The sequence below is a fragment of the Nycticebus coucang genome, chromosome 4, assembly GCF_027406575.1.
Source record: "Nycticebus coucang isolate mNycCou1 chromosome 4, mNycCou1.pri, whole genome shotgun sequence".
Classification (NCBI taxonomy): Eukaryota; Metazoa; Chordata; class Mammalia; order Primates; family Lorisidae; genus Nycticebus; species Nycticebus coucang.
This window is the reverse complement of record NC_069783.1, coordinates 139544447-139614829: the sequence shown is the minus strand read 5'-3', so window position 1 is coordinate 139614829 and position 70383 is coordinate 139544447. Positions and strand designations below refer to the sequence as shown.

The following is a 70383-nucleotide window of genomic DNA, read 5'->3' as shown; positions in this document are numbered from 1 at the left end:
TGCACTGAATCTATAAATCACTTTGTGTAGTACAGACACTTTAACAATGTTGATTCTGCCATTCCATGAGGCTAATAATGTTTTTCCATTTGTTTACATCATCTGCAATTTCATCCCTTAGTGATTCAGAAATCTCTTTGTAGAGATCTTTCCCCTCCTCAGCTAAATATATTCCTAGGTATTTTATTTTCTTTTTGTAGCTGTTGTGAAAGGTATTGAGTTTTTCATTTGACTGTCAGCTAGGAAAGAGGTCAAACTTTTAATTTTTGCTGATGATTTGATCTTATAGCTAAGGAACACCCCAAGAATTCCACCAAGAGATTCCTGGAATTGATAAATTCAGCAAAGTCTCAGGTTACAAAACCAATGTACACAAATGAGTAGCATTCTTAAACACCAGTAACAGCCAAACTGAGAATCAAATCAAAGCCTGTGCACTCCTGCCTTTAGTTTGAAAATAAATGCAAAATGGTGGCCATTTTTTTCCAAATGTAATTGCCCCTCCCCCAGCATTTAGAAATTCTGCCTAGTTTCTTTACCAGTTGGAGCAAAATTTCTGCTGTTGTTCTAAAATAAAAAACAGCTATGTGCACATTAATACTGTGTTATCAAATAATTCATTGTGAGTCAATAGACAATTCATAGAATTTCTACTTTCTTTTACAAGACTTGAGTGTAGCACATATAGGTATGTATACACACACACATACATACATACATACATATGAATTTATAGACCAAAGGAGTACACAGTGTAGGTGGCATATAATTTTGAAATATTGTACTTGCAATTGAATCAGGTAGTCAAGTAATTTGAAGTCCACATTAATTTAATGTTTTGCTATACTTTTTTCTCTTAAATCAGGTGCTGAAATAATAATTGGAATGAAGTATGTTTATTAGAGATCAACATATGTGATGAGACAGATAGGGAACCAGGATTGGTTAGAGGAAGAAGTCAAGTCTCAACGAAGTCTCTGCTAATCCACTGGATGCTCTCGAGAACCACCCGTTAGATCAGCGTTTCTCAACCTATGGGTCGCAACCCCTTTTTAACAATGAAAATACATTGCGGCATTAGGAAGGTTGAGAACCTCTGCTTTAGATGGTCCCACACTGGGACAAAATGACTGGACCTTGTCAACCTTTCTAATTTGGTCATCAGGTATGGATGTCCCTGGAAAAGCCATTGGCCCTGAGTGGGAAATTACTGTGAAATTATTTGGTTGTTCTAAATATTGGTCTTATTTTTAAAAAGAATCTATTTTCTAGTATACTTACTGAAATATTTGTGAATATAATTATATATTATGTGAAATTAGGATAAAGTGGGGAAAAAAAGACAAACTTCAAGTGGTTTCCCATAACCAAAGATGGGACAATTTGACAACTTTATAGTATCCCCCCACATATACAGAGTATGGAAACACCTAAAATATATGTGTGTGTGAGTTCATAATAACGTTTTAACATAGCATCACAGTCAAGTAATTTACTGGGTACCTACTCATTACAACTATTTTGTAAAAATAAATAAGAACCCTGTTTATGTGTACCTTGTATTAATATACTTCAGAGCACTTTTTAAAAAGTCATTCTTTAGCCTTTCCCTGGCTGGGATGCAGCTGCCACCTCTGCGGAGGAGGAGCTGCCCTCTTTCTCGGCTCCAGGGCAGGGAGGCGGAGGGGACCCGGTGCGAGAACCCGCTGCGGTGCAGCTTCGGCTCGGAGACGGCGGGAGCCGCCGCAGACGCTGAGCCGGGACTGACCCCTTTGCCCCCAGCGGCTGTGGCCCCAGCATGAACCGTACACCAGCCTGGGTCCGTGCGCCAAGCTGCAGAGGCCGCCCAGGGGTGGCGCCGTCCTGCGCGCCCTGCTCTCCTCCATGACATTGCTCCCCTTGTCTGCCGCACTCCTGATGTCCGCCTGGCTCACCGCCCTGATCTCCGCGAACGCTCCACTCCTGGCATCCGCCCCTCGTCCGCCATGCTCCCCACTACCACCCTGTTCCCCACCGCTCTGCTCCCTACCTCTGCCCTGCCCAGCGCATCAGCCCTGCTCGAGGCATCCGTTCTGCTCTCAATATCTGAACTGCTCCCCAAACCAAGCTTCTCCCCATGTCCACCCGCTTCCCAGGTTGGCCACACTCCCCACTCCTTCCACGATCCCCACTCCCTCCTTGCTCCTCACACAGCCTTTCTCCCTTCTTCCACTCTACCTGCCTTGTCAAGACTGCCTCCCTGCTCTGAGTCCTCCCTGCTGCCCATGTTGGCCTCCGCACTAACCCCCTGCTCTCTGCATCCACCCACTGTCCACCTGCTCTCCGACTTCCTTGTTTCCCACATCCGCCCTGCCCCCACAACCCCCCTGCTTTCCCAACTGCCCTGCTTCTGGCATCTGCCCTACTGCTGGCATCCGTTCTGCTGCCATGGTCTGCCCTGCTCCCCACAACCCCTTCTCCCCTTGTCAGCCCTGCTCCAGGCATCAGCTCTTCTCCCCAGGTCAACCCTACTTTCTGAGGGGCCCTGCTCTCCACATCCACCCTGCTCCCCACTATTGCCCTGCTCCTCAAGTCCACCCTGCTTCTGCTTTGCCCTGCTCCCCACTACCACCCTCCTCCCAGAGTCTTCCCTGCTCCTCACAACTGCCCTGCTCCCCACATTCCCAGAGATATCACAGTGTGGACCAGCAGGACTTCAGTTTAAGTAAAGGGTCAGTAGGCCCTCAACGTGCATCCTGCAGTGGCTGAAAGAAATAAAGGTTGAGGAGAGGTCACCAACAGGAAAATGGCCCAGCTCTGGGGTGAAGGGTGGGTTCCAGCCATCAGCAGGATGGACAGCTTTTCACAGGGCATCCTGAAGTCTCCACCCCAGGTATTCACTACATGTGTCCCCCACACCCCTTCCTGGTATGACAGCACAAAGATTGGAGAGGACATCTTGGGAGGACAGCTAGTGAGAGAAACCAGGCCAGAAACCAAAAGGTATGACAACAACAACCCTCTTTCAACTGCTGGAATGCTTCAAGGCCAGTATTCCTGGGAAACATCAGAACAGTAACTTTCCACTCCAGCCCTGGCTGGCATCAGAGATAACCCCCTGATCCCCTCCAAGGAAGGGAGTGACTCCAAGATTAGCCTCTGGTGCAAATATCAGTCTCTTTGCAGAAGAGAATGATGCCCCTAACACCCCTTGGCACAATCCAACCTCAATGATAAGGTCAATAAAGGCCTCTTGAGCAGGTGTGGTGGCTCAGTGCCTGTAATCTCAGCCCTCTGGGAGGTCCAGGTAGGTGCACTGCTTGAGCTCAGGAGGTCAAGACCTGCTTAAGCAAGAAACAATAAGAACCCTCGTAACAAAAATAGAAAAATTAGCAGGACATGGTGGCAGGCACCTGTAGTCCCAGCTACTTGGGAGGCTTGCTTGATCCCAGGAGTTTGAGGTTGCTATGTGCTAGGCTGAGACCCTGGCCCTCTAACCTGGGTGACAGAGTCAGACTCTGTCGCAAACAAAAAATAAAATAAAAATCAATAAATGAACTCATAACTAAACTCTCCTAAGTCTCTTTGACTCATACCATTTGCCACAGGAACATGACTTATGTTCCTAGATTCTGAAACAGAATTCTGGACTAGAAGGAAGGCTTTCAGAACTAGGAAATTGCTGATGCTGTCTCTTATTTCAGACATTTCTGGAAATTTAGTGGTAACTGCCACATTTCCACAGTATAGCTGTCTATTTTTAAATGTTTTGGTTTCTGTAAGAACTTGAAGCCTAGACACAAGAAAGAGTTGGGCCTTCCTAACTAATCATTTCAAAGGGTATAAACAATTGACAGGAATTTTTAGGAAATCAAATTGTGATGGAGTTGTTGTTTGCTCTTTCTTTTGTTAAGTAATTTGAATTTTCTGTAGATTCTAGTTATCAACCCTCTGTAACATGACAATATCTTTTCCCATTCGGAAGGTTGTCCATTTGCTTTAATTGTTGTGTACTTAGCTATGCAAAAGCTCAGCTTAAGTAAGTCCCATTTATTTTTGTTGTTGTTGCGATTGCCACTGAAGTCTTCACAAAGTCTTTCCCCAGGCCAATGTCATCAAGAGTTTTTCCCATGCTTCCTTCTAGGATTTTTATCATTTTGTATTTTAGATTCAAATCTTTTATCCATCTTGAGTCAATTTTTCTAAGTGGTGAAAGGTACCAGCCCTGCTTCTGCCTACCCAGAGTACTGCTCTCTTTAGACAGTGCTTGTGTGGTAACCGACCCAGCAAGGACACTAAAGGCCCCCAACTGTCTCAACCTGAGTCCCCGAATGTCTCAAAGACCCCCTTGGGTTAATTCCTCAAACAGGTTTCAGAATAGAGCAAGGAAGTTCCCCGAGTTCCCAAGAACTCCTAGCAACAGGTAAAACAATGGGAAAGCTTACCCCCATAGAACAGGGAAGTTCTCCCAGTTACCCCAACTCCTTAGCCATAGGTAAAACTATGGTGAAAAGCTTATTCAAACTTAGTTTCCCAGGCCAAGTTTGTCCCCATGCCAGCTGAACCCCCTGAGTCGCTGTAACCCCACCCTCGTGCCAAACCCCCTGACTTGCTGTAACCCCGCCCTCATGCCAACTGCCATGCTGTAGCCCCCCTTGCCCCACCCCTGAGCTAACCAGCAACGCTCTGCTTCTGTTTTTGCTTGGCACAAAACGGGTATAAAAGACATGAAAATGTGTCAAACAGTCTATGAACCAAGTGTATGGTGCCCCATGATCATACTAATGTACACAGCTATGATTTAATAAAAAAAAAAAAATACAAAACATGTTGGCAAAAAAAAAAAAAAAGGTAGCCTGCTTTTCTCTTCGGGCCATTTGCCCTTCAGGGTGGCAGACCACCTGCACAGGTGTGATAAATCACCATCTGATTTATACCTAAAGTGGGGTCCGAGTCTTTCTTCTAGGTGGCAAATAATTACAACACTTGTGGCTGTCTGACCACAGCTCAAAGGGATGGGCCATATTTTCTGTGCAAATTCATGTAGCCATGGTCCCATTTTACATCTGTAGAGAGGCTGGTAAAAGGTAGAACCAGGATTTTTTTTTTTTTTTTTTTTAGTTTAGACAGAGTCTCGTGTTACCCCAGCCTAGAGTGCCTTGGTGTCAGCCTAGCTCAGAGCACCAGCAAACTCCTGGGCTCAGATGATCCTCCTGCCTCAGCCACTGAGTAGCTGGGACTACATGTGCCTGCCACAACACCTGGCTAATTTTTTTTTTTCTGTTTATAGTAGAGATAGTGTCTTACTCTTACTCAGGCTGGCCTCAAACTCTTGATCCTCCTGCCTTCGCCTCCCAGAGTGCTAAGATTACAGGCATGAGCCCTTGCATCTGGCCAAGAACCAACATTTGACTCCTTATCTATCTGGACCCAGGGCCGGTGTCCTCAACTACCACCTATCCTGGCTCCCTGAAGATAGTGTGTTCCAGGAAAGACTTAAGCTAGAGCACTGAACTAGGAGGCCCTAGCATGTCCCCTGGAGGAGATGACATTCACACCATGCCTCTATGGTAGAAACTAGAGGAAGACATTGTAGGCAGAGGTAACCACCCAAAGCAATTCACGGAGCTAAGAGGAAAGAGAAACACCACAGGCAGTGTGCTTGGAAAGATTGAGGTCAGGTCACCAAGGAACTCTGGGCGGTGCTGGGGGTTTGGGGCCATCCCCTCTCAGTGACAGCAAGCCATTGAAGGTTTTAGAGGAAGAAAACAACGTGATTCCATCTGTGCCCAGAAGATGAGCCATCTCCTAGATAACCCTAGGACTACTGTGAAGAATGACCTGGGGACAGCCAACATTCAGAGCAGGAAACCAACCTGAAGTCTATTGCAAAGATTCAGGGTGACGTGGACAGGACCTGGAAGGAGCAAGCTGTGAGGAGGGAGAGGTCAGTGCCTCTCCTCTGTTCCATGCCAGAGGGGTTGGCAGGCTCATGCAGGGGACATAAAGGGTGCGGAGAAGTTATGCCCTCCCTATAAATTGCAAATTTATTACAGCCTATTCTTTTGAGCACTTCTAACATCTTGAACAGCAAATGCAGCAACCTAATGATTCCAAAAATTAGTACTACAATTACATTTAAGCCTGCTCCTAACACCCCTTCTGAAATCACTTTGTTGATTATTTCTATTCTTGCTCTTATCTCTCCCTATAGTGTAGCCACAGGGCTTCAGCTACGTACTTTGGCATCTTCCTTTAGTTTCCAAATTAGTGTCTTACTATTTTGTTGGGGTTGTAGTCTGAAAAGACCCAAATGAAAAGATAAAATTGTCATTAGATATTTTTTGGTGTTGCAACTCTGCGTTATTGACCTATTAACTCTGGACTTTGGGGACATGGAACTTGGGGACTTCTCCCAAGGTGATCAAACCTAAGCTGATGATGATTAGGCTGAATTTACTATTTATAGTTAAACTTCACTTGTTACCTCAATCACACTTTTCAAGTTCATGCTTTTATATTGGGTGGGTTAGTTGGTTTACAGCCAAATATTCCCCTTCCCTCCTCCAAAATGTTTTTCCACACTATCCTGTTGTTATGAGACATTGTTGCTTCCTTAAAATACTGCATCATTTGCTGAAGTGACTCGTAGGAGGAGTCATCTCCTATGAGATGGAAGATCCGTTTGGCTCAGGTGGTCCTCTCTTTGGAAGAGTTGATAATGCCATCCTGATAGAACTTACGACAATCCTGGCTGCATCCTACATTTGCACTGTCCAATTTGGTAGTGTCAGAGATAAACAAAGCCAGACACAAGTTAAGGGCAATGAAGACAGATTTTATTCAGTTGTAAGTGTTAGGGAAAAGAGCCCAACATCAATCAAACTCAAATTCATTGAAATAAAAGGTAGGAGACTTTTTTAACATGCTGGGATGTGCTAAAAAAAAAAAAAAAAAAAGGCACAAAGGGCATTAGGAGGGTGGGTTGACTTGACCCAGGTGACCAGGCCATCTGGGTTGGTTAATGAACATTCAGGATGGCCTGTCTGTGCTTCCAGAACAAGCCTCCCACCCTACTGCTCCTGAGGTGCACAGTCCCTGATGTGGCTGTAGGTTTTCTTGGAGGGCCCTAGTGAGTGGTGCCCCTGACACCTGGTCAGGGTAGCATGATGGGAACTGCCACTGAGCTGGAGCATGCTCAGAGGGGCTGCTGCCCAACTGTTAAGTGTTGTCACCACGGGATTTACAAACTACTATAGCCTCTTTGAAAAGAAGTATGGAGAACCCTCAGAGAACTCAAATTAGACCTTCCCTTTGATCTCAGAATCCCATTACTAGGCATGTATCCAGAAGGAAAAAAATCACTTTATCATAAGGACATCTGCACTAGATTATTTATCGCAGCTCAATTTACAATTGCCATGATATGGAAACAACTCAAGTGCCCATCAACCTATGAATGGATTAATAAACTGCAGTATATGTATACCATGGAATACTATTCAGCCATAAAAAGATGGTACGTTCACATCTTTTGTATTAACCTGGATGGAGTTGAACACATTCTTCTTAGTAAAGCATCACAAGAATGGAAAAGCAAGTGTCCGATGTATTCAATACTAATGTGAAGCCAGTGGATGAATTTATACACAAGAGAAAAACTCTATTTTATTCACGTTGGAGGGAGGGGGAAGGAGGGAAGAGGAGGAAGGAGGAAGGGGGATTGGTGTGCTCCCATCTAATGAGCACAATGTAAGGTATATGGCACACCTCCTAGGTGTGGGACACAACTACAACAGGGACCTTACCTAACAAATGCAGACTGCATACTAATCATTTGTACCATCGCATTAATCTGAAATGAAAAAGGAAATATCAACAACAAAAAAGAGCTGTCACCACAATGGCCGAGGACACTGACCCACAGGATGTGGGGGTATACTAAGAGCTAGAGATGGGAGATGTTTTTCCCAGTGCCCAGTGCCCAGGGCCCAGGGCCCAAGTGGGCAACCACCATCTGTGCTCCCTCCCCACAGTGCTTCATGAACTGTGATGGATACAAACCCATTAATACCAATGACTCTGGTGTGGAGAGGCACACACCATTCAAAGAGTCCATGGAAAGTTGTGTAGGTTCACAAGTTAATGGCTGTGGAAAGCAGCAGGTGTTGACCCAGCACAGGCAGATGAAGGCCACCAAGAACAGAAGACACATGCCCGGAATCTGGACAGGGCGTCCCTGTAGGGTGGGGTGAGGAGCAGCTCTCATGTGGTGTGGGAGGAGCAGGCATTCCTGGAGCTACTGGCTCCAGGAATACAAGTCCAGAAACAGGGCAAGGGGGAAGGTCATGTTCTGGGGCAGGCATCAGGGAATTTCTGAGACATTCATGCAAGAGACCGGGAACAGGGTTTGCCCATGCTGAGCCAGCATCTAGATGGGGAAAAATGGCAGAGAGGGCAGCAGGCCCAGAGTGCCCCTAGAGATCAAAACTGGGGGTACCTTGTCCTCACAGAAACCACTCTATGAGGTAGTGCTATTATCTCACCCATTCCCAGGGAGGAAGCAGAGGCTCACAGGGGGCTAGTTAGCTGCCAAGGCCACACAGTGAGTGCAGAAACAGTACTTGGGCTCAGGGCTGTCTCATCCCACAGAGCATGTCCTGTTCATGAAAAGATGCTCAGCAGCACTGGTCATTGAAGCAATGTAAGTTAAAACCACAACCAGACATAACCACATACTTATTAGAACCAACACAAGGATGGGAAAGCAAATAGAATTTTTTACAATGTTGTTGGGAATGCACGACCACTCTACAAAACAGTTTGGCAGTTTCTTGTGACATTTCTTTTTGAGATGGGGTCTCTGTCACCTGGACTAGAGTGCAGTGGCATCATCATAGCTCACAGCAACCTCAAACTCCTGGGCTACCTCAGCCTCCCAAAGTGCTGCGATTGCAGGTGTGAGCCACTGCACCAGGCTAGTTTCCTATGACGTTAAATGTACCCTTCCCACAGGGCCCTGCAGGAATCCCACTCCTGGTATCTACCCTAGAAAAATAAAAACTTAACATCATGGGCGGCACCTGTGGCTCAAAGGGGTAGGGCGCCGGCCCCATATGCCAGAGGTGGTGGGTTCAAACCCAGCCCTGGCCAGAAACTGCAAAAAAAAAAAAAAAAAAAGAAAGAAAGAAAAAAAAAAACTTACCATCATGCAAAAACCTAAACACAAATGCTTGTAACAGTGTTCAGCAAGAGGCAGGTCTATGCTACCCCCGTAGGCCAAGGGAGCTGAGAGGTAAAGAAAGAGCCTGACAAATCCAGTTTCTCAGAAAGAAACATTTAATAGAGACTTATAAACAAAAGCCGCATCACAGGTGGCTGTGAGATGGTGGATCCTGGTACCACTCTCCCCAAAGGGTTTTTTATATAATCAGTGTTTTTGGTAAAACAGTGTAGCTGGTCGTGCCTCAGACCCTCTTGTGACCACTGCGGAATTTAGGTAAGCATCTTTATGAGCAGTAATCTTTGCTACAGGAATTGTTTCTTGACCTTGCTGTGGACCTCCTTGGTATTCAGTGGTTAAACGTAAGTCATTAGGATGGTTTTGCTTCAAGGTGATGTTACTCAGCTGGACAGGTGGCTCACGGCTAGCAATATGGAAGGCTGAGGCAGGTCTCTTTATAGAAGAGAATGACACCCCTAGCACCCCCTGGCACAAGCTCAAGGTGGATCACTTGAGCTCAGGAGTTCGAGACCAGGCTGAGTAAGAATGAGAACCCCCATCTCTACTAAAAATAGAAAAACCAGCTGGGAGCGGTGGCAGGTGTGTGTAGTCCTAGCTACTCAGAGACAGGCAAGACGTTCTCTTGAGCCCAAAAGTTTGAGATTGCTATGAGCTATGACACCATGGGACTTTACCCACAGTGACCCAGTGAAACTATGTCATGAAGCAAAAAACAGATTGTGTTACTCATGCCCTGAAACAGGCCATTTTCCTATAAACAGCTTTATTAATAATTGCCCCAAACTGGAAGCAACTCAACTACCCTTCAACTGGAAAATGAATCAACACCGTGTGGATGCACCGTACAATGAAATAGTACTCAGCAGCAAACAGGTACCAAATATTAACACACAGAATGACGTCGATGAATCTCAGAGGCAGTATGCTAACTGAAGAAATCCAGCCTGGGTGGATTCTGTTTCCACAGCATTCTGGAGAAGTCAAAACTATAGGGATAGAGAACAGATCAGTGGTTGTTGGGAGGGTAGGCCATTCCTGGCAAAGTAGCCAATGAGGGCAGTACTTTAGCTATCAGCTGGAGCTACCGCACTGCAAACAACCTGGGGTAACATGTGTAAATGGTGGGGTGCTTAGGCAGAATCTCTGCAGACAGCATAGACAGACCCAAAGAGCCTGATCACAGGACAACATGGTCCTAGAGAGGCCGTGGGCCTGACACCCAGGTAGTATGAGCAGTCAATCTGAAATCTTAATCAGGAAGTTGGATGGAGATGCAGAGGGTGAACAGATTCTCAGTTGCTGTAACACTGGGAGGGAAAGTGTGTGTGTAAGACAGAATTGAAAGTCAGAAGTCCTTTCTAGATGGAGAAGCTGGGAGGTTGCATTTCTACTCAGAGCAGCATTGCACAACTGCTTGCCAGGGAACTTGATGTATTAAACCTTTCTTTTATTTTCTTTATTCTGATGCTTTAACACATGGGGTCCTGCTGACCCAGGAGGGCCTGTGCCTCCCAGGGTTAGCTAGAGCCAGCAAGGAACTCACCCACAAGCATGTTGTTCAAATACAAACCAACTGATAAGAAACCTACACAATGACCACCTCCTTTATCAGATTCTCATACTCCAGACCACTCTCCACCTGCCCTAATCTGCCCAGGGCCAAATAACCAGTCAAATAAGGACAGACCCTATTCCACAGAGCCTGCTGAAATTATTCAAACTAGCAAATCTTAAGCCTGCTTACCCTGCCTCACCTGTTCCTTCCTGAAGAAACCATAATAAAAGTTCTCGACTCAAGTTCCCCTCTCTCCTTTGTCTCATGACAGATCCTCATGAGCCAAAATACCTTCCCCCGCCCCCATGACCTGGCATGGCATGCCCCCTGCTTGGGGGAACTGTGAGTAATAAACTATATTTCAAGGGCAATCGTTTCCTGATCTGTTGGCTCATGTCATATTTTCTATGAATACACTATATTTTAGGACAGTAACTCATTTCTTGGTGTCAGTTTATAGAATAAGGCCTGGGTTTTCTGCAGGGCTTGAGGCCACCACAAGTAATAGTGGTCTGTGTTGCTTTGCTGAAGCCATCTGGCCACCACTAGGACACTGTCCCAGCAGTTGCTGAGGAGCAGACTAGCTGTGTTGGGCAGTCTGCCACCTGTCTCTAGAGAGGTAGGAGGGGGTCTAGCCATGTAAGGCTGTGTAGATCCAGAGATCAAAGAGGATGATGTAGGGTCAGAAAGTTCACCTAGAATTTCTCCATCTTCTCTATGAAAATTTGGTCTGGGAGCAGCACCTCCCCAGTGTAGCTGACATGTTTACAATGAACCAGGCTGTAGGTGTTGTCAAACCTCAGGACATTTGCAGTGAGAAACAGACATTCAGATAAGATATCCCAGCTGGGACCCTGCGCTCCATGGTGGCAAATCCCTTTTTTTTTTTTTTAAATCTCTTTTTGGTTACTAAACCAGGGGATCACTGCCACAGCTGAGAGACCAGCCCCAAACGGCTACGGGCCTTCACCTGGCAGGACCTGAATGCACATTGAGGCATCTCCCCCGCCACCCCACCCACCCAGGTGGAGCCATTCCTGGCCAACACTTACAGACACCAGCCTTGAAACAGGTGAGGCTCCCATCCTGGGGCACCAGGTGGCCATTGTAGCGCTGGCTGGGCAGCACGTCTGTCATCTCGCCAGCCCTCTGCCTCTCCCCCATCTTGGTCTTCAGAAAAACTCCAAAGCTGATGTCCCCACCATTTGATTGGAAGTGACACCTGCAGTGGATGACACAGCCCTAGAGATGACCACGTGCCTGGGTTCTGGAGAGGCCTTCCCAGCTGTGCCCAGGTGTGGAGTGATCACCATCCTTACCTGAGCACACAGCCCGGGAACAGGATCTCATTCTCCACCTGCAAGGAAGAGCCGCAGCCCATGGACTCTGAGTGCCCTTACTGCGCTTTCACCTGGTTGCGAAGGTAGTAGGCCCTGGGCACCTCGCCCCTCTAGTTGATCTGTGGACCAGGGTGGGTGAGCAGGCACTAAACCAAGCTGTCTCCCCTTCTATGTGCCCTCTGGGCTTCCTGTACCTTGAGCAAGAACTTGGGGTTGGCATCAGGGTCAGTCATGGTCCCCCCAAACTCCATAGGCAGGAGGTCTGGATTAATGAACTTGATGAGCTCCTGCTTCCAATTTTCTGTATGGAGCAGAAGGGGAGCTTTGAGGGGGCTCCAGAGACTCAACAGAGGGCAGTGAGGCCGAGCCCAGTGCCGTCCTGCTCTCCCTCCCTGGCATGCTTCTGGCCTGGGGATGGAAGCCAAGGGACTCTAGGTCTTGTCCTGGGCTTAGCATGTATTCCTGTGCTGACCAGTTCATTCCTGCCCACTCCCAGTGGCACTCCAGGCTCTGCCCCTATCTTTCCTTGTGTAAGCCTATTGGCTATGATCATAGAAACTGGACCAGCAATTCCTGGAGCCTGGGCTTGAAGATAAGCAGGGTCTGGCCTGGACTCCACGGTCCCTTGGAGACTGATCTCAGTCTTCAAATCAACCCCTTGCCTTTAATCCTAGACCTTCAGCACTCTCAGAACTGCAGGGCCAACCTCGTGTCAGTTCCCCACTCCCACACCCCCAGCTGCTCTGAGATGGCTAAGGATATTCCACAGACAAAGGAACAATGGCATTGCAAAAACAAAGAAGAAGAAAGCAGAGGTGAATGCTCGACATACCTCAGGATAGGAATAGACAGCTTAAGCATGAAAGTGATGAAAAAGTCGAAGACAAAGCCTCCACAAATTTGACATAAAAAAAGACACTAAGTTAAAAATCAGATAATAGACAAATTATGAACCAGGGAAAATGTTTGCCACAAATGACAGGAAAGGTCTGTGTGCTTAATATGTAAAGAGCACTTATAGATCAATAAGCACAATACTTTTCTAGAAAATAAGCATGAGACACAAGGAGAAAATAAAAAAGAAATTTAAACAGCCAATTGGTAATATTTGGGGGGGGCCTTGGTGTGTGTCACACTTTATGGGGTCAAGACATGATTGCAAGAGGGACTTTACCTAACAATTGCAATCAGTGTAACCTGGCTTATTGTACCCTCAATGAATCCCCAACAATAAAAAAAAAAAAAAAAAAACAGCCAATTGGCATGAAGAAAAATTCCAGACTCTTAAGTGATAAAATAATCTAATGTGAGACAGTAATAAATAATCATTTTCGATTATAAAGATGGTAAGAATCTGTTAAATTATTAAGGCTCAGTAGTGACAAGAGTATGCGGAAAGGGGAACATTCATACACAGCTGGCAGAGTAAAATTCTGCAAACTACACGGACCACAACACCATAAAATGTATCAGAACCCGTGCATTTTTCCTTGGAGGAACTCTACCCAGGGCACTCTACCCAGGGCAACAGCTTGAGAATCTTCACTATTAATCTGTTCTTAACATTAAAAATTTAATACACATAACCTGAATTTAAAACTTTACTAAACTGTAAAGTGATAAGTGATAAGTCATCATAAGAGGATATACATAAGATATGAACCCATTTTTTTAAATGTATTCCTCTGAAAAACTGTTAACAGTACTCTGCATGAAAGGATTTTACATCCTTTTTTATACATTTCTGTAGTCTCCACATTTCTTTCCTTTTTTTAATTTATTTATTTTTTTATTTTTATTTTATTTTTTTTTTGAGACAGAGTCTTACTCTGTCACTCTGGTTAGAGTCCCATGGCCTCGGCCTAGATCACAACAACCTCAAACTCCTGAGCTCAAGCCATCCTCCCACATCGGCCTCCCAGAGTGCTAGAATTATAGGTATGAGCCACTATGCTGCTCTGTATTTTCCAAATTTCTAAATTGTATTAATTGCATGATTTAGAAAACTTAGATCTCATTCTCCCCATTCTATAGATAAGGAAACCAAGACCCAGACAGAGTGGGTGACTCACCCCACTTGAAGCTAATAATTGGCAAAGCCAATTCTCAAATCTAGATCTCCCAGCCTCAAACTGGGGACCCAACCCATGCTGCCTCTCTATTCATTGGTGGGTGGGCACACTGGCTGGCCTCAGGAGCTGCCACAAGGAAATGGGTCCTCAATAGATAGCAGTTGAGGCTCAGAGCCTGATACCTTGGATGCAACCCTCAGCTCAGGTTCAGGCTGGGAAAGAGGCCTGCAACAGCTCATTCACCTCCCAGAATCACGGCCTTCCTGCGTGTCTCCTCACTCGAGTATGACCAGGGTGAAGGCCCCACGAATAGCTTGGGGGCTGAAACACGCACAGAGCTATACCCTTGGGCCACTGGCTGGGTGAGTGGAGTCCTGGAGTCTCAGGTGCCCACTTTGTCACCTCTACCTCTCCTGCACCTGACTCATGCAAATACCTCTGACAACAATTAAATTCTTCAAAATTGGCTCGTCGGCTGTGGCTCAAGCTGCTAAGGCACCAGCCACATACACCTGAGCTGGCGGGTTTGAATCCAGCCCAGGCCCACCAAACAACAATGACAGCTGCAACCAAAAACTAGCCAGGCATTGTGGCGGGCACCTGTAGTCTCAGCTACTTGGGAGGCAGAGGCAGGAGAATCGCTTGAGCCCAGGAGTTGAGCTGTGATGCCAAGGCACTCTACCTAGGGCAACAGCTTGAGGCTCTGTCTCAAAAAAAATAAAAAATAAATAAATTCTTCAAAATCTCAGGGTATTTGACTCAAATGTGAGAGAAACTATGGAACCAAATTCACAAACAATAAGCATTTAAATACTTTCCCCTGAACTCCCTCCACCCCAGCCCCAAGGCCCCCTGATTATGCAGCCTTCTGTTGCCAGCCATCCAAGGCTGTGACACAGGAGCTACCCAACATCCAACAAAACCCCACCCAGATACAGAGCAAAAGCCACCACTTCCCGGTTTATTGGGTCCTAGTCCCAGACCCCATCCCCTTGGAGCAACTAGTACAGATTCTTGACAGTAGGTAGGGGATGACACCACTTATGGCAAGAAAAATCCCATTCAGGGCTCTGAAAGGTTCCCCCCCACCCCATGTGTCTTAGACAATAATTCAACTTCAGGGATGAGACAGACTTTCTTTTAGCATAATATTCAAAGATACAAGGAATGGCTTTTTGCAAAAATTGAGATATAATTTACTTACCATAAATCTTACCCTTTCAAAGTATACAATTCAATGGTTTTAAGTACAGTCACAAGGTTGTGTAGTTATCATGACTACCTAGTTCCAGAACATTCCCATCATCCCAAAAGGAAATCTTTTTTTTTTCTTTTGAGACAGAGTCTCACTATGTCACCCTCGGTAGTCACAGCTCACAGCAACCTCAAACTCTTGGGCTTAAGCGATTCTCTTGCCTCAGCCTCCTGAGTAGCTGGGACTACAGGCGCCAGCTGCAGTGCCTGGCTATTTTTTTAGCCTCAGTTGTCATTGTTGTTTGGCAAGCCAGAGCCAGGCTCGAACCTCACAGCCTCAATGTATGTGGCTGGTGCCGTAACCACTGTGTTATGGGCACTGAGCCTCAGAAAGAAATCTTGTACTAAAAAGCATTCACCCCCCTCCACACACACACACACACACACACACATCATTCCCACTCCATTCAGCCTTGGGCAATCCCTAATTGACTTTTTGTCTCTGTGAATTTGCTTATTCCAGAGATATCATATCAATGAAATGGTACCCTGTGTAGCCTTTCGTGTCTGGCTTCTTTAGTATGTTTTTGTGTCCTTTTCTTTAAAAATTCTAGTAAGAATATTAATATAGCCACTCAAATGTTTTATTTTTAGGTTCTTTACTATTCGGAGAGGAGCAGACAGAAAGGAAAAGGTAGACTGACTGTCCTGGGTCCCAGGCCTCCCCACAACCTCCCCAGAGCCCCCCACCCCCGAAGAAACAGCAAATGGGAGTGTCAGGGCCTTGCACCATTAGGGCAAACAGAAACTGGGGTGGGGACAGGGAACAGTGGCCCAGGGATGAGAAAGCAGGCAGGCCTGGGGACAGGCCTTATTGCTACCTGCTGGGCATGAGATGGTGACACTAGGGTGTCATGCCCAACTTGCCATCCCCTGAGAGGCTGTGGGTTTGAAAAGATCCCTGAAAATGACAAGTAAGGAGCTGTGACAGGGCCTCCCGGCTGGGTACTTACCCAACAGTGAGGAAAGAGAAGGATGCCCCAAGCCCCCATGACAAGTAGAGGGGCAGAGCCTCACTTGCCTGCCCTGGTGGGGTTATTGCACCTCCCGGGCCTTGAAGATCAAAAATTGCTATGATTTTCTGGACCTTCTTCTCCAGCTGCAAGAGAATGTCAGGAGGTGAGACCCTGTGAGGGTCAATATCCTCATCTCCCACCCAAGTGGGGCTGGGCCTAAGTCCAGAACACCAGCTTGGCACCAGACAGGGCTGCCTTTGTGGCTGTGGCTGTGGCTGCTGGCATTGTGCAGCCTGACCACCTGGACACACAGGAGAACAGGGTTCCGTGCTAGGGCCAAGGGGTGGGTGTAGATGGATCCTCAGAATCTGGTGGAATCACAAGACTGAGAATTGTTTAAATAAGCAGACCACAAACTTTTGACTCTCAGGAGCCCTTTTAACTCTTAAAAACCATCTAAGATACAACCATGAGGCTGGTGCAGTGGCTCACCCCTGTAATCCTACCACTCTGGGAGGCTAGGTGGGAGGATGGCTTGAGCTCAGGAGTTCCAGACCAGCCTGAGCAAGAGCAAGACCCTGTCTCTACTAAAAATAGAAACATTAATTAGGCATGGTGTTTGGGGCCTATAGTCCTAGCTACTGGGGAGGCTGAGGCAGGAGGATCCCTTGGGCCCAGGAGTCTGAGGTGGCTGTGAGCTATGAGGCCATGGCACAAAGTGAGAAAAAAATAAAGAGTTAACTTACCAACACACCACTTTACATCACACCACCTTGGAAATCGCTGCACAAGTAATAGTGAACTATTGTTGAAAACAGCACTAAAAATGACTAAATGGGAAAGCCCTTTCATTTGCACAACCAGGTCAGTGATGCTTGACTCCAAGTTTTCAAGTTGTCTTGAAACAAGGAATAACTTCTTTTTGTATCAACTTTCTTTTTTTTTTTTTTTTTTTTTTTTGTAGAGACAGAGTCTCACTTTAGGGCCCTCGGTAGAGTACCGTGGCATCACACAGCTCACAGCAACCTCCAGCTCCTGGGCTTAAGCGATTCTCTTGCCTCAGCCTCCCGAGCAGCTGGGACTACAGGCGCCCGCCACAGCACCCAGCTATTTTTTTGTTGCAGTTTGGCCGGGGCTGGGTTTGAGCCCGCCACCCTCGGCATATGGGGCCGGCGCCCTACTCACTGAGCCACAGGCGCCGCCTGTATCAACTTTCATCATTCAGCTAGAGAAGGCGTGGGGGGAGTGGCTTTTTATCTAAGGCTTCGCTCTGGAGCACATGCTCAGCTGTCCTCTGTGTCCCTGTCCTGCGAGGCTAAGGAGGGTCCCCCCAGCTGAACCGACCTGGGCAGGTGGGAGCCCTGCCCTCGTCCTCAGGGGCAAAGGGACTGAATGCGCTGAGCAAGCTCGAGGAACCAGAAGACCGAGGAGACTTTCCTATCCGCACCACCCCCAGCCAGGAGACAGAAAGGGGAGCACTGAGGGCGCAAAAAAGCGGGACACTGGCGGGAGCGCGTCTCAGACATCCGCCCACAGGCCCGCCCACACCGTCCGCGGCCTCCCAACGCTCCCGGACGCCCCAGCTTGTCCCACCCTGCCACCCCCGCCCACTCCATCACGCGCTGGCTCTGCCTGGTCACAGCGCAGAACCTTTTGATGGCAGGAATGGGGACCTTCAAGGATCTGCTTCCAGACTAGAGAGGAAAACGCCACCTGCTGCCCCTGTCTCCTCAAGCTAACAGCTGAGGACGTGACCCACCAGGCCAGCAACCCTCGCCTGTGCTGTCCGGTGTGGTAGCCACCAATACTGTTAAAAAGGGGCTGGTCGACTTTCACATCTGCCCTAAGTGAAAAATACACACAGGATTCCAAATATCTCAGTTGCCATTCTGATACTGATTATATGTTGAGATGATAAGTTGGCCATATCAGGTTAAACAAAATATACTATCGAAATGAATTTCATTTGTTTCTTTTTACTTTTTTAATGTGGTTACTAGAACATTTTAAATTACATAAATGGCTTGTCTTTGTGAGTGGCATTATATTTCTATTGGTTAGCGCTGGTGTGGCTTCTGGTCACCAAGATTCTCAGAGTTCGGAAGAAACCCAGAGCATCAGAGTTCAGAGTGACCTTGGAGACCTTGAGTCATGCCCCTCCTGTGGCAAAAGGAGAAACTGAGGCTGGCATAGGGCTCTCTGCCCCCACTCATCTGCACCAGTGACTTCTCCTGCTATGGACTCAGGTCACCCATTTGTCCACTCACACTGCCCATGGTGTTAGGGGAGGGGTTCAGCTCACTGTTCCTGCCTCCAGGCCCCCCTCTGAGGCTCCCTCCAGGTCACCTGCCTTTTGCTCAGCAGGCAGCACTTACACCTCCTCCTGCCCAGAAAACCCACCCCTCCCTGTCAGCCTCAGGGCTACTGGCCTGACCCACTCCCTGCAAGGTGCCTGGAGACACTGATCCCTGGACTAACAGTGTCCTCAGTTCAAATCTTCATTTGTAAAACCAGGTCAGTGATGCTTGCCTCAAAGTGCGGATGTGGCATTTGAAATTTACTCCACCTGATGTCACAAACACAGGAATTGCTCTCCAGTCTGCTTCTGTCCCCCATCCTCTACCCTTGTGTTCCCATGATTCATCACACCTGTTAAGGCACATGGCTTCAGGATTGCAGAATGGACTTCCCAGGCTCAGAATTTAGCAGGTGGATGTGCAGCCCTGAGCTGGGTCATACCTGGCCTAGGGGTCAGAATGAGAGGTGAGGAGGGACTCCTGCCTCCACATCCCCACAGAGAAGCAAAAAGCCAAAGCCTAAGATGAGGACACATGAGGTCATACTATGTACAAGGGGCCTGGCACACACTAGGCACTTTTCTTAGTCTGGGTCAACAAGAGGCCGACCCTGGGAGTTTATCTGGGAAGTATCCCAAGAAACACGTAAGGGAGTAGGAAAGTGAGACAGAGAATGGAAGGCAGCTGTTAGGGAGGGTTATCAGGGAAGCACAGAGGAAGCCAACCCCCGTGGGGACTTCTGCAAGACATGTCAGAACACAGCTCTGAGAGTTTCCCAGCCTGAGTGGGAGGGAACTGGAGTGTTGATACACCAACTTGGGGCTTGGTTGAGGGCTGCTCCAGGGGCTGTCACTGCTGCTGGTTCTGGCCTGCTATGAGCCAACACTGAAGGCTGGAGAAATGTCTCAGGCAGAGAATGCAGGAGCTGGGCAAAGGTGAGGTTGGGGGGATTCGAGCAGGGCAGTGCAGCTTTGACTACTCAGGGAACATGCACCAGACTCCATGTCATGTTCTAGGCTAAATGCTTGATGTGCTCTGTGAGTCCCACGCTGTTCTTCCCCCTGGCCTGAGGCCATGCAGCAAATGAGTGACAATCGGGACTGTCTAGACCTGGTGCTTACTCAGGACACTCTATCCCATGTGCCTGGCATCTGGGTGGTCTTGCTAAGCCCCAGGACTAATGATTTCCTCTTAGGCTTGCATGGAAGTAACTAGAGCAGATCAAGGTCTCCAGCAGGGCAGGGCCTTCCCACACTGCACACAGGCACAAGCTGGAGCTTCAGCCTCAAGAGGCAGATTCAGGAACTCTCCCCTGCTCCTGGATTCCTGCCCCCAGCACCTCTGGCCCATCTTCAAGGTGGCTCCTGAGTTTGTCTCATCTCTGCTCCAAAGTCCCCCTTGGCTCCTTGCTATTCTCAGGAGAAACTGCAAATGTGTTAGCCTGGACTGCAAGGTCCTTTTGGGTCCTTCCTAAGCTGATTTCTCCTATTCTCCTCTCTCATCTCCTTGCCCTTCCCATTCTCTTTCCAGATTTTTCCTCTGATCTTCTTTCTCTCTGGAACACCCTTTCTTAACAACACCCTGTATCCCAGTCCCTGCCTCCTTTAAGGCCTGTTTAAAATGCCAAATCTTGGTGCTGAGAAGATGGCGGCCGAGTAACAGCTTCCTTGCATCTGGGCACCGTGAGTCTGGGGAGATAGGACTCCAGGCATCTCTGGCTGGTGGGATCTGCCTATCATCACTCCTATGAGGATACAGGGAGTCAGCGAGAGACTTCTGGACCCCAAGAGGAGGACTAAAACAGTGGAAAACCGGCAAGTGGTCGCGTGTGTTCAATCCGTCTAAACCCGCCCACAACTGTAAGTTCAGTAGCAGCGAGACTGCAAACCAGAAAGGCCTTACCTGTGAACTGTTTTGGTGTCCTTGGACTTGGCACTGAGTTGAACTGCCTTGGGGAGGGCCTGAGCGGGAGTGCGGAGAACTTTGGCTGTTGTCTAGGGCCCCAGTCTGAGCCGCTGAGCCAGACGGAGCTAATAGCGTTTGGCGGTGGGTCACACGGAACCATTGTCAGTGATCTGCCCCGGCAAGCTCCGCCCTCAGGGTCGCAGAGCTAGAAACGGGTGGGAGCTGGTAACCCAGCAACCAAGTAGCCTAAGGGTGGGGTCTGAGCCGCCTTGCAGCCCTAGCCCTCAGGGGCAGAGTGAGACCAGTTTTGGCACACTGGGTAAGTGGATAGCCACTTCAGCAGTGATTCCAGCGAGAAAGCGGGGAAAGCTTCTGCTCAGCAAGTTTACAAGTTCAAAGTGCCTTTTAAGTGGGCTGAAGAGAGATTTAGGGTGTCTACCTGCTGGGGTTTGAGAAATCAGCAGCCTCCAGTCATATCAGAACTGTGATTAACATCTCATACCCCAGAAGACCACGTGTTGCCCAGACAATATTCAATAACATATACAAACTGCTTTGTTTTTGGTTGTGTATTTTTTTTCTTTTTTTTTTGTTTGGTTGGGTTTTTTTGTTTATTTTGACGTTGTTGATGTTATTTTGTTTTTTAATTTCAATCTTTTCCATACAGATCCCTTTTTCTTTCTCAATTTTTCTAGTTTAATTATAATTTCCCATTGCTGCCTTTTTAAATAACTAGAAATTCATTTTTGCTAGTGTTTCTACCACTATCATTTGGTTTTTCACCCAATTTTATCCCCGTAAAGTTTTCTGTTTGCTTGTTTTGGTTTGATCTATAGCATTTTTGTCTTTCCTCTCTACTTGGTGGAGGTGGGGTACTGTGTCTGATCAGGTTAGCAAAGAGCTGCTGACCTCAAGGGAACCACCCAACTGGGCACCCCCAGAAGGTGGGTTTTTTTAAGGTTGTGTCAAAGTACCCTACTGTACACCTATATTGCCCTGTCTCCCTCTTTCTGTGCCTCTCTTCTGTTTGTCAATATTCCTTATACCCACCCCCTCTCCTTTCTCTTTCTTTTTTTTCTTATCACTCGGTCGTCCTTTCTTTCATCCTTTTTTTGCTCTTCAACCTTCTCACCCTTCTGGTCCTGTAACCCTTAGTCCACAGGCACAAGAACTTAAAGAGCAAGAGGAAGTGAAAGGAAAATTAGGGCAAGGAAACAGATAAAAGAAATCACTCATGAGGAAGAATCAGCAGAAAACTCCAGGCAACATGAAGAACCAGTCTAGAACAACCCCACCAAGGGACCATGAGGTAGCTACTGCAGATGATTCCACCTGTAAAGAAATGTTAGGAATGACAGAAAGGGAATTTAGAATACACATGTTGAAAATAATGAAAGAAATGATGGAAACAATGAAGGAAATTGCTAATAAAGTGGAAAATAACCAAAAGGAAATCCAAAAACAGAATCAAATAAGAGATGAACAATACGAAGAATATAAAAAGGATATAGCTGACCTGAAGGAACTGAAACAGTCAATTAGGGAACTTAAATATGCAATGGAAAGTATCAGCAACAGGTTAGACCATGCAGAAGAAAGAATTTCAGAGGTAGAAGACAAAGTTCTTGAGATAACTCAGACAGTAAAAGAGGCAGAAAAGAAGAGAGAGAAAGCAGAACGTTCACTGTCAGAATTATGGGACTTTATGAAGCATTCCAACATACGAGTTATAGGAATTCCAGAAGGGGAAGAAGAATGCCCCAGAGGAATGGAAGCCATACTAGAGAATATTATAAAAGAAAATTTCCCAAACATCACCAAAGATTCTGACACACTGCTTTCAGAGGGATATCGGACCCCAGGTCGCCTCAACTCTAACCGAGCTTCTCCAAGACACATTGTGATGAACCTGTCCAAAGTCAAGACAAAAGAAAAGATTCTGCAAGCTGCCAGGAGTAAGCGCCAGTTGACCTACAGGGGCAAATCCATCAGAGTGACCACAGACTTCTCTAATGAAACTTTCCAAACAAGAAGACAATGGTCATCTACCTTTAATCTACTTAAACAGAACAATTTTCAGCCCAGAATTCTGTACCCCGCTAAGCTAAGCTTCAAAATTGACGGAGAAATCAAATCATTTACGGATATACAAACATTGAGGAAATTCGCCACAACAAGACCAGCTCTACAGGAAATACTTCAACCTGTTCTGCACACTGACCGCCACAATGGATCAGCAGCAAAGTAAGAACTCAGAAATCAAAGGACAGAACCTAACCTCCACACTGATGCAAAAGATAAAACTAAGCAATGGACTCTCACCAAGTAAGACGAATAGAATACTACCACACTTATCAATTATCTCAATAAATCTTAATGGCTTGAATTCCCCACTGAAGAGACATAGATTGGCTGACTGGATTAAAAAACACAAGCCATCCATTGGCTGTCTGCAAGAAACACACCTGGCTTCAAAAGACAAATTAAAGCTCCGAGTCAAGGGTTGGAAGACAATTTTTCAGGCAAATGGAATTCAGAAGAAAAGAGGATTTGCAATCTTATTTTCAGATACATGTGGATTTAAAGCAACTAAAGTCAAAAAGGACAAAGATGGTCACTTTATATTGGTCAAGGGAAAAATACAACAAGAAGACATTTCAATTCTAAATATTTATGCACCCAATTTAAATGTTCCCAGATTCTTGAAGCAGACCTTACTCAGTCTGAGCAATATGATATCTGATAATACCATCATAACAGGGGACTTTAACACTCCTCTTACACAGCTGGACAGATCCTCTAAATAGAAATTAAACAAAGATATAAGAGATTTAAATGAGACCCTAGAACAACTGTGCTTGATAGACGCATATAGAACACTCCACCCCAAAGATAAAGAATATACATTCTTCTCATCACCCCATGGAACATTCTCCAAAATTGATCATATCCTGGGACACAAAACAAATATCAACAGAATCAAAAGAATTGAAATTTTACCTTGTATCTTTTCAGACCATAAGGCACTAAAGGTGGAACTCAACTCTAACAAAAATGCTCAACCCCACCCAAAGGCATGGAAATTAAACAATCTTCTGTTGAATAACAGATGGGTGCAGGAAGAAATAAAACAGGAAATCATTAACTTCTTTGAGCATAACAACAATGAAGACACAAGCTACCAAAACCTGTGGGATACTGCAAAAGCAGTTTTGAGAGGAAAATTCATCACTTTAGATGCCTACATTCGAAAAACAGAAAGAGAGCACATCAACAATCTCACAAGAGATCTTATGGAATTGGAAAAAGAAGAATAATCTAAGCCTAAACTCAGTAGAAGAAAAGAAATATCCAAAATCAAATCAGAGATCAATGAAATTGAAAACAAAAGAATCATCCAGAAAATTAATGAAACAAGGAGTTGGTTTTTTGAAAAAATAAATAAAATAGATAAATCATTGGCCAGACTAACTAGAAATAGAAAAGTAAAATCTCTAGTAACCTCAATCAGAAACGATAAAGGGGAAATAACAACTGATCCCACAGAGATACAAGAGATCATCTCTGAATACTACCAGAAACTCTATGCCCAGAAATTTGACAATGTGAAGGAAATGGATCAATATTTGGAATCACACCCTCTTCCTAGACTTAGCCAGGAAGAAATAGACCTCCTGAACAGACCAATTTCAAGCACTGAGATCAAAGAAACAATAAAAAAGCTTCCAACTAAAAAATGCCCTGGTCCAGATGGCTTCACTCCAGAATTCTATCAAACCTTCAAGGAAGAGCTTATTCCTGTACTGCAGAAATTATTCCAAAAAACTGAGGAAGAAGGAATCTTGCCCAACACATTCTTTGAAGCAAACATCACCCTGATACCAAAACCAGGAAAAGACCCAAACAAAAAGGAGAATTTCAGACCAGTCTCACTCATGAATATAGATGGAAAAATTGTCAACAAAATCCTAGCCAATAGATTACAGCTTATCATCAAAAAAGTCATTCATCATGATCAAGTAGGCTTCATCCCAGGGATGCAAGGCTGGTTTAACATACGCGAGTCCATAAACGTTATCCACCATATTAACAGAGGCAAAAATAAAGATCACATGATCCTCTCAATAGATGCAGAAAAAGCATTTGATAAAATCCAGCATCCTTTTCTAATTAGAACACTGAAGAGTATAGGCATAGGTGGCACATTTCTAAAACTGATTGAAGCTATCTATGACAAACCCACAGCCAATATTTTACTGAATGGAGTAAAACTGAAAGCTTTTCCTCTTAGAACTGGAACCAGACAAGGTTGTCCTCTGTCACCTTTACTATTCAACATAGTGCTGGAAGTTCTAGCCAATACAATTAGGCAAGACAAGGAAATAAAGGGAATCCAAATGGGAGCAGAGGAGGTCAAACTCTCCCTCCTTGCTGATGACATGATCTTATACTTAGAGAACCCCAAAGACTCAACCACAAGACTCCTAGAAGTCATCAAAAAATACAGTAATGTTTCAGGATATAAAATCAATGTCCACAAGTCAGTAGCCTTTGTATACACCAATAACAGTCAAATGAGAAGCTAATTAAGGACACAACTCCCTTCACCATAGTCTCAAAGAAAATGAAATACCTAGGAATATACCTAACGAAGGAGGTGAAGGACCTCTATAAAGAAAACTATGAACTCCTCAGAAAGGAAATAGCAGAGGATATTAACAAATGGAAGAACATACCATGCTCATGGATGGGAAGAATCAACATTGTTAAAATGTCTATACTTCCCAAAGCAATCTACCTATTCAATGCCATTCCTATCAAAGTACCTACATCGTACTTTCAAGATTTGGAGAAAATGATTCTGCGTTTTGTATGGAACTGGAAAAAACCCCGTATAGCTAAGGCAGTTCTTAGTAATAAAAATAAAGCTGGGGGCATCAGCATACCAGATTTTAGTCTGTACTACAAAGCCATAGTGGTCAAGACAGCATGGTACTGGCACAAAAACAGACACATAGACACTTGGAATCGAATTGAAAACCAAGAAATGAAACTAACATCTTACAACCACCTAATCTTCGATAAACCAAACAAGAACTTACCTTGGGGGAAAGACTCCCTATTTAATAAATGGTGTTGGGAGAACTGGATGCCTACATGTAAAAGACTGAAACTGGACCCACACCTTTCCCCACTCACAAAAATTGATTCAAGATGGATAAAGGACTTAAATTTAAGGCATGAAACAATAAACATCCTCAAAGAAAGCATAGGAAAAACACTGGAAGATATTGGCCTGGGGGAAGACTTCATGAAGAAGACCGCCATGGCAATTGCAACAACAACAAAAATAAACAAATGGGACTTCGTTAAACTGAAAAGCTTCTGTACAGCTAAGGAGACAATAACCAAAGCAAAGAGACAACCTACACAATGGGAAAGGATATTTGCATATTTTCAATCAGACAAAAGCTTGATAACTAGGATCTATAGAGAACTCTAATTAATCCACATGAAAAAAACCAACAATCCCATAGATCAATGGGCAAGAGACATGAATAGAGCTTTCTCTAAAGATGACAGACGAATGGCCAACAAACACATGAAAAAAACGTTCATCATCTCTATATATTAGAGAAATGCAAATCAAAACAACCCTGAGATATCATCTAACCCCAGTGAGAATGGCCCACATCACAAAATCTCAAAACTGCAGATGCTGGCGTGGATGTGGAGAGAAGGGAACACTTTTACACTGCTGGTGGGACTGCAAACTAGTACAACCTTTCTGGAAGGAACTATGGAGAAACCTCAAAGCACTCAAGCTAGACCTCCCATTTGATCCTGCAATCCCATTACTGGACATCTACCCAGAAGGAAAAAAATCCTTTTATCATAAGGACACTTGTACTAGACTGTTTATTGCAGCTCAATTTACAATCGCCAAAATGTGGAAACAGCCTAAATGCCCACCAACCCAGGTATGGATTAACAAGCTGCGGTATATGTATACCATGGAATACTATTCAGCCATTAAAAAAAATGGAGACTTTACATCCTTTGTATTAACCTGGATGGAAGTGGAAGACATTATTCTTAGTAAAGCATCACAAGAATGGAGAAGCATGAATCCTATGTACTCAATCTTGATATGAGGACAATTAATGACAATTAAGGTTATGGGGGGGGAAGCAGAAAGAGGGATGGAGGGAGGGGGGTGGGGCCTTAGTGTGTGTCACACTTTATGGGGGCAAGACATGATTGCAAGAGGGACTTTACCTAACAATTGCAATCAGTGTAACTGGCTTATTGTACCCTCAATGAATCCCCAACAATAAAAAAAAAAAAAAGAAAGAAAAAAAAATGCCAAATCTTCTGCAAGATCCTTTCTGATGTGTTTTACTTGCTGGGAAGTGAATCCCTATTCCTCTAAAATCCCACACCCCACTGTCATCTTCCATCTGCCCAGCTATTGTAATCATGTCACATGCCTCCCCCTTGGGCTGATTTATCACGGTACACTCCCACCCCGGCCCGCACCATGGTTCACTGTGCAGAGTAGGTGCTCACTAAGAGCTCACCAAGGATGGATAGACACAGGGAGCTGGGATATTGGGTCTTGGTGAAGGGCAGGAGCAGGGCATGGCCATGTATGTGTCAGTTCCTTAGAGCTCCCAGTCCCTGACTAGCTAGGAATGTCAGGGCTGGTCTAGACCAAATTTGGCACTATGGCGCCTTCTGCTGCCCAGATGCCCTGAGCACAGTCTGGCTCCCACAGGCAATAAGCAGCCAAGTTCCTTGGCGACTCCACATTTTCAACTGCAGAGGGGACTTCTGTCCTGCAACTGGAGATGGTAAATCTGAATGGTGCTGAGAGTTTGGAGCCCTTGAGCCCTGACACCTCTCCTTTTTTGGTTTCTGACCTCTCCCAGGTACCCTGGGGTTGTTCCTAGCCTTCCCAGGGCCTGCCAAGAATCACCTCCCTGCCTCTACCCATCCCTGTCAAAACTAACTGTGTCCCAAGAGTTACATGAGTTTTCACCCAATGAACTCATCATCCCTGCCCATGTGGGTGTTGCATGATGTGTTACCCTTCTCAGGATATGGGGCCTGGTCAGTTACAAGTATGTTCTGGGAGGCCCTCGAGGATGGAAGTATCTCTCCATCTTCCCCCTCTATTCTCTCCCTTCCCTCCCTTCCTTTCTTCCTTCTTCTCTTCCTCCCTCCTGTCTTCCTCCCTCTCTTCCTTCCTATTTCCTATCTTTCTTTCCTGTCTTTTAACGTGTATTAAGAACATACTGTGTGGGCGGCACCTGTAGCTCAGTGGGTAGGGAGCCGGCCACATGCACCGAGGCTGGTGGGTTCAAACCCAGCCCAGGCCAGCTAAAAGAACAATGACAACTGCAACAACAACAACAAAAATGTTGGGCATTGTGGCGGCCATCTGTAGTCCCAGCTACTTGGGACGCTGAGGTAAGAGAATTGCTTGAGCCCAAGAGTTTGAGGTTGCTAGGAGCTGTGACACCACAGAACTCTACCCAGGATGACAGCTTGAGGCTCTGTCTCAAAAAAAAAAAAAAAGAATATACTATGTGCCAGTCTCTGGCCCAGCACTGGAGGCCAATTGTGCCTATAATACCCATTCAGGCCACTGCTAGGGAACCACAAGATAAGCAAATCAATAGTTGCATCCTAGGTGAGCACAGCCAGCATGGGACAAGCAAAGGGACCTGCAGGGATCCCAAAGGCCCGGGGGCTGGATGTCAGAGAAGGATGCCAGGACGAGATGGCAGAACTTGTTTTGAAAACACAGAGCAAAGGGCCAGGGCCTCACAGTACATGGAACAGAATGTGTGAAGCACAGAGGCAATAAACACCATGGCCTCTCCCCAAGGCAGTGGGGACCACAGAGCTCTGGGCTGCAAGTGGAGGGTGGCTCGTAAGAGTGAGTCTCAGGGAGGGAGGCCAGGCTGGGTCTCGGTGAAGGGCAGGAGCAGGGCATGGCCATGTATGTGTCAGTTTCTTAGAGCTCCCAGTCCCTGACTAGCTAGGAATGTCAGGTCTGGTCTAGACCAAATTTGGCACTATGACGCCTTCTGCTGCCCAGATGCCCCGAGCACAGTCTGGCTCCTACAGGCAATAAGCAGTCAAGTTCCTTGGTGACTCCACATTTTCAACTGCACGGGGGACTTCTGTCCTGCAACTGGAGATGGTAAATCTGAATGGTGCTGAGAGTTTGGAGCCCTTGAGCCCTGGCCTTGGCATTAGATCAACCTGGGTTTGTGTCCTGCCTCTGTGGCTGCCTGGCTCTGTGACCCTGGGCTAGTTGCTCAGCCTCTAAGTCTCAGTCACCTCAGGGCTAGACACAGAGCTCAGTACTTGGCAACTCAGTAGTATTAAAATATTAATCATATGAAGGAGTTAACAACTTTAATTCTCTTAGAATAAATAAGGTGGATAACCCAATTAGTCATTATATTCCTTTTTTTTTTGTGGTTTTTTGGCCGGGGCTGGGTTTGAACCCACCACCTCCGGCATATGGGACCGGTACCCTACTCCTTGAGCCACAGGCGTCACCCGTAGTCATTATATTCCTAATACCTACTGTAGACTAGAGATGCTCTAGATCCCTAAGGGTTTAGAAATGCTAATAACAATAACAATAATGTTATTATTATTATTATCTTATTGGTATTTCTAGCCCCTTAGTGGTCCAAGGAGATATAATTACTATGGGATTCCTTAAATCGAGGATATTATCATATCATACACAAAATTAGACATTTTTTATTCCAATAGGCAAGTATATATCTTATCTTTGCCTAGTGAAAGTGGGGGGGGATTATCTCAGGAATTTAGGGTCAGTAACATCTTTTCCTGTGAATAGTCTTAGCTATTTCAGGTTTTTGTTTTGTTTTTGCTTAATTCTCTTCATATAAATTAAATAAAGTCTTCAAGGGTATGCTGCAAAGAACATTCATTGTTTCTGGCCAGAAGGCAGTGGCTCATGCCTGTAATCTTAGCACTCTGGGAGGCCAAGGCAGGTGGATCACTTGAGCTCAGGAGTTTGAGACCAGCCTGAGGAAGAGTGAGGCCCCATCTCTACTAAAAATAGAAAAATTAGCCAAGTGTGATGGTGCGTTCCTGTAGTCCCAGATACACAGGAGGCTGAGGCAAGAGGATTGCTTGAGCCCAGGAGTTTGATGTTGCTGTGAGCTATGATGCCACAACACTCTAGCCAGGGCAACAGAGTGAGACTCTGTCTCAGGAAAACAAACAAACCAACAACAAAAAAAAGTTTCTTGCCACAAACAAAAAAATTATGAAGAGTAGGCAGTGGCTTCAAGGGATTGTGGGGTCAAACCTCTCAAAAGTGACCAACTGTCCTGGGTGCCCAGGACGTGTCCTGGGATGTGGGACTCTCAATGCTAAAACCAGTACAGTCCAAAAACCAGTTAGTCTAACTCCTCCTCACCCTGCTTGGGCTAAAAGCTCCTTCCTGGGAGGCAGGATTAACCTGAGCTCAGGGAGGGGTTAAGAGCTGACTGGTATGGGTTTGAGTCTGGCTCCGGCAATAATTACCTGAGTGGCTTTGGGTAGGCCACTTAATCTCTCTGAGCTTTGGTCTATGAGATTGTAGATATTTGTTGCATACCTATGCAACAAATAGGAGCCTGGCACAAATAGGTCTCCAATAAAGAGTCACTTGGCTGTGGTTTCTATGATTCAGGTCTGGATGCCAGCTTCTAGTTGGAAGCCTTAAAGTCTTGTGCCCCAGAAAGGTCCCCAGCCCCTGGTTGTTCACACCTGATTTGGTTACTCAATGGCCATCTTTCCTTCTGGACATGATTTCCAGAAGGATGTGGCCAACTTGACTGCTATATGCTCAGGACAACTCAGGGATGGGGACACAATAGGGATTTAGTGGATAGCAAATATTTTTTGCCTTAGTTAAGTGGAATCCCAGGATGGAAGGGGGATGCCCAGGGCTTGGGTGGGGCCGGTGCACAAGCAGATGTGTGAAACAATGTGAGACAGACAGTAGAGGTGGGAGGGCTGAGGTTCCAGAAGAGAGGGGGCTGTAAGCAGTGGACATGAAAAGGATTGGAGTCCCTGGTTTGAGTCCTGGGTCTGATACATCCTGGGACATGACCTCAGACCTATCCCTTCCCATCTGAGAATGTCCGTTCCCACATCTGTAAAACAGGATGGTAAGAGTGCCTCCCTGTGAGGATTCACGAGCTCGCTCAAGAAGCCTTTAGCTGGCAGTGCCTATAGCTCAGTGGGTAGGGTGCCAGTCACATACACTGAAGCTGGAGGGTTCAAACCCGGCTTGGGGCAGCTATAAACGACAATGACAACTGCAACAACAACAAAAAAATAGCCAGGCATTGTGGCGGGCGCCTGTGGTCCCAACTACTTGGGAGGCTGAGGCAAGAAAATTGCTTAAGCCCAAGAGTTTGAGGTTGCTGTGAGCTGTGCTGACACCACAGCACTCTACCCAGGGAGACAGCTTGAGACTCTGGCTCAAAAAAAAAAAAACAAGCTGTTAGCCTGGGCCCACAGCCTGCTGCCCAAGGCCCCAATCTCCCTTTCTGTGACTGTCCCGACTGGCCATACCATCTGTGTGAATCACTTTCTTGCTGTGTGATCTTAGTGAAGTGCTTTTCCCTCTCTGAGCTCCCCTCATCTCTAGCACAAGATATCGACAGTCCCCATGTTGCTGAGTTTTGGTGAAAAGGAATTAACAGCCACAAAAAACTTAGCCTAGTGCTGGGCACACAACCAGTGCTCAACGTGAACTGCTGGGGTACGTATTAGGATGATCTCCCCCACACACACACATGCTTTTGTAGTTTTTGGTAGCTCGTGGGATCCTCTGAACCCACCGGGCTTCAGCTGCTAGCAGGTATACACCAAATCCCTGCTGCCCCACTGGGCTCTGCCCACAAACACTCATACAGACACCATTGTGCTCTCTTGGGGACCCCACTCCCACCCCCAGGGCCCCTGCAGTCACCACCACTGAGGCTGATTAACAAAAACACCACATCAAATTCCTTTACTTCTGAGGTCTCTCCTTTAAGGGGAGGCAGGAAATAGAACATTCTTTTTGTGGAGAGAGGGGGCTTAATAAAAAAAATGGTATAATTAGTCAAATACTGATCTCGGTTAGGCCCTCTCTGTGCTGTGGGCCCAGTCCTGGCTGGCTGCATCCCCCTGATAGCCCCACCTCACCCCGGCATACGAGGTGGCACCAAGAGGGGCAGAGGGAGGCCAGCACCAGAGGGTCCCTGCTCAGCCCCTCCAGAGGGAGTGGGCAAGGCAGGGCCCTGGACTGCGGGGACGTCACCACCGCAGAAAATCCCGGATGAGCTTCCAAAGCTTGGTGATCCACAGGTTGACACCGAGATCCATCAGGTATTGAATCTCGGGCGTAAGCATACGCCGGCACAGCTGCGCGTGCCGCTGCCCAATGCTCTTCTTGAGGTTGTAGCCCAGGATGGACTTGGTGCCCAGCGGCTGCCAGGGCTGCATGGCCGAGTCCTGGATGGCGGCGGCATCCACGGCCCGGCCCCCGTCGATGCAGATGCGCCGCATTCGCTCGTTGGCCTGGCGCAGGGCGGCCACCTCGCGGGCCATGCGCTCCCGCCCGAAGGCCTCCACCTTGCGCCAGAAGCTGGCGTTGAAGTGGCGGTAGAGGCGCGCGTCCAGCATGTTCCAGGCGGTGGCGCGCCGGTACAGCTCCCCCGAGAGGCGCGGCACCGGCGAGTCCCGCCGGGCGTTAAGCTTGAAGTAGAGCACGTCCTCCAGCTCCCAGCACAGCAGGTCCTTCAGCAGCACCAGCGACTCGTCGAAGTACTCCTGCAGGAGCACCAGGTGGAAGCGGCGCTCCACCTCCAAGATGTGCTCCTGCACCCGCGGGCTCCCGGGGTCCAGTCCGCTGTCGTAGCCCAGGTCAAAGAAGAGCAGGTTCCGGAGGTAGTGCGCGTTGTAGCCGCTAGGGTCGTAATAGCGATCGGGGTCCTGCAGGAACTCCGCCAGCTTGTCGCGGCCCGAGAGCTTCCACGTGAGGGGCACCACGGACCCAAAGTAGTGGAAAGAGGACTCGAAGAGGCGGGCAGGGTCGCGGAGCACTGTGATGAAGGTGGCGTTGGGAGGCATCAGGCCGCGCACCTCGTCATAGTGGAAGCGCATGTGGTTGCAGATGATGTTGAAGCAGGCCCCGGGCCGGTAGTCCTGCACCAGGCTGCGGGCGAAGTAGGCCGGGTAGTCGAAGTCGTTGCGCCCATTGGGGAAGGCGAACTTGAGCCCGTGCTTCTGGCCGAAGCGGAAGAGGATGTTGAGCAGAGTGCTGCTGCCGGTCTTGTGCGTCTTCATGAACACGATGTCGCGCTGCGGCTGGCACCCTGCGGCGGAGCCATTGGACGGAGTCAATGCCTCTGGCTCACTGGGGGCAGGAGAGCAGGGCTCAGTGGCCTCTGGGGTTCTGCTGGGGATATAGAGATAAGGAGGGAGAGCCTCAGAGGGATGCCTGGGCCCTCAGGACTCAGCACCCCCAGCCCTAGTACCTAGAGAACAGGTTTGTTGGGGACAGTGGTGGCAGGGAGCTGGGAATGCTTGGGCCAGTGATTAGGGTTCTTTGGCCCCAGTTTGCTCATCTGTGAAATGGGGAAAGTAGCAGGACCTTTTCATGGTGTTGGTGTAAGGTCAAAGTGACAGAAGGCACACATAAAATTGCCATTTGGTAAGCCAAATATGGTCAGTTACCAGCAATTTCCTCTAGTTCAACTAATACCAACAACTAAGGGCACAAGCTATACCCAGTGGAGGTGGGCTAACCTGGAAGAGGAGTCTGACCCAGAGTCAGGCAGACCCCAGTCTGAACCCAGATCCTGTGCCAGCTAGGTGCTCTTGGAAAAGTCACCCCTTACCATCACCCAATGGAGCCCCAGATCACAGTCATCCCACACAGTGTTACTTAATTCCCATGATCTACGAGGAAGGCTCTGTTATTATTCCCACTTCACAGATAAGTATACTGGTGCTCAGGACTATAGAGTAAGTTCTGCCCTCAGTGGAATTTCTGTCTCACATAGCATGGTGTCAGGTATAGGGTGGCAGCCCAGGATCATCAGGGTAGGTGCTGCGGGCCACTCACGTGGAGGCCAGGCCAGCGTGTAGCGGGGGCACAGCATAGGAGTAGAGCAACAGCAGGAAGCTGGTGAAGAGAGCACCCAGCACCAGCCCCTTGGCCATGGACTCCCAGCGCTTCTTCTGCGGCAGCGGCATCTCAGGCACCTGCAGTGGGCAGCACAGACTGGGGTGAATGTTGGGAGCCTGGCCCCAGGGAGTCTGTCTCCACAACAGCTGTAGGCCTGGTAGCCAGGACCTGCATTGGTCAGCTCTATGGCCCCCTTGCCAGACAGGGACACAGAGACATTAGAGAGACAGATACACACAGAGAGAGACAGCAAAAGGATTGCACACAGAGACAGTGGGTGAAAGAATTCAATGAGAGGTTGGGGAGTGAGGCAGGGAAAAGGCTCTGCTACCTGGTTCTGCCTTAATTTTTAAGCTGGCTGATGGGTACAGGAGTGTTTATTACTATATTTTTCTATGCCTTTGTTTTTAGCCTCATAATGAATTATTTTTCTAAGTAAGAAGGAAAAGAAGACCCTGTTCCAGGGTCCTATGCCCCTCCAGGCCTGGGCCAGGGGTTTTCTGGGGTCTGGATCCTTCCCCTTTCAGAAGGCCCAGCCGGTCCCACCTGTCCCCTGTGCCGCCCTTCCCACAGTGGCCCAGGTGAAGGGCTCAGTGGGGGTCTCAGGCTCCTCGTATCTCCTCACAGGCCCTTATGCCCCTAAGGTCTGTAGGGGCAGCAGATGGAGAAACAGTCTCGGAGGTAGAAGGTTCAGGTCAAACATCAGGCCAGGCCTCTGTGCACACATCCACCTCTCTCCAGTTGCCAGCAGGCAGACTTGCCTAGTTAAATTCAAATTTCATATCAACTATGAGTGAATTCTTTTTAATATAGCCCCAGCGCCTGTAGGTCAGTTGTTAGGGCATCGGCCACATGCACCAGGGCTGGTGGGTTCGAACCCGGCCAGGGCCTGCTAAACAACAATGACAAGTATAATAAAAAAAAAAAAAAATAGCTGGGTGTGGATGGCACCTGTAGCTCAATGGGTAGTGCGCTGGCCACATGCACCAGGGCTGGTGGGTTCGAACCCAGCCCAGGCTCACTAAAAAAACAAACAAAAAAAAAAATAGCCCGGTGTTGTGACAGGAGCCTGTAGTCCCAGCTACTTGGGTGGCTTGCAAGAGATCACTTGAGCCCAGGACTTTGAGGTTGCTGTAAGCTGTAACGCCACGGCACTCTACCAAGGGTGTCATAGTGAGACTGTCTTAATTTAAAAAAATAAATAAATAATTTAAAATAAAATACCTACGTTGTGGTGGGCTCCTGTAGTCCCAGCTAATGGGGAGGCTGAAGTAAGAATCATTTAAGCCCAATAGTTTGATGTTGCTGTGAACTGTGACACCACAGCACTCTGCCGAGGGTGACATAGTGAGACTCTGTCTCAAAAAAAAGAAAAAAAATGTTTTTATATAGTTATGTCCCAAACATTGCATGGAACCCAGTTTTATGAAAAGTTATTAAATCTTCGATTTTAACTGGGTGTCCTTGGGCTTTTGCTATTGTGTGTTTGGTGGGCAGAGGGGTCTAAAGGTGATAACCCTATCAGCAGGGCACTGAGACATGGGCTTACTATAACAGGGGCAATTCAGGCTCAGGAACTAGAGTCCAAGAGAGGGCTGGGAGTTGGGGGCGGGGGGTTCTTCTAACCTCTCCTTAGCTGCAAAGCCAAGGCCAGGGTTTAATCTACACTGGGTCCTGGGCTTCTGAGGCTATAAAAGGTCACACCTGCTGCCCCATGACTATAAGTAGGGTCAATACTGTCCCTGCGAGACAGAAGCCAGACACTACACCTTGGAAAATTATCCAAGGCACCCACAAACTTCTTCCTAGAGAAGGGGCATTCCAGGCCCACTGACAAGCTGGCACCAATGTCTGACTTCTCAGCTCATCATCTAGAAAGTTCTTAAGAGAGGACATGAAGACGAAAACTGCAGAAGAAGAAATTTTATAAGAGGGGCTTTGACGCCAAGGACAGTAGCTCATTACTGTAATCCTAGCACTCTGGGAAGACGAGGCCGGAGGATCACTTGAGCTCAGGAGCTTGAGACCAGCCTAAGTAAAAGCAAGAGCCCTGTCTCTACAAAAAAGAGAAAAATTAACCAGGCATGGTAGATTGCACTTGTGGACCCAGCTACTCAGGAAGCTGAGGCAAGAGCAACTTAAGCCCAGGACTTGGAGGTTGCAGTGACCTATGATGATGCCACTGCACTCTGGCCAAGACTCTGCCTACAAAAAAAAAAAAAAAGAGGGACATTGGCCTCCCTAGTGAAAATTAGAATAAGATACCCTTGTTCACTCTGCAGTGTGAACAGGGTTAGGAGTGGGCAAGGGTGGCTGGAGAGTGTTTCCAGAGAGCAGTTATGTCAAAAGAGAAAGATACATGCTCTCTGACTTTCCACTGTATTGCAGAAATATTTGGGCAAGTGAGCAAAAGAGTTCACAGCAGCTTGGTCAGAAATGGAAAAAAAGTTAAAAACAACCTCAGTGTCTAACAGCAGGGGACCATCACATAAATTAGGACCCATTTCCCAAAGTAGTCATCTGTCAATGATAAAAACAAACACACCCTCCAACCAAGACAAAGCTAAAAAAGGCCTGTGATTTATTTAAAAGCATCTGAGGCTCAGTGCCCACAGCACAGTGGTTACAGTGTCCACAGCACAGTGGTTACGGCGCCAGCCACATACATCGAGGCTGGCGGCTCGAACCCAAACCCAGCCAGCTAAACAACAATGACAATTACAACAGAAAATAGCCAGGCTCTGTGGCAGGCGCCTGTAGTCCCAGCTACTTGAGAGGCTGTTGCAAGAGAATCGCTCAAACCCAAGAGTTGGAGGTTGCTGTGAGCTATGTTGCTACAGCACTCAAACAAGGGCGACATAGTGAGACTGTCTCAAAATAAATAAATAAATAAATAGCATCCAAAAATGTGTGAAAAAGAAAGTTCTAGGACAATGTGCACCCCCCACCCTCACCCCCTCCAATCCACATATAAATGCAAGAAACAAACATGTAGGCCTGGAAAAAAAAAAAAAAACTAGAGGGCAGTATTGTAAAAATTTTTTTGAGACAGGGTCTCACTCTGTCACTCTGGGCAGAGTGCTGTGGCATTACGGTTCACAGCAACCTCAGACTCTTGGGCTCAAGCAATCCTCTTGCCTCAGCCTCCTGAGCAGCTAGGACTACAGGCACCTACCACAAGACCAGCTACATTTACCTTTTTTTTTTTTGTAGAGACAGGGTCTTGCTCTTGCTCAGGCTGGTCTCAAATAACTAAACTCAAGCACTCCACCTGCCTCAGCCTCCCCAAGTGCTAGGATTACAGGAGTGAGCCACTGCACCCAACCATAAATTTTAGCAGTGGTATCCTCTACACAGCTCAAGGAGAGGTTTAAGGGAATATGTCTGTATATATATTTTTATTATTATTAACTCATAGCTGTGTACATTAATGCGATCATGGGGCACCATACATGGGAATATGTCTCTATATTAAGCATTTCTATAATGGTTGCATTTTTAAAGGGAGTTATGTATTGATTTTTTAATCAGAAAAATATAAATATCAACTAGCCCCATGAGTTCTGGATAAAAAGGCAATTAGTTGTATTTAGCACATGTAAATAACAAATCATAAGGCTTGCAAGGTGGGGTAAGTGAGCCAGCCATGATCGGGCTTGGAGGGACCCCAGAAGGGGAAGAACCTCAGGCTCTGGAGCCCTCAGACCTGTGTTTCTGTCCAGTGTGGTGACTTCTATCAAGCCCTGTGGAGTCTCCATTTCTATTCTGTAAAATGGGGATGTTAGCAGTCCCTCTAACTGGGCTCTTGGAAACTTTTCTGAAATGGAGCAGGCAGGCAAAGCCTCCACCACATTTGTTATTACTCAAAAAGGTTTAGCTGTACCCTTCCTGAGCCCCTGGGGACGGCCTTCCTGGCCTTCCCCCTAGTTCTGAACAAGGAGTGGCCTCCGAGCCCCCCATGAAGCACAAATCTACCCCAGCTTCAAGGGCCCTTATCTGCCTCCTACTTCCAGGAGCCCAGAAGAAAACAGGACAGAGCTCTAGGCCAGGCTGGAGCCTCAGATGCAAGCTCCAAACCCAGAGTGGGGCCCTGGGTCCCGGTTTCTCTAATTTTAAAATGGGGAGGGATTCAGATTCCTGAGGCTCCGATCACAAGGGCCAACCTGTGCCCCAACAGCTCTACTCACCAGGGTGTTTTCTGGAACTCTGGGAGGCTGCAATGATGGAGGCTCTGGAGTGGAGGACCAACAGCAGGGGGCAGACCAGCCTCCTAACCACCAATCAGGCTCCACCTGGATTCACCCAGGATAGGACCCCACCCCCCTCATCACTCACTCATTCCTTCCTCCTAGCATTTGGGCCTTCTCAAACCTTGCCAGACCCCTGCTGTGTGCTACATCAGCACCAGCTGCTTAGTCTTGAGCCATCCCACCCTCTGATTTCATTTTTGAGTTCCTGTTACAATCCAGTCTGTGGGTGGGGGCTTCTCCAGAGCATCTAACTGGCTCCATTCAGCAACCACTGAGCAGATACCACTCTACCTCCACTGTCACCCCCATTTTTCAGATGGGAGAAACTGAGGCTCCAGGAGGTGACCTAACTTGCTCAGAGTCACTCAGCAAAGCAGGGGCAGGGCAGGAATTCAAGCCCAAGTCTGTTGACCTCCAATGCACAGATTTCTGCTTTGTCCATGGGAACCCCTTCCTAAAGTGTCCCCTGACCAGCCCCAAGCACATAGGAAAGAAGGGAAGTGTGCACAGTGAAAGTTGCAGAACAGAAGGCAGAGGTGTGGCCAAGGAACTCTGTCCCCTAGGAGCAGGGCAGGGTCTGGCCTCTGTGAACTTGGGCATGAAGCTCCCCTGTCTGAGCCTCAATTTCCTCATGTGTACAATGGATATCCAACATTAGGATCATGGCAGGCAGACCCCCTAGGCAGACTGAGGCTTGCCAGCAACCAGGAGCCTAGCTTGAGGGAAAATCGGAGGCTGTGAGATGCTAACAAAAGTACACACATATCCCAGAGGCGATAAATATGTATTAATTATTATCCTCACTATGGACCAGCGCCCAGTTTGCTGGCACGCAGGAGAGGTCCCCTCTTGTGCTCAGCTGCACGAAAGCTGATGGTGACTCATGCCTGAGATTCCTGAGCTTGGCACCTGGTGAATGTTTGATGAATGACCTCTCACGATCCTCATGGCAGAACATGACCAGGACTGTGAGGCTTGGGCAGAGAGTGTGGATAGGGACAGACAACACCTTGCTGGTTGAGAGTCACATAGCAGACAGCCCTTGTGTGAGACCTACAGGTGGGGCTTATCCGTGTGAACTACATGTAAGTAAAAGCCCCCAGGAGTAAAAATTTGAAACATGGAGGACATATGAGAGCCATACGTGTGCAAGAGTACACGTGTAAGAGTTACACATATGAGTGCCACACAAAGCCAGCACCTTGGCACCAGAGTTCTGATTTTGAATCCCAGCTCCACAGTTTCCTTGCTGTGTATCCTAGGCAAAGCTATACCCTTCTCTGAGACTCAATTTCTGCTCCAAAACGCTGATATAGGTTGAGTATCCCCCAAAAATCTGAAATCTGAAATGCTCCAGAGTCAGAAACTGTTTGAGTGCCGACATGATGCCACATTGGAAAATTCCACGCCTGATCTTGTGTGACGGGGTCACAATCAAAATGCAGGCATGTAACATACAGTTTATTCGATATCCTTAAGGGAAAAATAAAACTACCTTCAGGCTTTGTATAGAAGAAACAAAAATGCATTTCATGTTTAGACTTGGGGCCCATTCCCCAAGATATCTTATTATGTATATGCAACTACTCCAAAATTTTAAAAATCTGTTGTTGGTCCCAAGCATTTCAGATAAGCATTTCAACATATACTAGCTCTCCCTCCATCACGGTGCTGTAAGGATCCTCTGCTTTCTCCAAGGAAAACGCTCAGCCTGGGCCTGGCACAGGACTGACGCTCACCGAGCATGGCCTACCACCATTGTTCTTATCCTATTATTAAGCCCCCGGGTTCTCAGCCATGGCCCCATCAAGATATATGCCTGCCAATCCAGGATATAGGTTTGCAGGCAGCTGGCAGCCCCAAGTGCAAGGACAATCTCAGTGTAGCCTGAGCCTCATAGCCTCCAGGCTAGAAAACAGAAAGGCAGGGAGTCTGAGCCTCAGAGAGGGCAAGGGCACTCTTGTGGTCACAAAGCACAACAGCATCAGAGACAGGACTAGAATCTGGGTCTCCTGCCTCCCCTGCCCATGGTGGTGACAACCGAAGGCACTCAGGACAGATGATCCTCCTCGCCAGCCCACCCCATCTATTCTTGCCCTTCCAGAGTCCTCAGCCATATTGGCCTCCATCAGTGCAGGCAGCTGGCAGCAAGCCAGACCCAACCATCCTCCTGCTCAGCCGAACTGATACCATCCCAGGGAGCAAAGGAGAAACAGGACTCATTCCCCACATCGTCCACACAGGGAAACTAAGTGCAGGAATGTAAACCTTCCGGCCGAGAGGGCCACCACCAGGCAGGCCTCAGTCCCAGAGTATCCTGCTCTCCCACTGACCCCCATGTGGGTGCCGAGGAGACATACTCACCTGCAACTATGGCTGACTGTCCCTTTTCTCTCCCTGCCTGAGCCACGTCTGACTCCCAGGCTGCCTCTGCGGTCACTGGGAGACAGGAATGCTCCAATGACACCCAGCAGCAGACTGGCTGGCTCCCTCCCACTCTAGCAGGTTTGAATATTCATGACTTCCCTCCCTAAGGATAGCAGGTGGCTCACCCCAGCACCCTGCAGGTGGTACCCTGGCTCTCTGCCCTACGGGGGGACAGCCTTGGATAATCCCCGCCCTTCTCTGGACCCCAACAGCCAGGCAGCTATTTCATCCAAGAGCTCAGCAAGGTTCCAAGTGTCCTTTGGGGCAAGGACACAGCAACCGCAAAGCCCTGCAGAGAGAACAGACTCTAAAGGCCAAGTGAGGGGCAGGGAGTGAGGGCAAGGAGTCTAACCTACCACATCTCACATAAGTCAAACACATTGTTAGTCCACTTTCCAGGCAAGGAAACCAAGGTTCAGAGAGGTGAAGTCACTTGTTCATGGTCACAAAGCTAGCAAAGAGCAGACAAAGCCAGAACCCAAACACAGATTTACCAAACTCCAGGACTTAAGATGTTGCAATGAAACCAGAGACTGAGGTTTGTCCAAAATCTGTGGTAGCCCAGAGGGGTGAGCAACAATTTTAGGCTAGAAGGCTTCCAGGAGCATTGGGCTAGGACTGGGAAGATGAGTCCAGTCAGATTTCATTCTCTGAGCTCTAAGTCCTTCATCAAAGAGGATACAGGATCCATGCTGGGTAGCTCTGCATGTCCTGCCTCCACTCCTGGATAAGAAATGGTGACAACAGATACCCTGGACCAGCTTTGCAGGATCTGCCCTGATTGGAGATGCTGATTCTTCCCCAGGCCTCTGTAGGAGAGGCAGTTCTAGGTGCCCTAGCCCTAAACCCCAGGGACCCTGAGGCTCAGCCCAGGCATGGGACTGTTAAGTTTTCTCAGCTTTGTGCATGGTCAGGGGGTCCACTTATGCCCAGAAAGGCCTCCTCCATCCCCTCTTCAGCACTGATGCTGAACCCCATCCTGGACTAGGCAGGAGATTCTAGGGACCCAAGTGTCTCCATCAATGCATAATAATCATTATTGTGATAGTCATTAATCCCACACTGAGCGCTTTCACAGGGTAAGCAGCCACTAGCCCCTCCCGGGGAACACAGACATCTGACACCTGTCTGAAACCCCCTGTTTCCCAAAGCCCTGGCCAACCTGGGAGCAGGCCCCAAGCACCCATGAAATACCAGAGCTTAAACTGCCACAGGGAAGGTCCAGAGTCCCTATCTTTCTGACTACTAGAGGCTAGAATTGGATTTGGGACATTGCATGGAGTTGTTTCATCTGTCCTAACATCCCACTGGCTTTTCTACCTTCTGGGCTAAGCTAGCTAGATGACAGCTTTAAAGGGGTGACTCAGGGCAAAACTGGCATCAAACAGCAGGTGCTATGTTTATGAATGTGGACTCTGAACTGAGCAGGATCCAGTCCTGTACTCCAGACTTCTCACACATGATGCATCCTCACTAGAGAGTGCTCCTGTAATCACCTGCATTTTATAGAGGAGAAGTGAGGACCTCATTCAGGAGGGAGTGGAGCTCAAGTCCTTGAGCAAAAAGTGAGAGACCATGGGCAGAGCAAGTAACAAGCCAAGTAAAGCAAAGATTTCACTAACCGGAACCTGCACCTCCTACTCTGCCAGAGGGGTCTCTTCCCAAAGTTTCAGTGACACCATCTTTGGGTGATTCTCCCTCAACCAAAAACAAATTTTCTTTAAATGATAAAAGCAGTACAGTACATTACTGGAAAAATAAAAAAGAAAAGGAAAAAAAGAAAAACTCAGACAATACAGAAAAGTATAGGGAAGATAATTTTAAAAGCCCAACTACAGAAGTCACTCACCATTAATGTTTTGGCCTTATGGCCTTTATTATTTTTGGACAAAAATTTAAGGCACCAGCCACATACACTTGAGCTGGCGGGTTCGAATCTAGCCCGGGGCCCGCCAAAACAACAATGGTGGCTGCAACCAAAAAAATAGCTGGGCATTGTGGCAAATGCCTGTAGTCCCAGCTACTTGGAAGGTGGAGGCAAGAGAATCACTTGGGCCCAGGAGTTGGAGGTTGCTGTGAGCTGTGATGCCACAGCACTCTACACAGGGTGATAGCTCGAGGCTCTGTCTCAAAAAAAAAAAAAATTAAGAAACAAAAAAATGAATTTAAAAACTTTCGATCTAAGATTCCTTATATGTTTACTGTCCATATATCCTATAGATGGTGGCAGGGTCTCTTTGAGGAATAGGTATTTTTTTCTCACCTATCAATAAAATTGTGAATGTCTTTTTGCAACCATGAGTTTTAAATTGATCTGTTACATCCATAGGTCTTTACTGAGTGCCTGCCCTAGAGTACCTGATACCCTGTGCAAGGAGCTTGAGATTCACAATTCCAGGTGGAGACAGAGAACCCAAGAGCTGTGAAGCCAGAGCTGAGATGCAGGATACATTGGCTGGGGGTAGCTAGAACCCAGAGAAAACACCTGATCGAAACTGGGGACGGGTTGTAGGGCTGCCTCCAGTGGCACAAGCCCCCGTGTGTTTTCCAGTTTCCAAAGGCAGTTCCCTTGTACCCATGGCCACACAACTAGACTACATTTCCCATACTCCCTTGCAGTCCTCTGTCATCATATGACTGAATTTTGACCAATGGATGTGAGCAGAATGCTGATAAGGTTAGGCAGGCAGACCTTCTCCCGGTCGTTTGTATGTTTGTTTGTTTTTTGAGACATATCACCCTAGGTAGAGTGCCATGATATCAGCTCACAGCAACCTCCAACTCAGGCTCAAGCGATCCTCTTGCCTCAGTTTTTCTATTTTTTAGTAGAGATGGGGTCTCACTTTTGCTCATGCTGGTCTCAAACTCATGAACTCAAGCAATGAGCTCAGCCTTGGTCTCCCAGAGTGCCAGGATTACAGGCGTGAGCCACCACACCTGGCCTCTAGTGGTCTTTTTTCCCTTCTGCTGGATGAATGGGGTAGTCCACAAGGATCAGGAAGTGGGCAGGGCCATGAGATGGGAGGAGCCTGAGTCTTCATCCAAGTCCTCCAAATGTCCATTGGATTGCAAAAAAATAGGAACTAAGCTGCCATCATATTAAGCCTTTTTGAATTTGGGGTTTGTTTGTTCCAGCAGCTATGTTTAACCAATTGTGCCCATCACCCTAAAATGAGCCAGACACAGAGAAAAGCACATGCAAAGGCTCAGGGCAACTGAGAAACTAAGAAACATTTTGGCCTGGCTGGAATGTCTAGTCTGTGTGCTTGTCAGAGACTGGGTGTGCCCAGAAGACCAGAGGAATAGCCACAAAGGAGGACAGGGGCAGAAGGAAGCGCAGGACCTCAGGAAGCCTGCTCAGGAATCTGGCCTGGATCCTGAGGGCAATAGGGAGCCCCAGGAGAGCCTTCACCAGAGGGATAAGCAGATGGGATTCCCATCAGGCCACTGGGTGGAAAATGAACTACAGAGGTGGAAAGGAGAGGGAGAAGCAGGCAGACCTCGGTGGTAGTTGTTACAGCTATCCAGGTGTGAGATGACCTGGAGCTACCTGTAGGTTATGCATAGGCAGCATCTGGTGGGTGACTAGGTATGGAGGAGGGGAAGGAAGAGTTCCTGTTGGGGTGACTAGCTGGGTGGGGAGTGCAGCTAGTCCCTGAGTAGGGGAGGCTGAGAGAGGGCCAGGTTGAGTGTTGGGGGTTGGTGGGCAATGTCTGGTTCCACTTAGGACACGTTGAGTCTGAGGGTTGTGTGGGATGCTCAAAGAATACTCAAAGAGCAGTCGGATCCCCTACCTGGAGCCCAGAGGGAGGTCTTGCAGGAGAGAGTAAGGGACCTGGGCACAGAGGTGGGAAGTGAGGCCACAGGAATAGGTGAAGTCAACAGGGACAGGGTAAGGAAGAAGAAAGTTGTCTTATGGAAGTGGGGTGGGGAAGAGCCCCCCGAGGAGATAAAAGGTCAGCTAAAGTCACCACAGCTGCCATGGCCACCATAGCCAATGGCTGCATCACCTCTTGCAGCAGCACTGCTCCCCATGAACCATTCCCAACTGCCGTGCATCCATGCTGTTTGCTCAGCGTGCACATACTGGAACAGGGCTCTGGCAGGAGAGGTGGCAGGGTGAGGGTTTCCCAGGATTGTGTTTCCTGAAACTGGAGGAGAATCCCATGGAGACACAGGAGGAGGCTTTAAAAGAAGAGCAAATTTCCCTACCATGTTCGTAGGGCAAATGTGACAGCAATGGTTATAGTTCTACAAGGGCCCATTCTCAGATTCTGTAATTCCACCTGTGGGAAAAAGGTTCAAAGAAGATAAACTAACAAGAGATCTGAGATGGGCACCCAAAGGTGGTCGCTGCGGTATCGTGTATTTTGCAGATGAGGAAACTAAAGCGCAGAGGGATTAAAAAGAGTTGCCTAATAGTAAGCCTGGAACACACTGTGTACAGATTGAACTTATCAAGAAAAGTTGTACATTTACACATGGTACAAGGGTCTGAAAAGGGTCACTCAACTGTAAATGTTAGTCACCTTGGGAGGAAGTGGAGCCATTTACTTTCTATAACACTTTTTAATTCTGTGATGATAGGTATACATACATATATATACATGCACATACCACACCCATATATTTAAACATATATACAGGGTGGCCATAAAGTTCATGTGCAATTTAAAATAGTTTAACATAGTAAATTGCACATGAGCTTTATGGCCACCCTGTATATATATACATACACACACATATGCAGAGTTTTTTTTAAAAACAAAAGCTCGTATTAGCTTGGGAAAAAAGTAAAGATATTTCCATTTTGAAAAACTGTAGCCTGTCTGGCAAAGTGATAAGAGGCTAGTCTGAGCCATGCCCCACCTTGCTGTGTGGCTGAGGCAGACACACTGCCCTCTCTGAATTTCAGTGTCCTAAGGGAAGAGGCAGCAAGAGCCTGGAAGAGAGGAGGACCTGGAAAATATGGGCAATACAGTTAAAGGTGCAGATGGGAGAGTTTGGCCCTCCTTCCAGGAGTACTGAGGAAGTTACTTGCAAGGATCCAGAAGCTTCCTCAGTCTAAGCCCCTCTGCTGGATCAGAGGTGGGGAGGACCACCCAGAGGGGCATTTCAGCTGGACCCCAACTTGCCAGCTCCCAGGACCATCTCCAAACTGTCAGCCCTAACATCTGGCGGCATGGATGCCAAGTGATACTGGGCCTGGCATATGAGAGGGCAACATTCTTTGATGATTCAGAAAGTACTTTCTGATATTGTCTCTGTTGTTTCAAAGGGCAGCCACACCTTTGACTGTGATAGACCCTCTCAATGTCATCTGGTTGCTCCACGTGACAGGTGGGGAAACTGAGGCTCAGTAACTTGTGAAGAGCCTAAAGGCAAAACCAGGACTAGGAGCAAGTCCTTATCTCTTCCTGCTACACAACCTTGTCTAGGTAAATCGTCACCCTTCTGGAGGGCAGATTTGAGTAGTCCCAACATAGCTGTAACCAGGGAATAGCAAATCACATGTTCAACAAGAAGTTAGTCATTTCTTCATTAGCTCCAAAAATACTAAAAGCCCCCAGGGGTAAATATGTTGGAGTTGGTTTATAACATGCCTGAAATATTTTTACAGAATTATTATGCACTTGTTTGCATAAAAATATGTAACAATATTGATGCTTTTAAAAAAGTACTGAGCACTTTGCAATGCACGACCCCCTAGATGCACCCATCCACCCACCTTTCCACTCCTGGAGACTCCCAGATACCCTGGTAATGAATACCAGCTCCACCACTCCCCAGCTAGGTGACCCTGGGCAAATTACTTCTGAGCCTCAATTTTCTAAAAAATGAAGGTGCTGTGACATTCACACATGCTTACTGTGAGGCATGCAGAGCCTTTTGTGCCTGGCACACACTCATTGTTAGCACCTCTGATTATTACTGTGATCCTAATAATCCCACCTGGTACAGTAAGAAGGGTCTGTCAGTGCAGACTTACGGAAGGCCACCCTCCCCATCCAAGGACCTGCCTGGGGTACCACAGCAAGTCAAGACACTGCTGGGTTCAGGTCTGAGGGTGCTCAAGCCATACCTGGTCTCTGCCTTGGAAGTGGCAGGTGAACAAGCAGGTATTCTCCAGGCCCCCACTTCCTCTCACCATCACCCCTCACCTGACAATTTCCCATGCTCACTTCTGCTCCATCCTGCCTTGTCTAGAGTGCTGTGGGGTCGTCCATATTCCTCACCCAGTGGAGGCGAAGCCAGGAAGCCCTTCACAAGCCTGCTGTCATGCAGATAATTCCACCATTTGTGCATCATTCTCCCAGGTTAATCATTGCCTCTTTCAATGGGTGGCGCACCCAGTCCCTCAGGGCTTGGCAGGAGGGGCTACAAAGTACACACTCCTCCTTCCATGGGTGACAAGAGGGCATTGGACTGCTAAGGGAAGGGGACGCACAGGAAGCAACCATTCTTTGTCCCCAGGGAGCTCCCTCCAGGAAGGGTTCTGTTTGAGCAAGAAGCAGGGAATGAAGCAGCGAATGGAGCAGGCCAAGGTGGCAGCTGGGAACAGGGCTTCGTTGTTTCTGCTCCCAGGGTAGCAGGCTGCCCAGCCCCAAGTGTCAGGCGGAGCTGGGAACCAGGGAGGATTGGGGGAGGGATCTTGAGCCAAGGGTTTGGGGCAGCCTAGGCAGTTCCAAGAGGCTTAGACCCCAGAGAAGCAGACAGGTCCTGGATAGGACTGCCACCTCTGAACTGTGTGAACTTGGAAAAGTCACTGAATCTCCTTAAGCCTCAGTTTCCCCCTCTGGATAATGGGGATAAGCAGCAGTGCTTCCTTCACAGGGCAAGATATTCTGCCACATGGGAGCTGCTCCAGCCCAGGCCCACCCTCCTGTGTGGCCCTGGGCAAGACTCCACCTCTCTGGGCCTCAGGTCACACCCTCAGTAAAGGCAATGGTTGGATACTCCCAGCTGAACCAAACAGCTCCCACACCTCTCTCTCCTATAGAAAATTTCCATGGCACCTGTCAATACTGCAACTTAGGGGATCAGATGTCAGCCTGTCACCTTCTATCCCTTTCTCCCCCTCCCCCTGGTGTAAGTTATAGCAGCCACATGTGTACCCATCACCTCTCGGGCTCTGGGCAGTTGGGGAAGGTAGCCCCATTGGGAAGGAATCGCAGTCTATACTGTGCCCTGTGCCGTTACCTAAGTGTTGTTCTGGTACCACAGGGGCAGACCAAGTTGGACCGCCTTCCTAGGGACTGGTGCAGGAAACAGGAGAACTGTGGGACTTCTATAGGACCACTCCTGAATACAAGGGTTTGTACCACCCACACTCCCAAGCCTCTCCTTGCTCCCACTACAGAACAGGTGAGGGCCTTCAGCCAGCAAGAAAGATTCATCTCTTCCCATGACCCCTAGTCATTCTGCTCTGATGCTCCCTTCTGAAGAGGGCTAATGGAGACAGGGGGAGATCCCTCACCTAGGGCTCAGCCACTTGCATCCAAGATTAATCAGTAACCAACTCCCAGCCCTGGCCCAGCCCCAGAAGCCAGCCTTCTCCTGCCCCACCCATTCCACCTTCAGGGACTGGGGAAAACTCTGGAAACTGGGGGCCAGGGGAAGGAATCAAGAGCAGCTTGGGCACGATGCTCTTCCTGGCTCCAGCCAGGCCACCTCTAGCAGTGGAGAGGTGCATCCAGTCCCCAGAGCAGTCTGGGGATTGGAGTAATATGAGTGGGGGCCCCCATGAAGGTAGACTGAAGCGGGGCGCAAATGGCAGTGGGTGCTGGACCCCGGTTCATACCTTGTCCCCGTCCTCCTCGGGTTCAGCGTGGCTGGCTCGGCCCGGGCCGCGCCGCCCAGGGCGCTCACTGGGCGGCGGGGCGCACCCGCCCGAGCCCCCTGCTCCTCCAGGCCTCGTTCATGTGTCCGCCCCGCCGCCGCTAGGCGCCCACTCCGGCCAGGTGCGGCCGCCAGCCTGGCCCAGCCCCCAGTGTTGTGACCAATGGGTGTCCCAGGCCCAGGCTCCCTCCTCGCCCTGGTCCAGCCCCTCCGCGCCCGCCCGAGACACACAGAAGCCACATTCAACAGGCTAGAGCGCAAAGCTGCGCCCCCGCCGCCGGCCCAACAAGGCTCGTTTGTCTCCGACGCGCCAACAGGGCCATTGTCCCGCCGCCAGCCCTTTGGCTCAGCAGAGCCCCCAGCCCCGGAGGAAACTCAAGGATGCCTGGGGCTTGGTAGGGGAGTGGAGCCGGGGCTCTGGGGCCCTCAGGACCCAGTAGAAGGTATGACCTCCTGCTCCTCAGTGCAGACTCTGGACAGCACATTTTTGGCACTCAGAGGAGTGCAGGACAATGCCAGGATCCCTGAAGGGAGCTCAGGAAAGAGACCTAGCTCCACCTTGTCCTGCCGCTGGTGGTCTCAGCTGACCTCACTGCTCTAGCATGCCCATCAGGGCTGACCTAAGCCACCAAAGCAGGTGCACCATACAACTTTCCAGGCCCAGGCTTTCCTCCTCCACCCTAGAGAAGCAGGACCAAGGATGGTTGACAATGCATACCCTAAGCTAGGAATTCTCAGCTCTAGTTGTGGGCAGTACAAAACCAGTTGGCCACCCAGTGGGACATGGGCCACATCAGAGCCCCACTGCCCCCGCCATTACTGGGCAACTCTGGAATGGGGAAAATTCTGTATCAGCAAGGCTGCCAGAGATTTTTCCATAGCTGATGGGCCTGCTCTCCAGCCATGTGGTCTTGGGATGTACAAGCACCCAGGCAGGCCTAAGCTGTCCCCTGGGTTGCAGGCTCTGACTCCAGAAGTGCTTACTCTCTGTCCCTGCTCTAGAGGCAAACCCCATCCCACCACCATGGGCATGCCCAAGTTGACATGGCACCTAGCCCTCTCCTCCCACCTACCACAAGGCCCAGCTGAGACAGGTGCCCAAGGGTTCTCTACTCCCCAGGCCAAAGGCTGCCCAACCTTTTGCCTTCCCGCCTGCACAGGATGGGTCTACAGCCACTGCTCCCTATAAAACATCCTCTGCCTACACCACCAGCTTAATAGTGAGAAACAGGCAACCAGGCCCAGGTCCCTCAATTTGGAGGAGGAGACAGTTCCAAACCCGTACTTCCTCAGCCTGGCCCCAGCTCTGGACAAGGGTACCCTGAGGAGGCTGTCTTGGGAGGGGCTCAAAGTGAGAACCCAGAGCCTCAGGTTCTGGCCTGCTCTGCTGTGATGCACAGTCCCAGGCACAGGCATATCTATACCCCTGGACCTCAGCCAGGGTACTGCCAGTGTCAGGTGGGCAGCTGTAAGGAAGTCCTACAAGGGGTACAGATTGGGCTGCTGGGGCAATGCCCACCCCAGGCGTTATTCAGCAGGTCTGTCCATGACCCCACATACCCTTCAGGCTCTGGCTTTTCCCTTCTCAGCTAACTCCAGGAAGTAGTGAAAATCAGTTGGTGTTTACTAAGTGCTTACTATATACCTAACACTACTGAGTCTATAAAGGTTATCACTGAACCCTCAACACATCCCTTTGAAAAGACTCCAGAATGTCTACCAATAACTTACAAAGGAGGAAGCAAGTCCACAGAGGGAAAATACCCAGGCTATAATGTGAACCAAGGTCTGACCAGCTGCAGAGCTCAAGCCCGGGTCCACCAGTAAATACCCAGAGCACTAGGTATCTGGCCCTTCTCCAACCTTAGGAAGCTTCATACACACAGAATCTTACTGACTACAAAAGTTCAGCCATTTAATAACAAATACCCCCATCGCAGCACCCTGAGAAGCATGAGTTCAACCGTAGGGGGTGGAGGGCTGTGGAAAGCCAAGGTGAATGAGGGTAGGGTGGCAGGTGAGGGGCTGGTCAAGTCCCTGTACCCCACTGTACTGGGAGCACAGAACCAGGCTGGGTACAGGCTTCTTCTCTGCCCAGCCACCATCCAAGGGAGGCCAGAACTGCCCACTAATTCAACCAGAGAACATGAAGGGGCCATGGCAAAAAGGAAAAAGAGCAGAGGTGACTCTGGTCTGTCACCAAGTTCAGGTCCTCTGGCCTGCCTTTTTCACGTCCAACTGCCAGGAACTGGTCTCAGCCCAGTGAGCAGCCACCAGTGCTCACACCACCTTTGCCTTCTTGGCCTTCTTCTCAGACCTCAAGGCCTCATCATGGGCTTTCCGCTTCTCTGCCAGCTTGTTGGCCTGTGAGGAAGAAAGGAGAAATCAGGGTGGGGTGTGTATGAGCAAGGGCAAGGGAAGGAGATTCCTTCCTTCTTCTCGAGCTTCCAAAAAGTATTTCTTCTTTTTCTATTGTCTATAAGATTTGCCATGATCTATTTTTTGAAATTATCTTTTATCTTTATTTATAAATATTAGTTGTCTGTTCTTTGATGCTTTGGGGGGGAAAAAGTAGTTAATTGATGACTCCACACTGAACCTCAGAGTCAAAGCATTCTATAATAGACATTTATTTGACAATGTGAATGTTACTTTCTTTGCATTACTATTATTATTATTGCTTAATACTTCGTTACAGCAATCATCTGATTTCTTTTCTGAATGTATTTGTCTTTGTTCTTTGTGCGGTTTATGTTTCTAGTCCCTACCTTAAACATTGTTATTGTTGTTAAATTTTAAGCCTTTTTAATTCTGTGAAGGCAAAAAGTGGAAGCTTAATGAACACATGTATATGTGAAAATAAAAATAAATAAATATAGTCAAATTCCAAAAAAAAAAAAAGGTCATGGACAACCTCTCACAGGGAAAAATCTACTTGACCCACTTTTTCAGGGTGAGAAAATATGTCCCACCCTTGTCTTTTGGGCCGCACATCGTACACCACCATGAAAAGAAGAAGTCCATATTATGGTTAAAACAATCACACTTTGAAACAATATGTTATAACACACAAAAGAGAAGCCTGGGGTCTGGTACTACAGATCACTCCACTCTGACAGCAGGACCGTGAGCCACTTCTGCACTACCCATTACAGAGTTCTGGTGTGCATGAATTTGTCTGTTTATTTAGATGTCTGTTACGTATTTGAGACAGGGTCTCACTCTGGTGCCTAGGTTGGAGTGCAGTGATGTGACCATAGCTCACTATAGCCTTGAACCTAAGGGCTCAAGCAATCCTCCTGCCTCAGCCTCCTGAGTAGTTGGGACTGACTACAGGTGTGAGCCACTGCGCACAGCAATTTTTTTTTTCTTTAAACAAGCTAGAGTGGCTTTGGGAACAAGAAAAAAACAAAGTGAGAAGTTTTTTTGCAGTTTTTGGCCGGGCCTGAGTTTGAACCCACCACCTCCAGCATATGGGGCCAGCACCCTACTCCTTTGAGCCACAGCGCAACACCAAAGAGAGAAGTTTAACAAAAGCTTCCCTCAGTCCCTGAATCTGCCAGGCAGCTCTGTTCCCAGACCCCAGCAGTCTTAGGAACACCCAGATGCAGGAAAGAGACTGAAGCCCCCACAAAAGCCAGGGCCAGAGCTCTTGGTATCAAGATGCCTACACAGGCCTGGGTGGGCAGAGCCACGCAGATAACCTCAGGAAAACACTAGAAGACACAGAGTCTGCCCAGAGGAGAGCTAGTGGGCTAAGTTCGCCCCTCGGTAGCCACATCCGATGGCCCTGAGGTCTCTGGTAGGTGGGACAGGACTCACCTCGCGGATTTTGCGCCTCTTGCCAAACATGATCTTGTTGTACAGGTACTTCTCTCGCTTCTTCATCATCATGATGGCCAGGCGTTTGGCCTCACTCTCTTCCTCCTGAGCCAGCCGTTCCCTGTTCTCCAGCTTCATGGTGCCTTCCATCACCCGGGGCTTCTGGAGACATAAGCTGGGTACTTGGGGCAGATGGCCCTCCCCCACCAGTCCCCTGGCTCCTGCCTTTCTAGGCCAGGGCAGACCCCAAGCAGCCAGCAGGGATCCTCCCCAGGCTGCACCCCCAATCCAGCACCCCATACCTTTCCCTCCATTCTCTGCTCCTCCAGAGCTGTCAGTCGGGCTTCTTCTTCCTTTTCTGAACTAGTCTCCACATCTTCCTCCTCTTCTTCATTTTCTCCCCCTTCATTGCCATCACCTTCATTGTCTTCCTCCTCTTCCTTTTCAGACTCATTCAAGTTTCCTATAGACGGCCAATAATAACTTTTTTTTTTTAAGACACAGGGTCTCATTCTGTCAACCAGGCTGGAATATACGAATATAGTATATTCATAACTCTGTAACCTCAAACTCACAGGGTCAAGTGATCCTCCTGCCTCAGAGGTAGGACTACAGGTGGGTGCTACCACACTTGGCTAATTTATTAAATTTCTGTAGAGATGGCATCTTATTATGTTGACCAGAACAAGCCAATACCTTCTGAATGCCCCGAGAGCCTGCTTTTCCCTGGCAGGATGAGAATAAGCCCTGGCACCATCCCCTTTGACCCTGCTATCTTCAGCCATGGGGACATTTCTTTTTTTTTTTTTTTTTTTTTTTTTGTAGAGACAGAGTCTCACTGTACCGCCCTCGGGTACAGTGCCGTGGCGTCACACACGGCTCACAGCAACCTCTAAGTCTTGGGCTTATGCGATTCTCTTGCCTCAGCTTCCCAAGCAGCTGGGACTACAGGCGCCCGCCACAACGCCTGGCTATTTTTTTGTTGCAGTTTGGCCGGGGCTGGGTTAGAACCCGCCACCCTCGGTATATGGGGCCGGCGCCCTACTCACTGAGCCACAGGTGCCGCCCCCATGGGGACATTTCAAAGGCAGTTCAGGGCTATTCCAACTGTGGCCCCTTCTGGCACCTCCCCACAGCTTCAGGTGCCATCCAAGGAAACTCCAAGACCTACTCCTGAGTTCTGACACCTGTGTAAATACTGATCACAACTATTCTTCTGCTCTGTTACTCCGAATGTCAAATAACACCTGACTGTAGCATATAAAAAGCTTCTCCGAAGCTTTTCCTGTTTGCTCTTGCTGCCCTACTCACCAGAGCCTGCCATCTTTGCAGCCAAGGGAAACAGCTAGCTCAGGCCCAGAGGCCAAGGCCAGCCCGGTAGGGCCCGTACAATTCACTGCCTGGCCACTGCCCACTCACCTGGGTCCTCTCCCCGCTGTAGAGCCAGCAGCTTCAGCTTCTCAGGTGGGATGTAATCTCCTTCCTTCTCAGACACGAAGGGTGAAAGGTGTGGAGGCAACTTCACACCAGGGAAGTACTCTGACACAGGGAGGAGGAGCCGGGCGTTCACAGAGTCAAACACCCACTGAGGCTGCACATAGTACCTGGTACAAAGTAGTGGGCAAAGACAGATCACAAAGGGCAACTCAAGGTCCCACTACATCCCTCCAAGACAGACCTCTATACCCAGAGATCCAGACAAGGGTGTTAGGGGCCCACCTGCCAATGACGGAGGTCTGCTGTCCAGGCCGGTCAACAATCTGGTGGGTGATGCAGGAGTCTGTGATGTCATAGGTGGCTCCAATGCACACAGACTTGTCCCAGGATACGTCCCCCCCAAAACTCCTAATAGGCGGAAAGAAAGCCCACACAGTGCCCAGCCCACAAACTCACCCTCCTAGGACACAGGTGCCCCCTCCTCAACCCATAATTCTCCCGTCTGTGCTCAATGGAGTCCTTACACCCCCTGCCCATCCTTCTGCCCTGAGCTGATGATAAAGTGATGGCACCTCTGCCTTCTGCGGAGTGCTTCCCACATGCTTGATGCCCAGCAATTTCCATACACTGTTTTGCAAAAAGTGGAACGTGATGTCATCCCAATATTACCTATAAGCATAAAGGGCAGGACCCAGACCAGAGCATGGCAGAGCCAGTGCTGTCAGCTGGCCCTCCAGCTTCCTTACCTGATGATGAAGGCCAGGGCTTCACGGGGCACCTCACGATTCAGGAAGAACTTCAGGCCCTCAAAGAGCTTCTTGTGCTTTTCCTGTGCCTCCAGTTCCTTCCTGTGGTCCTCTTCCCGCGCAGCCATCTCCTGTTGAGAAAGGGACCAGGCCTTGAAACACCAACAGAGGGGCAAGGCTGGACAGGACCCTCCCCAGCTCCTCCTAGATCCTAGGTCTTCTAGATACCAGCTCCCAGTTCTCCTCCAACCTCCTTCCAGAAGGCAGCACAACGCTCACCTCATCAGCAGGAAATTCATCCACCTCGGTCTCCTCCTCAATAGCAGGCACCACCACGCGAGCCAGGCTGGCACTGAGGGCCGCCAGTTTCTACAGGACAGAAGCAGAGCAGCTGTTGGTAGGTAGGGGACCTTGTCTGGTGTGTGGCCAGGGTGGAGAAGGGGCAACTAGGATGGCAGTTTGGGTTCTAAGAGTAAGCCCTGAGACCCCCCACTCAGGACCAGACACCCACAGGTATTGGGGACAGGGACCACCCCCTGGAGAAAAGCCTCTCTTACCTCCATAGAGCTTTCGGAGTCCAGTGCATAGGTACCCTCACTGTCCTTCACCTTTGCTTCAACCTGACCCTCAAGCTGGGAGGCAAGGAGAAAATCAGAGGGATGAAAACACCTATAGCCCTTTACCTCCACGTGGGGAAGGCTGTGACCCCTGCAGCACTCAGGCAGAAGGTACTGGGCTGGGTCTTACCTTGGGTGGGTAGTGGAGGTTGAGTGACTGGTAGAGGCGGAAGTTGACAAAGCCCAGCAAGGTAGTGTAGAACTCAGTGAAGGTGGCCATGACCCTGTAGTCCACATCTGTTGGGTGCTGGGGGATATACGAGGAATGGGCAATCCACATTGGAGGGGGATATCTGACCTACCTGAGGACCCCAAGCCCCTTGAGAACAGCCCTGCCCTTGGAATGCTACTCTAGGTAAAAGGCAACATAGAATGTCCCCACCCAGGGGCATTCTGGACAAGTGAGGCGTGAGGCTCTACGTAGAGGTCGTGAGACCAGACTCCCATGACATAAAGGGGGAGTCTAGCAAAAAGTTCAGTGGCCTCCCCTCCCCTGTGCCTGCTCTCTCCCTCATTCCTCAAGTCTACCTCAGACTTCTCCTTGGGAAAACTGCTTTCTTCAACCTAGTCAGAGGGCATACCTTCTCCACCCCCATCCCACAATCTTTGATTAATGTTTGCTCTAGGGCTAGCCTGTGAGTGCAGAAGCACAGCCCTCCTAGAGCCTAGCACCAACCCAGAGGAGGAGCCAATAAAACCTTGGGTGACTAAGGTGCCTTGGGGGCCCAACTGGAGATAGTGGGCAGACGGGACTCAGCCCATCCACATCCTAGCAAGGGCCTTGAGACAGGTACTCAGAATTCAGCAACTCCTCCTCAGACCCAAGCTAGGTAGAAGCACAACCCAAGAGCCCAGGATAGGCATAGGCAGCTGGCCTGGTTCAGCCCCAGGGAGCTCCTAGGAAATGGTAGGCACAGAAATTACTTGCTTAGGGTAAAAACATAAAAGCCACCCTCCCAAGTTGCCAACTCAGCAAGAAGGAGACATCTGCCCTTGAGGAGTTTCATAAAGCAAAACAGGGCAAAGATCTGAGACGCAGACAGAAGTACCTAGTTACTTGAGTGACACTGCCCTCTAAAATCAGAAAGACCAACCTAGCTAGAGTGTTCTAAGCAATGGCAACATTGGTAGTAAAAATCACCAGGAGGGACTCGGAGCTGCTTCTTTATTCTCCTGCCAGGCAATGCTCTGTGCTATGGAGGGGTTAGGAACCAAGAGGTGCTTTGTCTGTCCCTGCACACATCCCCATCCTTCCATGAGAATCTGCCAGGGCCTCTGATGGGCCTGGGGGGCACATGTGGGCACCAATCCACTTCCCATAGCACAGCACTAAGCAGAGCACCCTTGCCCCCATTACTGGCCTGGGTCCCACTGCTGTGAGCCCAACACTTGGCTGCTCAAAAAAGGGTCACGCCAAGGTCCCTGCTATGACCTAGTACTCCATCCCTATCCTCCAATGAGAGGAACCAGTGGCAGCAAATTGGCCAGAGAGGAAGGAGGAATGGATGGCCCCTTCACCTCCCCCAGGGCCAGCTGTATGGAGGCCGGCCCTCCACAGGGCCCTATTCACTACCCAGAAGCACATACAAAGACCAGTCTGAGCAGCGTGGGGGTGGGACATCAGAGAAAAGGAAGGACAGAGAGGGCCAGAGAAGAAGGCAGGAAGGAAGGAGGAGGAGATGGAAAGAGGAAAGAGCCATAGGCCCGCCCCAGTGAGTGGGAGCAGGGACAGCTGAGGGCTAAGCACAAACAGGCCACAGTCTCACCACCAAACAGCCACGCAGTCCAGGTGGCACCTTGGGAGAACTCGGCTCACCATGGAGCACCCAATAATCTAGGTAGCAATGCCACTGTTCAGCTAGGCTGGAAGCATCTGCTCTGCTGAAGGCATCAGTTCCTACTCAGGGAACAAGCAGGAAGTTGGGCCAAATGCAAACCCATAGAGGCAGGCAGGGAGACTGACAGAGACCTCTGGTGGACCAGGAGCTAATGGTATCACAGTATACAAGCAAAATCAGGATTTTTCAGTGGATCCCTACCAATAAATCCCAAGATTTAAAAGAGCAATGAAAGTAGCGCCACATGCTAAGCACATCTTTGTGTTTACTCTCCCTAGCACCAGCCTGGGGCAGACATGGCAGGGAGGAGGAAGCAGAGGAGGGAAAAAGGCAGCTGGGCCAAAGTCAGGCAGCTGCCGGGGGCCAAGAAGGGGTGAAGAGCCCAGTGAAGCTGTGGGTAGGGCCTGGTTCTGCCACTGTCCCTGCAGTGGCACTGCATGGTGCTGGGTGAGCAGCCAGGGCAAGGCCCATAGCAGCTACTCTTATTATTCATTCAGCACCCTGTAGGGCCAAGCACCAGGCAGTGTTAAAATTTTGTCCTTATATCATCATTAAAAGGCTCAGACACCACTGACTGACGCACAGAGAGGTGAAAGAAACATGTCCAAGGTCAGGCAAATGGAAGATGCTATAACTGTGCTGGCTTAGGGCGCTTGCTCCTAACTTTGATGACATATAGCACATTCCCCACATCCCATCCCACCCCTTGCCAATAATCAAGAACGTAGTTGGACTCCAAAGGATAGAAAATTCCCCTCTCTTCTCCATGTCCCCATGTCTAGGAGCCAGCTCGCATCCCTCCCCACAGTCACACTCACATCATGGGAGAAGGCGTAGGGTGTGATCCACACAATAGGCTGTCCCAGCACTTCAGCCTGGTAGTAAATGCCTTTGATGGACAGGAAGACCTGGGCAGGGGGTACAGGGGTAGAGCATGGTGAAGCCCAAAGGGCAGCATGGCAGCAGCAGGCCGACCACCAGGTGGTCCCAGGCTCACCTTGCGCAGGGCACAGGCGGCAATGACATAGTGCATGAACTCCACAGTGAGTCGGCGGCACAGTTGAATGGTCTGCACGTGGCACTTGCCAGTCCGAGGGAAGGTGGAAAAGAGGAAGCACATGGAGAGGGCGTCATCCAGGTCCCGCAGAGCGTCGATGAACGTGGGGTACCTGCACGGCCAAGAGGGGAGTGCTCAAGATTAGTATAGCCTGGGCTCCTCCAAAGCATGTCCTGACCCTGCCAGGCCCCAGAAGCCCATTCCCTAAGCCAGGCTTTACCATTGCCTCCCCCTGACCTGGCAGTAGCAGCATCCCCACAGCTGGCTGCAGCCCTGGGAGGAACCCACTAATAGAACCAGAGAAATCCTGAGAGGAGCCCTCAAGACACTCACTGCTTACCAAAGACCCAGCCTCAACCCACTTCAGTATTTTGTGGTGAACAAGAGTAGATGAAGTCGGTGGCTCTCTGATTCATTTTGAGGTGGAAACTTTAGTTCAAAGAAAATCTACTAGAAGGTCCAAGATAGAAAACAGAAAAACACAGAGCTGCCCCAGCAGGCCAGGGAGGCAGGTGGGGCTGCCTACCCTCAGAGCACTTATATCTGGCCCTAGCCACAGGTCACCACAGGGGTTATGCTGTGTCTCATCACCCAGACACCTGCCTAGTTGGCAAAACCAATGACACCTAGAGAAATGGGTCCTGGGTCAGGAAAAGCCAGAGCCAAATACATGCTTCCAGGAATCTGGTGGTAACCAGGAAGCTGATGAGAATGAGCCCCCAGGCAGGATCCCCTACTGTGGCTGCCCTTGCAAAAGGACAGAGGTGTGGGGCATGGAGAAAACACTACACCAAAAGCAATGACACCTGGATTCCAGTCCCATTCTGAGCTGTGACCCAGGGTGGCTCACTTGGACTCACCCAGCCCCAGTTTCATCTGGGAAATGACATTGTTAGACTACACTGCTGGTTTAAAACTGGGCTCTTATAGCTTCTTAGAAAAAGTACCTTGGGACCAAGAAGACAGGGCTTCAGGCCTCCCTCCCTCCCACAGCCGTATCTGTAGCCAGAGCCTCTAGCATCCAAACTGCCTTCTAGGAAGCTTCCTTTTAAGAAACGGTTCTATTATTTCTAAAAGGACTCTGGGCCAGGAACAGTGGCTCATGCCTATAATCCCATGGGAGGGTGAGGCAGGATGTTCACTTGACCCAGGAGTTTGAGAATAGCTGGGTTACATAGCAAGACTTTGTCTCTACAAAAAGAAAAAGAAAAAAAATAGCTGGGCATGGTATTGCACATGTGTAGTCCTACCTACTCAAGAGGCTGAAGGACAAGGATTATTTGAGCCCAGGGATCCAAGGTTGCAGTGAGTTGTGATTTTGCCACTGCACTCTAGCCTAGGGCAACAGAGCAAAATCCTATCTAGGCAAAAAAAATTAAAAAGATTCTGCAAGTTATGAGACAGACATCACCCAAGGTCCTTTTAGCCCCTAATGGTATCACTTACTGCACCGAGTCATATGTCTTCCAGGTCTTTAAACCCAGGCCAAGATGGAAGTGAGGCCTGCAGGTTATCTCTCATAAGGCAGTAGGGAGGTGTCTGCTTTTGTGGTGCAGTAGCAAGAACCTCTATCAGGCCCCTCTGGTGCCTCATGGGTTTCCTAAGATACCACCCAGCAGACAAGTACCTAGGCTTTATACAAAAATAATATTGGCCATTTCTGGGCCACCTGCTTTTCTTTCTTCAAGGGGCAGGAAGTGATATGGAATGAACCACCAGCTGGTGTAGGGGGCCAAGTACTTGCTTTCCTCCTGTGCACAACCATCCAAGTGGTGAGAAACATGTGTCTCCAGACACTGCCAAATGTCCCCTGGAGTAGCAAAAATCATTGCTGGTGAAGAATCACTGGTTTAGCTAATGAATGAGAGGGGCTTCTGAGAAGGGTAGACTGGTTCAGACCAAAGGTGTCTACCGTGTTTCCCGGGTCTCGCCATATACCCTATATGTGCAGCCCCATAATCCTGGCTCTCTCCCACTCTAGGTCCTATGCATCTACTCTTGCTTCTACTAGGAATATGCTTCCTTCAGCTGACTCAAATATCTCCACTCAGAGAACTCCTATAACAAGCCTTTAACTAACAGTCCTCCTCCACTTCCCTTCATACTTTTATATCCCTGATAGCACTCTCCGCAACTTGCCCTCATTATAGTTTGGTTTCTGTTCTGCCTCCTCCAAAAGGATGCAAGCTCTTTGAGCAGGGTCTTGGTCTTATCCCCGACTGAATCCGCAGTGCTAGGACAGGGCCTGGCAGTGAATGAACAGAAAGTAGTGCTCTGTTTTCTTAAGTTACAGGGTCTCACTATGGTACTCACACTGGAGTACAGTGGCATGATTATAGCTCATTGCAGCCTAGAACTGGACTCAAGCGACCCTCCTGCCTCAGCTTCCTGACTAACTAGGACTACAGGCACACTCTACAACACCTAACTAATTAAAAAAAAATTTTTTTAGAGACGGGCTCTCATTATGTTGCCCAGGCTGAGAAAGCGGTATTGTGAGGGCTGACTCACCGCTCCTTGATGATGTGGTCAAGTTTATAGTTGGGCTTATTGTCCTTCAGACGCTCCACAGTGTTCCACTCACTCTTCCCATAGGCCTTCCGGAGCTTCCGAACAAACACCTAGAAAAGACCACTGATGCTAGGGCCAAGGGCTTCTGGACATCCCTCTTCCATGAAGGGGTGGGTGGGAGGACTCTCAATCCCCCCTATAGCTGGCCACAGTTATCTGCCTGTACTACCAGCCCTCTCAGGTCAGGATTTGCAAAACACCCAAATCCAAAGAGCACCAATACTGACCTACCTCAGCCAGCAGAGCTGGATGAGGGCACCCCTCTGACAGTGCTCAGATGTACGTACTCCACACATTTACATGAAAGGCACAGCACAGCAGCCCCATTTCCAACCAAGAAGAGAGGCCAAGTGACCTGCCACTGAGGCAGATCAGGGTGGGAAGGACTAGTTTTCATTTCTAACACCAGACTGCATCAGCATGAAACAAGCTGTGGGTCCACATGAGGCACTGAGTCACCCAAAATACGCATGGGTTCTAGGGTCAGGTCCTCCAAACCAACTGACTTCTTCCCTCCAAGCACTTCTGTTCAGGTCCAGTCTCCATACTCCTCAGAGGCTCAAAGGCTGCCTCTGCTGGGATTAGGGACAGCAGCTCTGGGACAGCAACTCCTATTACTGGCCAACTTCCAATACAGAGAGAGAGTTGATGTAGTTGCAAAACCCAGCATTATAAAAAGTTCAGCTGCCCACCTCAATGGGCTTGGGCAACAAGGGCAACAGCAGCAATAGCAGCTGCTGCCCAGCCCCCTTTGAGCCACCAGGTGGCGCCCCATTTCTGCAGGCCAGGGGGTGCAGCAGGGCCCTCCTCCCAAAGGTTTCAGTGACAGCCATCTACTTTCAATTACTTGCATTTGGTAAAAAAAGGTTTCTGCTTTCTCTGTGGTATTGGTGTATTTAATGATTTCTAATACTGGAATAAAAGCCTCGGTCTCCTGGAAGCAATCTCAGCAAGAATCAAAACAGGAGCTATTTCTTTGGGCAGAGAACATACAAGAAAGGCCCCCAAAAACACCATCTTTGCTTCAGGGGCAAAAAAAAATTAATCTTTCACAAAGAACCAGGGAAAAGTTTAACAGATAAAGCACTAATCATTTTCCATACACAGGCATACATCAGAAATACTGTGGTTGTGGTTCTAGACTGCTGCAATAAAATTAGTATCACAGAGTTATGAATGTTTTAGTGTCCTAGTACATATAAAAAGTACATGTAGACTATACTGTGGTCTATTAAGTGAGCAATAGCATTATGTCTGCAGTAGCTCACACCTGTAATCCCAGCACTGTAGGAGGCCAAAGTGAGAGGATTCCTTGAGGCCAGGAGTTCCAGATCAGCCTGGGCAACACAGTGAGACCCCATCTCCACAAAATGAAAGAAAACTTAACGAGGCATGGTGGCACACTTCTATAGTGTCAGCTACTCTAGGCAGGAGGACCACTTGACCCTAGGAGTTTGGTGCTGCAATGTGCTATGATGATGCCAATGTGCCCCAGCCTGCGTGACAGAACAAGATGCTATCTCTTTAAAAAAAAAAAAAAGGCTCAGCACCCAAGCTCAGTGGTTAGGGGACCAGCCGCATACACGTAGGCTGGTGGGTTCGAACCTACCCCAAGCCTGCAAAAACAACAGTGACAACTACAACAAAAAAAATAGTCGGGTGTTGTGGTGGACAGCTATAGTCCCAGCTACTTGGAAGGCTGAGGCAAGATAATCACTTAAGCCCAAGAGTTTGAGTTGCTGCGAGGTATGACACCACGGCACTCTACATTATGTCGAGGGCGACATAATGAGACTCTGTCTCAAAAAGAAAAAAAAATGCTCTGTGTGAAAAATGGAAAAAAAATTTTTTTTGTATTTTTTAATTGCTAAAATGCTAATCATCTGAGCCTTCCATGAGTTGCAATCTTTTTTGCTGGTAGGAAGGTTTTGCCTTTATGTTAATGGCCCCTGACTGATCAGGGTGGTGGTTGCTAAAGATTGGGACAGCTGTGGCAATTTCCGATAATAAGGCAAAAATGAAGTAGGTCACATACACTGACTCCTTTCATGAAAGATTGCTCTATACATGCAATGCTGTTTGATGGCATTTTATCCCCAGTAGAACTTCTTTCAAAATTAGAGTCCATCATCAGTGTAACTGGCTTATTGTACCCTCAATGAATCCCCAACAATAAAAAAATAAAAAAAATAAAAAAATAAAAAAAATTAGAGTCCATCCTCTCAAACCCTTCCACTGCTTCATCACCTAAGCTTATGTAATATTCTAAATTTCTTGTCATTTCAACAATGTTCATATCATTTTCACAGGAGGAGAATCCACCTCAAGAAATTACTTTCTTTTTTTTTCTTGATGTCAGACCGGTAATTGGCTGGGGTAACAAGATTTGTGGGCGGCACATCTCACGCATGCACATGAAAACCCAATCATCATGTTTATGAACTACAAAAGGATCGAAACTACTTTGTTTACCCTAACCATTCAAGTTTTATCACGAGATTGCAGTAATGTGGTCACATCGTCAGACTCGCTTCTAATTCTGTTCTAATTCTAGTTCTCTTGCTAATTCCACCACATCTGCAGTTATTTCCTCCACTGAAGTTATGAACTTCTCTCAAAGTAATCTATGATGGTTGTAATCAACTTCTTCCAAACTCTGTTAATGGTGACATTTTGACCTCCTCCCATGAATCGTGAATGTCCTTAATGACATCTACAATAGTGAATCTTTTCCAGAAGGTTTTCAATTTACTTTGCCCAGATCTATAAGAGAAATAACTATGGCAGCTATAGCCTTACAAAAAATATATATATATAATTTTTTTTTGAGACAAAGGCTCACTCTGTCACCCTGGGTTGAGCGCCTTGGTGTTGTCACAGGTCACAACAAACTCAAACTCTTGGGCTTAAGTGATCCTCTTGTCTCAGCCACCCAAGTAGCTGGGACTACAGGTACCCACCACAATGCCTGGCAAGTAAAAACTAACCAGGCATTGTCTTTTTAGTAGAGATGGAGTCTCGTTCTTGCTCAGGCTGGTCTTGAACTGCTGAGCTCAAGCAATCTGCCTGTCTTGGCCTCTCAGAGTCTTAGGATTATAGGCGTGAACCACCATGCCCAGCCACAAAATGTGTTTCTTAAATAAGACTTAAAAGTCAAAATGACTCCTTTATCTATGAGCTGCAGAACAGATACAGGGTCAGCGGGCAGGAAAACAGCATTAATCTTCTTGTACTTCTCTATCAGAGCTCTTGGGTGACCAGGTACACTGTCAATGGGCAGTAATATTTTGAAAGGAATCTTTTTTGCTGAGCAGCAGATCTCAACAGAGGGCTTAACATAGCCAGTAAATCATACTGTAAACAGATGTGCTGCCATTCAGGCTTTGTTGTTCTATTTGTAAAACACAGGCAGAGTAGTTTTAGCATAATTCTTAAAGTCCTTAGGTTTTTCAAAATGGTAAATGGCCAGTGGCTTAAACTTTAAGTCACTAGCTGTATAATCGTCAGCCTATCTTCTGAAGTTTTGAAACCAGGTACTGACTTCTCCTCTCTAGCAAAGGAAAGTCCTGGATGGCATTTTCTTCCAACAGAAGGCTGTTTGTCTACACTGACAATCTATTGTTTAGTATAACCGCTATTATCAATTACCTTAGCTAGAGCTGGCTAACTGACTGTTTTCCTTTTTCTATCATTTGTGTTCATTGGAGTAGCACTTTTAATTTTATTCAAGAACTTTACCTTTGCATTCACAACTTGGCTAACTCTGTGGCCCAAGAGGCCCAGCTTTCAACCTATCTTGGCTTTCAGCATGCCTTCCCCTCTAAGCTTAATCTTTTCTTATCTTTTGACTTAGAGAGATGTGCAACTCTGTCTTTCACTTAAACACTTAGAGGCCATTGTAGGGTTATTAACGGACCTACTTTAAATATGATTTGTCGCAGGAAATAGGCCCAAGGAGAAAGGAAAGACAGGTCAATGGAGCAGTCAAGATACACACAATGCTTATCGATTAAGTTCATTGTCTTATATGGGTGTATGTCGTACCCTAAAACAATTACAATAGCAACATCAAAGACCCCCAATCACAGATCAATCACCATAACAGATAAAATAATGAAAAAATGTGACATATTGGGAGAATTACCAATGTGACACAGAAACCTGAAGCAAGCACATGCTATTGGAAAAGGTCTTTGAAAGACCTGCTCAACGTCTGCCATAACCTTCAATCTGTAAAAAACATTATCTGCAAAGCACAGTAAAGTGCAATAAAGCGAAGTATAGCTGCATATAATCTCAGACAATCCTCACAATACCCAACTGAAGCAGGATTACCTCCCTTTCTGTACAGGCTTGCTCAAAGAAGATAAGCAACCGGCCCAGGGTCACAACGAGTGGGTCACAGAGCTGTGACAGGTACCCATCAGACCCTAGAGACCAGGTCTCACCTTGTATTCCCGGAACTTGTTGACAATAGGTTCATGGAGGAGAAACTTGATGTCTTTGATAAGGTAAAAAGTTCGGGCTGCGGTGGAACCCTTGTTAACCTTCTTCTTGTGTTTAGGCTCATGGGGATAAATGCCCTTCAAGATGCACAGCCGCCTGGAAGACAGAAGCCATTTGTTATGTCAGTAAAGGTACAGAGCACGGGACATGCTGGGCAAGAAATCAACAGTAAATAGGGAACAGAGGGTCCTTGTCCTTAGAGAGCTTACATCCTACTGCAAGAGTCTAACACTCACAAGTACCCCAACAAACACAAAAATACAGACTGACACAACAATCAGAAAGGAAACAAACGAGGCACTGACAGGGGCTGACAGGCAGGTAACCCTTTTAGCTACAGGGAATTAGGAAAAGCCTTGCTGTGAAATTAACATGCCAGCCTCATAAAAGGTAGAAGGAAGAATATCCCAAAAACATGGACACAGGGTCATGAGGTTGGAAAGAGCTGGGCATGTCTGAAGAACAAAAAATTAGCCAGGTGAGCCTGAACAGGTCAGGGACAGCCAAATGTCAAGACCCACAGGCCATAAAGAAGTCTGGATTTCGTGGTGCCTGTGGGGCTCGAGGAGTAGGGCGCCAGCCCCATATACCAGGGGTGGCAGATTCAAGCCCAGCACCAGCCAAAACTGCAAAAAAAAAAAAGTCTGGATTTGACTTCTCTTAAAAGTATGAGAATTCTTACCTGTAGGGTCAGGAATCTTATCTGCCAGAAAAGAGGGAAGGGTGACACAGACCCAGAACAACCCAGCTCACCCATCCCCATGACTCAGTTCCCCTCCAGATTCCTTTTAGACCACAGTTGGCAAAGCACAGCTCACTAAAGCAAGGGCAGGCAAGAAAGAGGAATACCAGAGTATGGCAACCCAGGTAAAACAGGGATACAGCTGAGTTTTCACTGTGCAATTCACTGCCCAGGCTCCCTGAAGTCCTCCTGCATTCCACTCCTGTCCAACCTCACCTGAAATCAGCCAGGCTTAGCTGCAGTTTCTTCCGGGCTTTATTTCGGGTGATATAGTTGGTGGCAGAGCCTCGTTCATACTTGGAGAGGAAAAAACAATTCTCTATTAGCAATGACTACAGTGACTAATATCAAACTCTGCACATTCCTAACTCCAGAGGCAACTATCACACTGGATAAGTGGCAGAAACGCTTCTAGGATGAGAAACTCTACAGGGAGGGAGCTGACCTGCCTGAATGAGCTCTTCTGCACTGTACTTACAGTTGTCAGCATAAAGAACACACACATGGTTCCTCTAGTCAGGGTGCTATGCCAAACACATTTCGCACTAGCTCTAAGTACTGGTCATTACAATTAGTGATTCCCACACATTATTTCATTTGATCCCCATAATCCCATTTCATGTAAGCCACAAGAAATAACCACAGTTACTATGTAATTTAGTCCTCTGGGGGGAGGAGCACAAGCCATTGTATTATCTAAGATACCCCACTGAGCCAATTTTGTTCACTTAGTGGTGACATCACCTTGGTTGAAAACACATACTCTCTTAGAAATAAAAAACAAACACTCATGCTCTAAGCCACACAGCTTCTCTCCTTCGCCATATAGTCATTCACCAGCAGACAACAATAGATCCTCTACAATTAAGCAACCTTTCAAAGCAGTTAAGCTAGATGTTATGGGGGCAATACAGACAAAAGGCCTGGTCTCTACCTATCCCCAAGAAGTACGTTGTCTTCTACAATCATAAGGATGCCTGTGATGCAAAAGGCTGCCTCACACTCACATTATCTATGTCCCTGATAGAGACTATGAGTACACTATGCCAAACAATCTACAATGCTAACCAAGCATGTCCTTTCCAAATGAGATCTTCCTTCAGAATAATAGAGCAAGGGCCTCTTTGGTGAGGTCTAGCTGTAAAGAGACTAACCTATCACCTCCTGAGAGATATTATGAACCTCGCAATCACAAAACACCTATTTCACTCATTCTTTCCTTCAGACATTCACTGTCTTTTGGGGATCCAGCCCATGCTAAGTCCTGGAGTTTCAGATTGCCTCAACTAGTTGAGTTTTCATTAGAAGTGCTTTCCATTGCCCTATCGCACACATATCTCTATCATCATGCTTATCCTTTTTTTTTTTTTTTTGTAGAGACAGAGTCTCACTGTACCGCCCTCGGGTAGAGTGCCGTGGCGTCACACGGCTCACAGCAACCTCTTAACTCTTGGGCTTACGTGATTCTCTTGCCTCAGCCTCCCGAGCAGCTGGGACTACAGGCGCCCGCCACAACGCCCGGCTATTTTTTGGTTGCAGTTTGTCCGGGGCTGGGTTTGAACCCGCCACCCTCGGCACATGGGGCTGGCGCCCTACTCACTGAGCCACAGGCGCCGCCCCATGCTTATCCTTTTAAACAATAAGGGGATAAGCGGTTCCAAACAAGGTCATTTTCCTCTCTGGGAATGCACAGGAGGAGTATAGTAATGTATGTAGACATTTTTGGTTGTTGGTACTCCTGGCGTTCAGTGGGTCAAGAGTCAGAGATGTTGCTTAACCTAGGAGGCACAGGACAACCCTTCTCAAAACACTTATCTGACCCAAATGTCAAAACGGCTCTGAAACCCAACTTTAAAAACCTGTAATAATCTGCTGACATATTTGCACCTGCACCTCAAAAGGAATGATTTTCCATTTCATATCTTTGTTGTTCCAATGCCTAGGATTTGCTGATATTCAATAGTGTACTGGGTTAGAAACAAATTGACAACAGAAATTTTGAAGCTGAGAGAAATACTTAAGCCAACAACATCTTTTTCTTCACATCCCCATCCCTTTCCCTGTCTTTTTTCATTCCACCAACGTGAACAGCTTCCTGAAAAACTGATCATGTACTGCACTTACGATAAAATCTAAGCTCTTCCCCCCAGCTTACAGGGCTTGCATGATTCAGTCCCCGCCCAACCCCCATGCAATGCCATTCTTCCTTTGGTTTACTATATCCCAGTTATCCTGATATCCTTCCAATTCCTTTCACACAGCAAAAGCATCCTGTCTACTGGACTTGGTACTTAGTTTCCCCTGCCAGGCTTGCTTGCTATGCACTCCCATGTCCCAGAACTCACAGATCAGATGTTCTGATCTTTCAGATTTAGACTGAAATGTTATGCCTGGAAGAGAACTTCCAAGACAACACTAACTAATGTGATGATGCTATACCAAATTCTACCTAATGTCTGTCATCCTCCCAGTAAACATCTGTCCCACAGTTCTGCCTCTGGAGATGAGGTTATTAACCATTAAGCGCAACTCTTCATCATAGTCTTTCCATAAAGAACTCTGTTTCCGGGCGGCGCCTGTAGCTCAGTGAGTAGGGCGCCGGCCCCATATACCAAGGGTGGTGGGTTCAAATCCAGCCCCCGCCAAACTGCAACAAAAAAATAGCCCGGCGTTGTAGCGGGCACCTGTAGGCCCACCTACTTGGGAGGCTGAGGCAAGAGAATCGCCTAAACCCAGGAGTTGGAGGTTGCTGTGAGCTGTGACGCCACGGCACTCTGCCAAGGGTGACAAAGTGAGACTCTGTCTCTAAAAAAATAAAAAAATAAACTGTTTCCCGAATTTCACTGGACGAACGCTACTATCCTTGCCCATTTCTCGGACTCCTCCTGGCTGTCTTCTGTCGCCTTCAACCCATCGTTTCAGTCTCCACAAGGGCCCGAGGCCAGGGAAAGAGCTGATCCTAGGCCCGCCATCTTCACCTCCCCCCTCCTCGAACCCTCAGCGTCGCTTCCACTCACCTTCTTCTTCTCAAGGCCTCCCATGGCTCCACGCCTAGCAGCCTACCAGCTGAGCACCGAAAAACAGCGCCACTTCCTCTCGCGTGTGCCCTGCCAAGCGCCCTGAGGACCCCACGCCGCCTGTTCGCGCGGGCTGCCTAATAACGTGCCTGTACAAATCCAGAGAAAGACGGGTCGTTCCTGCACCAGATTTACAACTCTGAAAAAAATCATTTACAATACTCTTTCTAGACTTTTCCCACATTCCAATATGTTACGCACAGTTTAAATGCTTAAACTACGTGGCTATGCAGGCATTTCTGTAATCACCCTGATAACGATTGCTGCGCACTGTTGAGCCCCGTTGCATGTTGGGAGGGAAAGGGGCGGAAGTCTTAGAGACAGCGCGGTGGTTTCTGGGATGCAGGGAGGGGGGCCAACCTCCGCGGGGTGTGACAGGATTACGTTGTCAAGGTAACGGTTGCTTAGCCTGGTGGGAAAGTGACTGGGGCAGCTGAGAAGCTGCAACCGTGGGCTCTGGGGGAGGTTTCGGTCAGTTCCGCCCCGCCTTCTGCTTCTCTGGTTCATTCGTTCTATGGCTATAAAACAGAGCAAAAGCAGACTTTTTTTTCACCGCTTCCATTTTCTGAGGTTTAGTAGTGGATAGAAGAATAATGAAAAACCAGAGTTACAAAACTCGTATATTTTAAATGTACACTTTGACACATTCGAACTTTTCATTTGTACAGATAAATCTTACAGTGTGTTCCTTAAAGGATAGTTATAGGATTTATAAAACTATTCACACGTTAGGTTGGTGTGGTCTGAGAAATAGTTGGAATTTTAAGGGGTTTTGATGTTTTCTTCCTTTGGGCCTCCAAATTCTAAATGAAGATGGCTCCAAAAATTTAAATGTGAGGCCCTTGTAAATGTGAACTGGCCCAACGTCATGGTCATAAAACTCACCCTTAGAGGTAGAGACAGACCTTTAGAACTGTCAAATGCTTGTATTGAACAATGTAAATTTTATTGTCTGTTTTAAAAGCTAAAATAAAATAATTCATCAATTCCACAATTGAAAATGAAATGAAAACCTGGGTACAGGAGGGTGAACTGGCAAAGATCTTGAAAGATCTTGCCTTCTACCATAGGGTAACACAAACAAGAACCATTCACCTTCACTGTCTTTAAACCTTGGAATTTTTTTATTTTATGAATGTTGACCTTGGATAGGGGCTGATTCTTTGTGTGAAATAAATAAAATTACAATCAAAATATTGTCTGAAAATGCTTAGCGTGTCTTTTAAGCATCTAGCACGGTGCCAAGCACATGGTAGGACCTCAAGAGAAAATGTCGGATTAGACATTGAGTAGAAAGTTCTTTTAAGAGGGAATATGTTGGCCGGGCATGGTGGCTCACGCCTGTAATCCTAGCATTCTGGGAGGCCAAGGCAGGTGGATTGCCTGAGCTCAGGAGTTCCAGACAAGCCTGAGCCAGATCGAGACCCCATCTCTAAAAATAGGCAGGCGTTGTGTGGGTGCCTGTAGTCCCAGCTACTTTGGAGGCTGAGGCAAAAGAATCACTTGTGCCCAAGAGTTAGAGGTTGCTGTGAGCTATAACGCTATGACTCGTTACTGAGGGTGACAAAGTGAGACTCCTTCTCAAAAAAGAAAAAAGAGGGAATATGTCTAGAACCATTTTTTCTTG

The 70383-nt window shown here is 48.0% G+C and overlaps 2 protein-coding genes, 1 non-coding gene and 1 pseudogene across 19 annotated transcripts; all 4 read right to left on the bottom strand.

The window, feature by feature from the left end:
* Nucleotides 1-11473: 11473 nt before the first annotated feature.
* LOC128584474 (putative SEC14-like protein 6) lies at nt 11474-18016 on the bottom strand (annotated as a pseudogene).
* Nucleotides 18017-31637: 13621 nt separating this feature from the next.
* GAL3ST1 (galactose-3-O-sulfotransferase 1) lies at nt 31638-48456 on the bottom strand. 15 transcript variants are annotated; one of them, XM_053590132.1, is made up of 4 exons: nt 48306-48438; nt 38015-39985; nt 33765-33904; nt 31638-33095 (listed from the first exon to the last, which is right to left on the bottom strand). In XM_053590132.1, exons 3-4 carry the CDS (start codon nt 33893-33895, stop codon nt 31952-31954), a joined length of 1275 nt encoding a protein of 424 aa, XP_053446107.1. In that variant the 5' UTR covers nt 33896-33904; nt 38015-39985; nt 48306-48438; the 3' UTR covers nt 31638-31951. The 15 variants fall into 15 exon arrangements, with proteins under 15 accessions (XP_053446107.1, XP_053446111.1, XP_053446108.1 ...); XM_053590136.1 differs by having other exon boundaries at nt 38015-38058; nt 48306-48435; XM_053590133.1 differs by lacking the exon at nt 48306-48438 and adding an exon at nt 40442-42336.
* A 1775-nt stretch (nt 48457-50231) lies between these two features.
* Nucleotides 50232-68940, bottom strand: PES1 (pescadillo ribosomal biogenesis factor 1). Of its 3 annotated transcripts, none has more exons than XM_053590122.1 (15): nt 68697-68940; nt 65896-65975; nt 64880-65033; nt 60372-60481; nt 57801-57972; nt 57622-57711; nt 55096-55212; nt 54906-54980; nt 54628-54717; nt 54349-54479; nt 53885-54010; nt 53585-53769; nt 52468-52628; nt 52166-52324; nt 50232-50707 (listed from the first exon to the last, which is right to left on the bottom strand). In XM_053590122.1, exons 1-15 carry the CDS (start codon nt 68718-68720, stop codon nt 50624-50626), a joined length of 1758 nt encoding a protein of 585 aa, XP_053446097.1. In that variant the 5' UTR covers nt 68721-68940; the 3' UTR covers nt 50232-50623. The 3 variants fall into 3 exon arrangements, with proteins under 3 accessions (XP_053446097.1, XP_053446096.1, XP_053446098.1); XM_053590121.1 differs by having other exon boundaries at nt 52166-52327; nt 68697-68938; XM_053590123.1 differs by lacking the exon at nt 65896-65975 and having other exon boundaries at nt 52166-52327; nt 68697-68800.
* LOC128585286 (small nucleolar RNA U13) lies at nt 62785-62885 on the bottom strand. The gene has a single exon (XR_008380003.1). It is a non-coding gene; the product is annotated as a small nucleolar RNA U13 (small nucleolar RNA).
* Nucleotides 68941-70383: the final 1443 nt, after the last annotated feature.

Coding starts and splice junctions, on each gene's coding strand:
- GAL3ST1 (XM_053590124.1), bottom strand. CDS start 46,655: ATGGTGAGAGGAAGTGGGGGCCTGGAGAATACCTGCTTGTTCACCTGC. Junction 33,905..46,586: donor ACTTCCAAGGCAGAGACCAG/GTATGGCTTGAG, acceptor TGCCCACTGCAG/GTGCCTGAGATGCCGCTGCC. Junction 33,096..33,764: donor CACGCTGGCCTGGCCTCCAC/GTGAGTGGCCCG, acceptor CTATATCCCCAG/CAGAACCCCAGAGGCCACTG.
- PES1 (XM_053590121.1), bottom strand. CDS start 68,720: ATGGGAGGCCTTGAGAAGAAGAAG. Junction 54,480..54,627: donor ATGAATTTCCTGCTGATGAG/GTGAGCGTTGTG, acceptor CTTTCTCAACAG/GAGATGGCTGCGCGGGAAGA. Junction 52,629..53,584: donor ACAGCGGGGAGAGGACCCAG/GTGAGTGGGCAG, acceptor GGCCGTCTATAG/GAAACTTGAATGAGTCTGAA.